Source organism: Saccoglossus kowalevskii, chromosome 11 (genome assembly GCF_978046115.1).
Source record: "Saccoglossus kowalevskii chromosome 11, keSacKowa6.1, whole genome shotgun sequence".
NCBI lineage: Eukaryota > Metazoa > Hemichordata > Enteropneusta > Harrimaniidae > Saccoglossus > Saccoglossus kowalevskii.
The window spans coordinates 31,912,345-31,984,433 of NC_140651.1; the positions used below are offsets into that span (position 1 = coordinate 31,912,345).

Genomic DNA, 72,089 nt, shown 5'->3' on the forward strand with positions numbered 1-72,089 from the left:
TCAAAGAGCCACGTGTATTCGAAATGTTTTGGCATTGTAAGCGTCGCTTATAAATATGGGGAATGTGGCTTTAAAATGTTAGCGTAGAGACCAGTATAGAAAATGAACAAACATGCAGATTTGACCATCCGCTAATATGTCATACTAGTATATTAATTGTCCTTCTGTATATGGTAAATATATGATGCAGTGGCGGTGACACAACAAAAAAGTCCGGCGGGGCGTTGCTCCCCTAAAATCAAGCTGAAACCTATTGTGTCAGCAAAATTTGCCCCTCAAAATGTAGGAAATAGCGTTTCAGAGGATCTAGGTTTCAGACCTCGTCCCATCGTGCAAAATGTTGTGCCACCGCTTCTGTGGTGGATAACAAATCTATTCAATCAATCATTTTACTGATTAATTTAACCACTGCGCGGAAATCCAAGATTTAATAAACTATTATTTGTAAAAGAGTCTCGTTCAGAGGAGTGTTATATGCCAATTTACAGTTTGTTACGCACATTGGGACAGAGAATTTGTTGATAGTAGTCCTCATTCTTTGCTCGTTACGTGTCGTTGTGTCTTTACTCACGAGAATAGTGTTATGGTATGCGATAGATGCTCACTGATTTAGTGGGGTAGTTGTCACGGTTCAGAGGAAACACGCTGGACAATGTCATCCACCCACTCTACCTTGTTTTCTGCTTAAATGGGGCACAATGCTGGTATTTGGTTGTTGAAAGAAAGTAGACAATCAGAAAAAGTCGTAAAAAAATAATGCGGTATTTCTGGTCACAAAAAGGTCTCGTCTGTTGCCAACACGCCTTTCCGTGTGATCGTATTTAAGTGTGTGTCAACAGCGTACATCAGTGGACGGGCTCCTCGTGAATTGGTTGAAAATTCAAGTTGCAGTTAGCGATCTTGTCCGAGTCGGAGTGAACGAATTCCGATAACTGTTCCATTAATTGAAACGTGAGTACTATTGCCAAAACGTTTTGTCAGATATTATTCCAGCGATATTATTAATCAGTGAATTCCAATCCTTACAGCAACAAGAACACCTACACATAGAAATGACACCGAGCAATCTGACAACAGCATAGCATACCAGCATATACTTAGTTCACGTCGGGTCAATATACACATTGTTAATCAAAACAAAAACATATGTACACGTTTTCTGACCAAAAAATGAGTACCACACTGTGCGTAGGGTAACATGCCTGCTAATTCACTCAATCTACATCGAGTAGGGTTTCTCAATATTTATCTTATGTGAATTCTGAATTATTCGCACTGCACGTGACGTAGTCTACACACATCAGCGTTACCTGCTTTCCCAGTAGGTATTGATACATTAACAACACCGTGACAAAAATACCCCAAATGGTATTTAAACAACCAAAACGCCGAATTTACAGGCCTGTTTTAGTAGTATAGCGGCACCTCCAAAAAGTATTCCACGCCCGGATTCCAGTGTAGTACAGACTGGTCCCTCCCCTCAGTGACGTGTTTGTGTTGTCGTCATTGAGAGCTCCGGCTATATTCTTCACAGATAGCAAGACTGACCTGAATATATGTGTCGGATTAATCTGAATAAACACACGAGTAAACGCATTCTTTCACGGAATTATATACTTCTTTATGAGGGAAAATCAAAAGAAAAAAAGTACAATGTATAGATATACCAAATCAGTGGGTGTTTTTCAACACGTTCTTCTACCTCGCGAAATTGTTCTCGTTTAGTACAAGGCGTCTGACACGATGCCAATGTACGCAAACCGCGTTTGTTTATACGTTAAATTCGGGCGCGTACTGCGTGCCGATTACGGCGGATTGACGTCTTCCTAGAAAGTTCCGAATATTGTTGTGTCAGGCAATTGTTTCGCACATTGGACATGACTGTTGTTTGTCCTCGCTATTTTTGTTTGTGCAATTTGCAAGTTTGTACGAGTTCTGACGTAACACTTGATTTTTCTACAGAAACCATATTTTATTTGTTTGCCTACGAATGAATGAGTCTCGGCAAGTGGTTTTGACCTTCTTATAAAAATTGTGGCACACTCATCCAGGATCGAAGTCTATTATTATCATGGTTTCAATCAATGAGTTCGATTCAGCAACCACTACTACATGTGCACATTACCTGGCGAACTCAGGTGTATGCTATAACTAATAACCTCGAACGTGATATTATGTCAACTTATGGAAAGTGTAGGCTCGTTCGCAGGCAGTTTTTTTTTTTTTTTTTTTAGTTAATATAATATAATATACACAACTCTGCCAAACTCTACACATACTCTGGTTTTCACAAAATGGACGCCGTTTTTGACATGCCGCTATAATGGTGGAAAACTAAAAGCCGAGCTTCAAAGTACAAGTCGGGGTTACGTTGTCCGGTTCCCGGATTCAAACAGTATAATTAACCGCAATTGGGGATTATTCCTTGTGTGGCAGCGGGGTGGGTACGTTTAGCCCTAAGTTGTCGGTTGTCAACAAAGTATACCAAACATAGACAGTATATGTTTTAACGCGACACGTTTTACTCTTCGTGAATGTCAAGATGAGACACCTTTTCAAGGACACTCCGCTACGCTCACGGGCTCACATGAACGGTACGCGTCGTTGTACACGTGCGTGGTAATTTATATCGGTTAATATATTTCGTGGCTATTTAATCGCGTGTTTCGTGGCGACTGTACCGCGGGCTGTACCGCCAGACACTCGCGGATGTCCCGGATTGACCTTAATGCAAAGCGGCGACTGCGGATTCAGTAAATTGTCTACCTCAGTAGTTGACATGAAGTGAGGTATTAGTAACTTGAACGGCAGAAATAATAATATAGGGCTTAATTGACGCATAAAAGCGTATTTTCTTACGCATGATTGTATATGATGGGAAGCTTGCTTTATTAAGTGTGGTTTTCAAATAAACCGACTAAAAAAAACGATTATATTTCTGCAACTGCCCAAGTGGATGATTTAGGAGAAGAACGTGACCCCGGGAAACGTGCAAGTAGGGGGTTCTTGAACCGCATAATAAAACAGGCATGTTTTAATAGCGCTGTAACACCTGTACACAACAAAACGACTGGAGAGCGTAGTAATAGATGGACTATTGGCATACCGGTGAAGTGTGCACGACCCGCTACGGTAAATCGATCGATTTATAAGGCGGTGCCATTAAATTGCTAGGAGTTCTAAAACTGTAATCAAATCAGAGTGAATCTTGGAGGCGTAATCTCAGATAAACAGATAAGGGGGTGCAGTTTAAATCTCTTGACCATGAACTGTCGAACTAACATTTTGAACTGCCTCTCTTGAAATATGAAGTCACCTATCGGTCCAATCCCGGTTACCGATATGGGTAATTGATTTGAGGTTTACTGGCCATTAATTTTCTTGTGTGTTGATCGTGTTTAATACACCGGTTTTTGAAAGTTGTGATTGCGTGTGTGTGTGTGAATCAAAATGCTCCCAAAGTATACCGCGAGAGTCGGTAGTGGGTGATTATGTGTGGCGTGCCACTCAGTTTCTCAGTTTCTCACGAACGTCGTGATTGGCGAATATGATATAACGATGATGAGGGGCATGTACATCAGAACCGGTCAGAAGTAACGTAAGCGGAATCACAAGACCCGGTGCTGAAATAATGTCACCTTAATCGTGAGACGGGCGAGAGAAGAACGTGAGCAGCAATCTACATAGAGTAAGAACGTAATCATTTTATAGTTTATCCATTAGAAAATACATTTCTTATGCGATTGGTATTTGTGAAAGAATGTGATAGCACATAACTATACTTCCGGTCCGATTAGCAAATCGAAAACAGAGTTGGGGCAGAACAAATTCCGATTAGTACACGTAAGAGCCGACCATTAGCTTGCTTTGAAAGGAACTGAAAACTTACATTACCCACTTAATGCGCCTCAGACGTCACGCCGCGTTGTAACTTACATTACCCACTTAATGCGCCTCAGACGTCACGCCGCGTTGTAACTTACATTACCCACTTAATGCGCCTCAGACGTCACGCCGCGTTGTAACTTACATTACCCACTTAATGCGCCTCAGACGTCACGCCGCGTTGTAACTTACATTACCCACTTAATGCGCCTCAGACGTCACGCCGCGTTGTAACTTACATTACCCACTTAATGCGCCTCAGACGTCACGCCGCGTTGTAACTTACATTACCCACTTAATACGCCTCAGACGTCACGCCGCGTTGTAACTTACATTACCCACTTAATACGCCTCAGACGTCACGCCGCGTTGTAACTTACATTACCCACTTAATACGCCTCAGACGTCACGCCGCGTTGTAACTTACATTACCCACTTAATGCGCCTCAGACGTCACGCCGCGTTGTAACTTATATTACCCACTTAATGCGCCTCAGACGTCACGCCGCGCTGTAACTTACATTACCCACTTAATGCGCCTCAGACGTCACGCCGCGTTGTAACTTACATTACCCACTTAATGCGCCTCAGACGTAACGCCGCGTTGTAACTTACATTACCCACTTAATACGCCTCAGACGTCACGCCGCGTTGTAACTTACATTACCCACTTAATACGCCTCAGACGTCACGCCGCGTTGTAACTTACATTACCCACTTAATACGCCTCAGACGTCACGCCGCGTTGTAACTTACATTACCCACTTAATGCGCCTCAGACGTCACGCCGCGTTGTAACTTATATTACCCACTTAATGCGCCTCAGACGTCACGCCGCGCTGTAACTTACATTACCCACTTAATGCGCCTCAGACGTCACGCCGCGTTGTAACTTACATTACCCACTTAATGCGCCTCAGACGTCACGCCGCGTTGTAACTTACATTACCCACTTAATACGCCTCAGACGTCACGCCGCGTTGTAACTTACATTACCCACTTAATACGCCTCAGACGTCACGCCGCGTTGTAACTTACATTACCCACTTAATGCGCCTCAGACGTCACGCCGCGTTGTAACTTATATTACCCACTTAATGCGCCTCAGACGTCACGCCGCGCTGTAACTTATATTACCCACTTAATGCGCCTCAGACGTCACGCCGCGTTGTAACTTATATTACCCACTTAATACGCCTCAGACGTCACGCCGCGTTGTCTTTCTATATGGCTCCCATGCGACGTATAAGACGCGTATTGCGCGACCACTGGGCGCAAAACAGAATCAAAACATTCGCCAGCTTAGCCCCCCCCCCCGAATTCAAACCATAATGGTTCGTCCCTAAGCGTGCTCGCACGATCACGGTCAAATGAAGGCAATTAGAAAAAGCTATGCATAACAACTGATCGACAAATAGGACCGTTACAATGTTTGCATTGTGCATATCGGAGGTTTCTTGGGTCATTGGATTGTGACACTGCAGTTTGTTCAGCCCCATAGTTCCAGTAACAATTGCTTGTCAAATTCGTTGCAGGTAACACCGTGGTGTTTAGTTTCTCACAACAGAATACAATGCATACCGAAACTACAATTTATCCCGATATATTTCACAGTGTCAAACTCAAATTCGTGGCATACGAGAATGATGCGGGTGCCAGTGAATATCGAAGGGGCAATGGAGATTATGTAAACTTATCAAAAACCTCCCTCACGTTATGCAACGAGAAATTAATCGTAGTTTATGGTTTGTTATTACCAAACGCTTCAGCGTGGTATTAAGATTTTGTTTTCAGGCTTGGGTGGTACCAAGGTGGAAAATGGTTACGCATATGGGGGGTAATTCCTGGAATTGCAATAGAGAGGGTTCAGGCCGAAATACATATATATAGTGTTTTCATGTTTCGTCTGATATTTCTGTGGTATTCTGCTGCTGTAAATAATGCAAGATTTGTTCCGAAATTCAGTGTGTTGTGTGCACTCCAGGGTTATTCGTTTTTTGCTCAAAACACCCCTATTTTTTAATGGCAGAGTCGAATAGTTTCACTCCCACTGGGAAATCTGCATTGTTACTTGAATGAGAGCAAACTAAACACATTTTCCAGACCGGCGAAAGTGTATGCAACAGCCAATTTTAACAGCCTGTTACGTGATTTTAGTCTGAATGTCAACATCAAAAGAGGCTAATCCATTTACGCAGGTATAACTGGGAATATAATATGTGAGGGATTGTATCAACAGAGATGTGTATAATGAAAAGTAACATTTATCCTTCTTTTGCATCGCTGAGCATTTCTGTTTTAGTATACTGGTTTGAAAATGTTGAATTTGCATGATTTGCAATGTGTTTTTTTACTGAAACTCCCCTATTGATCGAATCCCGGGTTTGAAAGAGAACGGCACACCACGTGATTCGTTTGAATACAATGGTGAAGGCACGCAAGCATGACTTACGTTGTCAGCAGTAGTCGCTGAGCTTCACGCTACAACTTCTTGTGATGTTGCTTGTTAACCGTGGATTGAATTAATCTTGATTACCGGTTAAAATGCTGCTTATTTGGCGTTGGTGATCTTTATTTGGAACTGGGTAACGTCGTCAGCAGAAACCTCCTGGGATTTTGATGTTGATGGTTGCGCCTCCATGGCAATCGCTAATTTTACTGCGGGTGGATCTTCCAAGAGCCCTTCGGGGTTTATAAAACTCATTCAACATACATAAAGTTCTCTCAATCGTAGTAGTCCATGTGATGTACACCTAATATGCCAAACACGTTGCTGAACGATTTTGCCAATGAAAACAAGCCGGTTGGCGATCCACTCCACTAAAAAAAAACTAGCAATATGTTATTGGCTGTTGCCATGGTAGGACATGAACGTGAAGCTAACGTCGGTTTATAACTAAAACCGGGCACCGTATACAAAGTTCGCAAAAAAAACATTCAGTCCTTAGAAGTCATTTTATTTTATTGCTAGGACGTATGCTGTTGTTAGGGATTGGTCAGTTACTTCGGCCTGGGGGTGGATCACTAGGGGGGTTACCCTGTTCTTGATTTTGCGACTGGGGGGGGGGTCACCCTTTTTTCCACAATTCACACACGCGCTTATGCATATATTTTTTTTTTAATTTTATTTCAGAACAATAGATTAAAAAGTTAATCGTACAAATGTGTTCTTAATAATAACTATTACCCATATTGCCTATAAATTTGTTGATGCAAGACATGTTATAGGCTAAATATTTTGGGGTTGAAGTTGACAAATAACTAACAGATTATGCAATGCGGCAGACCCACATGCAATTATACAGTTAAGTTTTGAACACATCCCAAGTCCATGTGATATCAGATTATTTTATTTAAAGTCTGAAGTCACCATTGTATAAGATATTTACTGGATTTATCCAATTGTAGCTGGAGACGGAAAAACACAGCAATTAGTACAAAGAGCAGTGACAGTTTTTGTTCAGCAAATCAAAAAAGTTAAATGGATTCATGTATATAAATAAATAGTTTTTTTGTTTGTTTTAACTTTAAAATATGCATATTTTGCTCTGTAAAATACCAAAATCCAACACAAATTTATACAAAAATCAAAGTGTCCTTTGTTTCATAAGCACAGACTGTGCTTCAGGTGTAAAGCTTTCCTGGTCTATAAGATATGAAAGATATATTAAATCCAAATTAGTTTTCAAACCGCCTAGATTCAAATCCTCTTTTCCTATCTTATAAGGGCGTTTATCAAGTGAGTACTCCACAGCTTTGTTTTTATTTACTATCTTTAGCAGCATAGATTTCCCTACTTCCTGCAGCCTTTTCTGTAGTCGTTTTTTGGCTATATGCTTCCCCTCCCCTCCTAAGGTGACTGGTCTATTAAATGCAAACACTAAACATTACGGCAAACCACGATATTTTCAATGCACATCATACATTTTGTAATCATGTCAGAGCCAAAACTGTTAATGTTTCTTTGTTTTTCGGGGGGGGGGGTCAGCATGTTTTAAAATATAATGTTAGGGGGTCGCCCACTTTTTTTTGTTGATAGGGGTGGGTCAACTGAGATTTACAGCTGACAAAATGGAATCTGCCGGAATTAGTGACGGTACGACCTGCCTGTCAATTATAAACAAAATTAGCCAAGCCAAAAAAAATCTCAGTAAATTGTTGCCCACACTCAAGCGGATTAGAATGAGCTACGTCCATGCTTTTTAATCATAGAAATGTAGGGTGTGATACATTTGACGTGAAGGTATTAAAAAATTCAGTTGTTGGCTGTTTCCATGGAAACGGTGGTCAGAATTTGTTTTCAGATTTTACCAATAGTAACTTTGTGCCCACACTCAATCTGAGCAAAATGAGCTATGTATGAGGTGTTGTATCCAAAATTTGTAGGAGATACATTTCCTGATAACTAGGGTGAAGGCGTGACCTACGTGCTAAGTTTGAGCGAAATTGGCCAAGCCAAACAAATCACAGAAGAATTAATACGTGAAAACACTAGAAATCACACACAGATACACAAAATTAAAGTGATTTTAAGGGCAATCCAAGTGGAGCGAATCGCAAATACCATGTTCATTTGCATATTGACCGTGAAAATACCAAAAACATCATTACATGGGTGATATGCAAATTAGTTTTAGTCAAAATAAGTTACTGCTTAGAAGTACCATTACTGTTGTTCAAATTTCATTTCACTCGGCAAATATATTCATGTACCCAAACGTAAAGTATCGTACTTCTAAATATTGTTTATTTCTGCTATGTTTCGAAAAACGCTACTCTTGAACGGACTACTTTATTCGCTCTCAGACCTCATTTGCATATGGGGTGTGGAAGTACCGATTTTGATTTCAGGGACGAATCAAAATAAACTGCAGTATATATGTAATAATGTGGAATACTTCCTTTCACTGTGAACATTTTCCTGCTAAAATAAATTCCAGTGAAAATGCCATTTCCCTCATACTCTATTGAGACTTGACACAGCACATTGAAAATTTGATTCACACCGTATGCTTGAAAACTTTTCATCGAAAATAAATTAAGTGAAATTCTGTGTGATTTCATGAGAGTTGAAAATGAAAAAATTATATGACACCCAACCCTACCACTCCATACACAATGTAACCACACCTCAAAAACATCCTTTCATCAGTGTATTCTATTTGAATTCAGGAGAAATTTAAATAAAAAAATTATATGACAACGAACTTAATTATAATTTCAACCTCTAGTTCAGCACTGATTAAATAAACTACCTCGTCTTTATGCCAACTTGAAGTTATTCAATGCCTACACCAGTGACTTCAAAATCTATGTTTCAATTCCAGGAATTTCACTTGCTATTAATTGTATGGGAGTGCCAGTCTTTTATTTTCTATTGTAATGTCAATTTCTTGTGATTACTCGGAAAATGAAGCTGTAACCACATACCACAGTGCTGCAACTAAATCCTGGTATAAGCACCGGTTAGGCAGTCTTGAACTATGCATGTGAAGCCAGCTGAGAGGTATATCCAACCCTATAGATTTCTCATTGTTTGGTAACTATTTGCTGCAAATGCAACAAAAATCAATATAAAAATATTACCCACACAACATTCTACAGGTTACTTGTATTGTATTGAGAGACACTTCATTGTAGCTGCATTGAACTTCATCAAAACTAGTGGCGCATCTCATGTCACACCGCCCCACCCACACATTGAGGCACCCACACCACCACCAAGATAACTAACGCATCCAGAATTGGTGAGGTGCAGTGCAGCAACATTTAGACGCCTAGATAATGAGATGCGACTGAGTGACTGAACCCTATACCCTCATAATGGACTAGCCCACTTACTTTTACCCATTAGACGATTACACGGCCTTCCGACGATAACTTGTCAATAGGTTTAGCCCCGTTTTAGACTCTTAAGTTCGAGTTCCTGTCGAGTGTTATTGTTTACAGTGAATCCATCAGAATGGAGGGCTGTAGAGTATTAACTACTAACATTTTTGAATCCGCTTTATCAAATTAAGGGTACGTAACGGCGAGGGCAAAATAAACAAATTCTACCAATTCTACCGTTTCACACCATTTATTCACCCAAACGCATGTTACCATTAATTCAAAACTGTGTAGAGTATTGTATAATGGCACCTATATATACCAGATATTTTTTTCTCTTTTTGACTTAAATAACGAAATAAATAAAACCAATAACTGCGTTCTAGTAATAATTATATTCAAGGAATGGACTGCCATTTCTGTAAGTTCTGTGGCGGAGAAAAATAAAGTGCGAGAAAGAAACAAAAAACGACCCGTCTCCACACAAAAGGGAAGCACGTGCAATACAAGCATTCCCGAGTGTGTAAAAAGATGACCAACTACACAATAGTAAACTAGGCGACAAAATAATCTACAAAATGGAGAAACAAAACAGAATATGCGCTCATGCGTTTTAAAAAGGAAAAATGCGCATTTACCGAATAAGTCAACAGCATTAAAAGTTCTGATTGTCCTTCCCAACAGGAATTATATCCAACGGTAATGATTCATAATAAAGTTCACAATTAAAAATTAGAACAAATATTGCACGAAGTGACGAACTTTGACTCATTCTCACGCTTCCGTATGTATTTGTGTTTCCCCAGGCAACGGCACAAACCATGGCGATGCTCGCTTTTCGTGACACCGTGGTACCTTTTTGCCTACATAGTCTCCATGAAAACGGTGTCGCCGCCGATCTAATAGCGCGCCGTTTTGGCGGCCATAGTTGGTGCTGAGTAGAATTGACAAACAAACGTGGCTCGCTACAGTGTCTCTACAGTGGGTATGTTTGTCTGTCGTGGAAAATCAGACAATTTGTGATTCTGAACCGAGGAGACAGACTTCGGCATAACTATGTGAGGCGGCACAACTTGAATGAGTAGTTAAGTTCGTGTTAAGGGGCAAACATTTGATATGTTGGGGTGGCTGGAAGAGTGTGATAAGCTCATTTTCGCCGTGTTTAGTCTGTACATTTTTTGTCTTGAATTTTGCCACCAATAGTTCCTACAACATCTTGCATACATTTTTACTCTTTCGGTGTCTGGCTTGCAATTTTCTTTTTGAAAAAAAAATTCCATCCATCCCTATGAATTTAAATGGTCGACTTCTAATTTGACGGTTCTAAGCTAGACTCGCCTCTCATCTTGGCGTTCACATATAGAGAACGGTAACGGAATTGCAGGTGGAATCACATCACATGCAAAGCTGCTCTGTACTACACTTATCTGCCGAGAAACCACAGGTAGGACCGGTTTGTTACAACCAGTGTATACCATTAACTGATTCAGTTTTAAACTATTATATTGTATGGTCCGCGTCTATATATATTATGGTCCTTAATGGAGCTATTATTAAGCAGACTGTCAGTGAACTATAGTTAGATTTTGAAACAATATAAATGGTAGTCCTGTTCATCCTCTAGTTGGCAAAAAATCGATAAAATCTATCCAGCAAATTCACGTATCCTTTGTGATTTCCTCTTGGCGTTAAAACTTGTAATCGATGATGGTTTCCGTCAATGTATAAGGCGATTAGAAAAATATGGTCACGGCGTTGCAGAACACTAACATGTCCGATAGAGACACTATGTTAGCGTGAATCTTAAAAGTCATATTAGACTCAATAGTGAACTCTCGAACCGGAAGTACTGTTATTCACGTGGCCACAGTGTATTCTGGGTAAACACAAATCTCAGCATTTTCAAAACGCCGGGGTTGCATACAGAATAAGTACATATTATAGTTCGATATTAACTCAGACTGAATTTCACTGGGCTTTCACTTTGGAATTTATGAAGAACAGAAAATAGAGAAGCAATTCACGTATTATCTGTCTGTGCCCGATTAGTTGAGTAATTCACAATTATGCAATACTGACATTTGTATACAATCGCTCACATATTTGAATCGTGCTCTGTGGTCATTTGAGCCTGTACTACGTTGCAGTCAAAGTGATGGTCACGTGGTGTGTTGTTTGATAGTTCAGATAATGTTGACATTCGACAAATCAACATTCGTTATATTGGGCCGGCGATCTGTTGTTATGTTTCCATCACCAACACCAACACCAACTGTAACGGATAACACATTTTAAACGCTTCCAAGTTTATACCACAAAATCGGTTATCAGAGTGAGCATGCGTCAGTTACCTGTTTCTCGGCAAAATTGTGAAAGCTCGCCCGTACCACTTACATCAAACACACAACTCCTTGATTCAGGGCTGAGGCGTGCAATCTACGTCAGACACACACACAAGTGTTCTCGGCAGTAGGCCCACACATAGATAAGTCACATCAGACTTTTACTGTATTCACTCTCATTTAATACGCGTCAGACTTTTTCTGTCGCCTGCAATTTTAACAGTCTTAGTAAATGCTGCACTTGTGTGTAATTACTACTTACTAGAGTAAACATATTCCGAGGCCACGGCAGTTAAATGTTTAGTTTGCTCGATCGGTGTTTGGTTCCGTATTCCTTGAAGTGAAATTCACTTGAAAGTACTGATATAGTTATCGAAAAACCCATATCTTATTTAAAATCAACGTCAGTCGCGTAAACATTACACCACTGCAAGTTTTCGGAGCGTCAACAGGTGTGTTCCGTAAATTGTTTAGTTTAGACAGGGCTAACAGCTGAAAACATAACGGATTGTGGAAAGCTAAATAAATAAACATCTAATCAGGGTGTGCGGATTATCACACATCTATGGGTCAGTGCAAAGCTCCCAGGAAGGGTCGACTTCAATCGAGGTATGTCTCTAGACCGGGACTCAACGACGGCTTTGCACATTTACCAGCCCCATTAACATCATATTTAATTTAATACAATAATTAGTATGGATATGACCCATGTCGAAATAATTCGGCTTGTAGCTGGAAGACGTGACTCATTTGCGATGGTGTATTGGGCCTTGAAGTGTCTGTGTTGTTATTAGAAGTCGTATAGTGGGACGTGTGCATTCATCCGATAACACTCATGCATCTGCATGTAGCTGTAGGGGCATCGACACTCATGCTTCCTTCATATTGTGATGACCAATCCATGCTCAGTCCCCCTTTGACAGTCAAGACGTTCTCCCATCAGAGTTATCGATTTTTGAAACTTCCACGATACTATATATATATATATATATATATATATATATATATATATATATATATAGTATGTTGTATGCAGGGAAGTCTGTGCAGGTCCGCACTCACGGTATGACACGGGTTCAAAAATTATTGTAAAATGTCATGTATATGCAGTCGTAGTTGCTATTACCGTATTTGCTAAATGTATTGTCTCAATACATACACGTAGGTATTACGTCACAAAATTACCCAATCATAGCAACGAATGGCAGTAACATCTCTGCCTTCTAGAAACGGTCACCATCTTTAAATACCCTGCCCACCCCTACACACACAGACAATAGTCTCTTCCACGGCGTAAGTAAAACAGCTTAAGTCTGGCTGGGTTTCAGTATACCCCAGGACTACTGTATACTGTACAACAAGAGGACTTGAGACAACCAATGACTGTGAAAACATGAGTCACTATCTGTGATCAAGGCGAGTAAATAACACGGTGATTTGTTAACAGACAGGAAGAAATAGCGTCGTGTGATAAAGTGCTGTATCAATGAATTATAAATTGTACAGGGCTTCCTCTGTTCGGAAGAGTCCTCCGTGTGACCTGGGCATGTGTAATTCATCAGACAGTCAACAACATTTACGACTAGGTGGGAGATTCTCCACCGAACTGTGATGAACGGACACTCAAATCGAAAGAAATTACCATTGTTCTTACAACCACTTATAAACTCAAGTCTTCTAGTATTTTGCGTCGTTTCAGGGAGCCATTCAAGAAGGGTATGGTTACATCCGGGCGGCACTGGCTACGCAACGATGGATATAAATACCTCCTACTGGTAAGTGCAAACGAACTGTATTTGGTCTTTGCCTTCTTCGACTTACGTAGTCTTCTGGCGTTTCAAACTGAATTTATGCTGTGTTATGATTTTGGCATGTATGAAGCAGACTTACACGTGTGACATTAATATTGGCGTATGGATACTCCAATCACCTACATTACGTAATACAGATATACCACGCAGCTTGTCAAATATCACTATTTAATAAAAAGTGTAGCACTTTATATCGTCCCGATGTCAAGGACGAGATGCAATGTTTATAAGACACCAGTGTGTGGGAGAAATTCATGCTGACCTTTCAACCTAGTGTACATATCTCATGAAATAAATCCACAGTACATCTCTATTACACTTGTATTAAATAACTGTATTTGCCTGTCATACGCATCGATTCAAGTTGATCCCGTTGCTTCAGGGAGCAAGTCAAAGTATTAAGTTTATGCCGAGTTGGCATTTTAAAAGTCAGCCCAGTTTTTTTTCTTTATTACAAACACCATAATACCAACAATGTGTATGAATACACCCATACTTGCTTGCACTTTGCACTGCATTCAATACGTGTTAATGTCACATTTTCAAAGCTTATTGTCAACGGATCCTGACTATCGCCTCCCTGGTAAACATTTGCCTTCACCCATTAACGGGTCACTGATGGTGACAGTCTCTTGTCTAGGAATTATCTACAAGAACATACTATGATAATCTGATCTATAATAACAGTACTGATACCTCACTGGTCTTAAAGTTCCTTAGTCTTGACAGCACTATTATTTACAAACATGGCGTGTAAGAGGGAGTCGATAAACTACCGGACACTTTCGTGTCGTGATAATACATACCGATTGCAATATTTCAAGTGTGTATGTCAAGTTCAGCTGTCATGATTTTGATTTGACCGGCTATAAATTGCACACAGGGACAATCGATAAATCTCTAGAACGACAACTTGTGTCATTATTCACAAAATAATTTTGTTTCAACTAATATGTGCGCAAAGACGTGATGAAAAACATAGTCAAATGAACAATACGAGAGTTTCGTCAAACAAATACAGACATTAAATTTTGAAATGCAAAATTTTATCTCAACATTTTGGCGGGAAATCACTGCGACGTTTAACGGGTTAAGCATAGACTGTGTTCAGTTGGGATTGAGATTATTTGATTAAATCAGGAAAACTCTCTTTTAATAGATTTGGAGACTTGATTGTAGAATGGTGGTGTATCTTAGGGATGATCTTGGGTACATTCCATCATTCCGAAAAAAATACACACTCCCATTTCCATTTATTTACTCCCGTAAACAAACCATCCCAATTGTAGCTACTCTAAGTCAAAGCCGACACTACAGCCGATACAAACAGTGCTGACTTCCGCCGTATAGCAAGGAAACGACACGTAAACTAAATAATTGTACAATTGCAACGTGTCGGTCGACTGAGAATTCATAAGCGTTACAATTATAGTCAACATTATCAAGTAGCTTTAACTATTCGGTCTAGACACCGACAAAAAAAGTTGCAGTAAGAACAATTCTTTGGTTACGTTAAAATTATGTAGCAGAAGATCAGTTGGGTCACAGTTTACCGCCCTTTGATAGCAGTAATACAGGTTCACGCATGGAGCTAATGGTCCACGTGAAATAACAACGTAGTTTTCTCTCAACACGGGCTTGAAGTTAATTAGATTACAACAAAAACGTGTTAGTATTAATGGAGTCCGTGACGAGGTTGTCATAACCTCACAAAGCGGCGGAGGTCGTAACGTTAAAAGTTCTATCGTACGCAGTGTGAATACCACGCGGAATTCGCGAGTGGATTTCAGCAGCGTGGTGCGGTGAAAAAACCACTGATCTGACTGACAACTTGAACTGCTTAAAGTGTTATGCGCAGATGCGATTCCCGATTATCGGACGTGACGACTTTCCAACGTGCCGGCTCAGCTCGTTTTGAGGTCTGGCGTAATCAAATTAACAGTGGGTGTAATTTGATGGGATTAACTGTGATATAACAATATAGCACAACGGTCTACACTTACTGGTGGACCACATTAACATTCACTGTGCGTTCGGTATTGTACAAGTGATTGTGCTATGAACGTTGCGATACCCATTAAAAGAACAGTTACCAGTACGCACACGAATTCCGTTAATATTGTAGGATAAACTTTCGCCTTTAAGTTATTAACTTTCAAGAAAGTGATATATTATCTCTGTTCTTTATCAGCAAATCGGAGCACACAATCGTTATTTGTACGTTAAATCCATGCTGGCTCAAAGAACTCTCTCTCTCTCTCTCAAAAAAAAAATAGTTATTTGGGCCGGTGTAGTGGAACGAGCACATATCATTTCTTATATGATATTCAAGGTTTTCTTTTATTGTAACAAAGACAGGGGCAGGACGACATCATTTGCACTATAACGCAGAATGATGACATCATCATTTTCTCTGAAGCACAGAGAGTGGCGACGTCAGTTGCTCCGATAGGTCACGGTTACTAAAAAAGATTTTTTTAGTAACCGTGGATAGGTATTTCGCCTAATAATCAGTTTTGCTTGCTTTTGCACATATATTCCAATAAAATATTGATATCTTCATTGACATATTCCCACGGAGGACACGAGACTTGATTAATAAGTCGAAACTAGTATTTCAAGTATGTCGTTCGTGAATACAAATAATCCCAAATGAGGCTATAAGGGCACGAATTGTATTGCAACGGTATCGCATTACCCCTGTGGTATTAGATAATTTCGTGTTGACAGTATTGCCGGGTCTTGATAAATACGAAGATAAAGTCGCATCCTATCGTATACGGTAAAGCAAGGTTTAATAAATGAATATATCAGAGACACGTGCATAGAAAACATCAGCATGTTCAGACAGACTGGCAATATGTTATTAAGTGTTTTATCGTCAACATACAATTCCCATTTTTCTTTGCCGTTTTGTCTACTCTAATAAGAAGTTGACCATTAAAAACCTCTCTCCTCACATTTGAGTTTTAGTTAAGGAATAATGTTGCTGGAATATTTTTTCCAGCACTTTTCCCTTCAATGGAATTCTTTTTGTAAAAATATTCTCTGTATATTTTTTGTTATGATTACCAAACCCATAACAGCACACATAACCAGAAATTGAACAACTGTATGCACGACTGTATACACGACTGTAGGCACGACTGTATGCACGACTGTATACACGACTGTATGCACGACTGTATGCACGACTGTAGGCACGACTGTATGCACGACTGTATACACGACTGTATGCACGACTGTAGGCACGACTGTATGCACGACTGTAGGCACGACTGTAGGCACGACTGTATACACGACTGTATACACGACTGTATGCACGACTGTATACACGACTGTAGGCACGACTGTAGGCTATGAACAAAAAATGTAAATAGTGCTTAAAATATAATCTACAAAGTAAATAATATACAAACTGGTGTTAATGAAAATTCAAAATTCGTATACCGCACTATGGATCAAGAATAATATTAGCATGCCCGTAATCTTAAACTGGTCTGGAAAACGAAAACGCTCATGTGCGTGCGTCGTGTCAGATCAGAAATTTTCTGTGAGTAACGGGATAGAGATTGGATAAGTTTTGCAATAAAATAATGAATACATGTTGAAAGAAACGAAGAGCAGCATTTTCGCTTGAAAAAGTAGATTAAGGGTGGGCCATTCGATATTGAGGGGGGATTTTATCTGATCGTATGTGCATAGTTGTGCTGCCCCTAATTGTGTTCACTAAATTGTCGTCACCATTTACGACAACGATTTATTATCTGACCCGTTGCGTCGTTTACCTACCACCAGCAGACTGAACGACAGGGGCTACATGAACTATACGACTGATACAACTAAAAGTGCCACCTTGGCATACTTCGTTGACGACCTTCTGTGTCATATATAGAGCCTGGAGTGAACGCACAACGAACTTATTTTTCCCACTGATTCTTCGCTTTGCAGTGAATGACATGCTGCTTCGCACCGATAAGATGCGAAAATGAATGTTATCACAGCTGGGTGGTGGGACAATTATGTCATATAACAAATAATTATTGCATTGAAATAAATATTTCGGCAAGGTTATTCGCATTGAGTACACTAATTTGTAAGTCAATTTTGCAGATTGAAATGTTCCTTGATTTGTCTTACACTCTCTGCCCTGTACGAGCTCATATATCGGAATTTATAGCGAATGTTATTATTTCGTCGGGTCCACACATTTCCAATTAATCCACAGATACAGCATCACAAAGAAAATAGTTTCCTCAATTATGGTTGAAGACAAGCGATCATTGTTTTACATTTGGTGATAAAACAGTGTTTATTATTTCTGGGGAAGCTTTTAACGATCATGCTGACTGTCCCGGGTGTACCGTTACAGACCGTTGCAGTCACGGTTGATCCAGTATGTGTTTACTTTCCGCTGTTGGTGGTGAGATATGACCGACGCATGGCAAAGTTGAACAGATGAAGACCTACACCAGGATGCTGATCTGCAGATTACTGGTGGTGGTCCTGTGATTCAAATTCGTACGTTTTTCAATTCAAATGTACCAGTAATAGGGTCTCTGTGGATGAGACGCTGTTATGCTATCTAATCTATTTATTGACCCGGAAACAAATTCCGTAACATTTGTTTGAGCACAATGCCATTCATTGTTTACCAGGCGAGTCAACCTGTTTCACACATAAGTATGCTGAAATAACGAAACCACCAGGATGTTTAATTGACGGTAAACGGGACAACGCGGACAATTGCTGCTCGATGCATTGTGTTGACAAAATGAAACCATGACCGTAAATGCGCACGCGCTGTCATTAACAGTACGTACCAATAATTCAATGCGCCCGTGCGACCGTATCAGTGAATCAAATTCCGTCGCTTATGTCTTCAATCAATATGGAACGCAAATACTGGACAATAATACTGTATTCAAAATCACCCATATGAAAATGTACGAACGATGGAATGTTAAAATAAATTACAATAAAATAAATCAAACGACGAGTCATTTTGTAATGAGTACATTTCGAGTTACAATTTGGGTGTACAATTTGCAAAAGTGGGCGTGATTTTTAAAATGTGGGCATGGTTTCTAAAATATTGGCGGAGTCATTTTGTAACTCGATGTTTTCGTACTCCCTGTCCGTAACTAAAACAATTCAGCATCTCGTGAAAACGTGGGTATATATATGACTTACATCCACTTGGATTTCAATCACAAATATTGACGGTTTAAAGTATATGTAACGTGAAATTAAAAACAGAAGATATTGGCGGCTTACTAATATTAATTGGATGAGTTGATAATTACCACCCAGAGTGAATATTGACACAGTGCTTCCCTTGGTGTGACCTTTGGTGTGACCTCAGATTTACGTACATTTCTACCATGAAAATGTTTAACCGATTCCACGCACATGTCATGTTACCCATAGTTTTTCTTGATTTCGATAATTGCTATTACCAAAGAATTACCATTATTTGAAATAAACATGTTCCGAGTCCATCGTTCTGGTGGTATTTGTAGACGACCATTTCTATGGGGACAATCCATAAGCAGCAACATGTATAGAGAATGCGATTTAGTTTAGGTAGAAATATAATCTACGACACCTGGTAAACATAATATATAAAAAAGAACTAGAACTGAAGAGAACGTAAACCGTGCCTCGACGAGAACAAGCTGGGAATATCGTTAATTACATTCAAGTTCAACTTGTGTGGCGAACGCACTGACGTTTGGGTTCGTACTTGTTGTTCTACAACAATCAATCTCTTTCCTCAAGTTCTCTCGAGTTCTTTTATCGGGATAGAAATTTGCAAACAAAAATCTATATCGCTATATTGCTCTGGCAAAATACAACTTTTCTTGACCTTTGACAGTAAATATTCCGAACGCAATTGTTTAATGTATGTCGGTATGTCGTCGTAGATTATTGCCTGCTTGCAATCTGAATTGTCTCGCAATTAGTACAGATTTGTGCAGCATTGTGACACAGCTCGAGGCCAAATGTTCAATACCTCGGATATTGGCCTCGTTTACACACATTTTCTAAGCACGAGCAGGGGAAGGTTTTGGGGTCAGTTTGTTCATATTTACACACTACGTACTGTAATAGATAGCTAGACTTGCTAAGAAGATTGGTCGGTCGCATACCCCAAAGATAAACACAGCAAAGCGATGTAATGGTGTGTGCACGTCGTATGAAAGATTATCACAGACTAAGCGCAAACCGGGTAACCTTCGAAAAGAATATTATATAATAATATACTCACATCCGATATAACATTCAATGCGTTAATAACGCACAACAAAAAATACATTAAAAGCGGCACCGAATACATTTTTGGGTGAAGTGTGTATGGATTGATTACATACACACACAATATTATTTTAAAGTTTCAAGAATCTCCAGAACACACACAAATGAGAATAATGTTTATTATTTTTGTTTCTTCTCAAGGTTGTATGGCTGGGAATCAACGGCCTTGTGTTCTGCAGAACGTATAACGAATACAAAACGGGACCACAGTATTTCTATCTTCGACAGATGTTAGGGGTAAGTTTTTCAAAATGGTGGACGTTTCTCTTTCACGTACAGTCAAGCAACAGCATCATGATGAGTATATTTCTGAAGATTGTCCTGTTTATATTTGTAAAAAAATCGTATATGAAAATAGTTTTAACTTAAAAAAAGAAAGGAAGAGTAAATTGTTGAATCGGGGGTGTTTCATTATGTAAAGTACGACGTTGAGGGCGTGCCCGGTGGTGAGTGCATCTTTTCGATATGGAACTCATAGACGTATACAACGCGTACAAAATACTATGTTTGTTTACATGACATTCGAACACGCGCTGCGCGACGACCACCGCCCTTTAATATTTACCGTACCCGAAGCTGTAAACATATTCCCCCAGGCCAGCAATGACAGTGTTGAGGGACAGTGGTACAACAAGTTCTTGTTATTTTATAACTTCAACATAGTTTCTGGTTTTCCAGTTAGCCTGTGGGGTCACTGGGGCCACCATCAGCATGTGGCGAATGGAAGACAAATGTCGATACGTTTATGCACGTGTTTTTCTCGAATGCAGTGTGCTACACAGAATGTTACACCCCTATATCTAGCCATATGGTGTCCTTGAACTATTGCTAACCCCGCTCCCCTAACTACGCTTTGACGGAAATTGACAGCGAATGTATCTTAGGCATGTACCCAAGGGTCACACATCCTGGCAATCCCTCCAATAACGGCAGTAATTCCCAATCACCTACCTTTTGCCATGTGTTAAATTGGTTTTCAACTTTTTTAAACAACTGCTGGCTTTGGGGAAGAGGCGGTGGGAAATTCTTACTAACTCATACCCCCAGAATGTGAAGAAGAATGATGTTTGACCTTTAAACAGGAACTATTACGCGACAGTTTCACACAGTTGTGAGGAATAATAAGGATACAGAGGAAGTACTAGAATAGGCAATAAAGAAGATAAGAATGTGTCACAAAAGAACCATTTCCAGACAGGCTAATTAAAGATGCCGGACTATTAACCTTGACCTCCGTTTAGTTGATACGTGTGTATACGCATGTGCATATAAGGGTATAGGAAGTACAAGTCAGAGGGTTAGATTTTATTTCAAAAGAATACCACGAACGTTTATAGATTTCACTGTTATTTTCTCTTTCAACCAATTAAATTGTCCGTTTACAGTCTAACTTTATTCATAAAAAATATTGATCTAATTTGAGAAACAAATAAACGTTGTTGTTATCTAGTAAGAAGCAGACGTTAAATCATATCCTTCCATTTTCTGCGAGTGGTATCCTGGAAGGCTTTATATCGTATTCAATATGAAAATTCTAGTTCCAAAACATGTGTCAGGGACGTATACGAGGTTCATGACCTCAGTCAGCCCTTTGATTCAATCCATAAATTATACACTTTGTGCAATTGTGTGTATAAGCCAAACGTGTGTTATAATAAACACACATTTGTATCAGTTACAGCATGTTTGGAAACATCATAAATTTAACACTATGTCTATTTCCGTAAAACTGGCTCTGATTTCACGTTGAGAAATTGCCAATTTGCCCCAAGGCCACGCAATACTTTTTACACGCGGCCAGTTTCAGTAACACTAATCCGCGGCGAATCCCAGTAATTCTAATCTGGGTCAACTTCTCATTGTAATCACGTACATGTGTGTCGTTCAGATCTAAAGTTATCCAAACATATTTGATGTTTATCTTTCATTGATAAATGGTTCCGGATTAGAAGTATTTAATTGGCATCTCTGGTAAACGTCATGTGATATGGGGAGTGGGGAGGTTGCAGTCGTGCAGTGGTTCGGGCCTGGAATCAGGGTAAAAGTAGCCACTGTTTCTCACAATTTCCAATTCAAAGTGTCTCGAACTGATATCAGAGTAGCAATTCGATGTAAGTTATTTCAGCCATCGCGGAATGCGCTTCACATCGAGTCAATGTTCAGGCTAAAATGTCAGCTGCGGATTTTAAAACCTACAAAGAAGTTCAAATTTACTATATGGACAAAGAAAAAGTGAACAGTGCATAGCATTTAACTTGCCATTAATGTTTTAGGACATACTGCACGCGTGTCATGCTACATCAGGGTATGTTGTTTTATTACCGATGGGCGATCACACCAGTACTTGCTGAAAAAAAGCACGTGACTTCAATTGCTTCTGATCGATAATATCTTTTAAACGGATTCATTATAAAGTTAACGAGAAAATCACGCTTGACTGACAGAGTACAGTAGAGATGGGAACTTGTTGTTCGTAACGCCTATATCGTGTACACTTTCACACATTGCAGTGGCAATCAATGTATGTGCAAACATTTTACAAATGCATAAACACATCATCGATGGTCAAGTTGGAAATGAAGTATTTTCACTAAGAACCAATCAGAGTGTTATTAATTCAAATCTAAATCGGTCTATTTTTTTTTATAAAAATGTTATTTTTGTACGTGTGATTATAATTCTGGTTTGGATAAATATTTAGTTTTAAGCCCTCATGTTAGTGATCCATTATCCGTTACTTATTTCTTTTATGATGTGCTAAGCTATTGAATGGTCCCGGTCGACATACGATGGATTGACCCTTCGCGATAGTCATTTTACGGTCTGATTTGTAACACCAAACCTATCATTGGTTCGCAATCCTGCCTGGGAAATCGGAGATAAAATGTGTTGATATAAACATTAAAATGACAAACATGATCAAGAAAACATTAACAAACTATAGAGCGTTGAGAGCGAGAAAGAAACTCGCGAGACTCCTTCGAAAATGCACGGTTACAGTATTTTGATGACCTCTGCCTCGTTTTTTCCCTGCAGGCTGCTACAATTTAGAATACATATTACAACAGTAGTTTGTTAATTATTAGAATATTATTGATTATAATATATGACTATTTCTTGATGTAAACCACTACATTTCTTGAAATGTCGTAATTTTAGGTGGGGTTGATGCAAACTCGTCGTAAACATCGTTTTCTTGGGCATCCAATTTGAAAACGCGCCATTGTGGATCGACCAAAATTCATGCCAGCGGTCGTAGTAGACCTGTGCGCCTTGTTTCGCCGCTGAGGGTTGTTAGACAATGGGCCTGAAGAACTGAAGAGTAGACACTGTTAAACTCATGTGACTACAAATAAATACTTTCATTATCTCTCATCATAAATTAGCACTAAAGCCAGTGACCGTGAACTCGGTGTGCTTGTCAAAGTCAGCTCAATAAATTGTCTACAACTACACCACCATAGCACATCTGAGGGAAGAATTGAAGGAATATAACATGTATAATTATGATTTCTCGTAACCTAAAACATTCTGTTTTTAGCATACAATATATTACTTAGAAACTTACTAATAAATGAAAATACACAGCATTTGTCAATAGTCATCAGCCTATTTTATTGAGAAAATCATTATTATATTAGTGATTTTTGTCAATATTACAGCGTCTTTACCATTGGTTTATATCGTCGAAATGCTATGTCTTATAAAAGCCATAGCATAAAAAAATATAAATCATGTCTGATAGTTTTAGGAATTTAAAAATCTGTGTTAAAAATCGTGCTGTTTTGCTTTCACTTTCAATAGAACTGTTCAAAAGATAGTATTTGTAAAATAATGTTTGGTCAGCTCTTACAAAATATGGTACTTTAAACTAGCTACATGATTGCACACACACCAATGAGTATTATGATAAACTTTCTAAAAAATATGCTTCTACCTCCAATGCGCATGCGCATTCAATTAATTGTGTGGGTCGCTATTCCAAAACGCACGCACAGTTTCATTGTTGATTATTTTAACAAACGAATACTATTTGTACCATGGTTTAACCTTTTTTCCACCAGTTCCCGCTTTTCACCACAAATTAACGAAACAGTCTCTCAAGATTGGGACAAATATAGCCAATTTTTTTAGTAAACACTGAAAATCTATTCACATTTTGTCTGCTGGCTTAAACATTATGGTTCATTTCCAGAAATATTGAAAAATATAAGAAAATATTATAGAAACATTTTGGCGAGAAAGTCTGGTAGTGAAAATGTTAAGATAATTCTTAACCAAATGTCTATAAAGATAAAATATAAATTATTTATATCGCCTCTTTGTTAGCAGGTTATGACGCCCCCAAGATTGCATCAATAGTTACCAATAATATGTTATAGCTACGCAGTGAAAATTATGTGTCGACCAAACAGTTCTCGCGAAGTTTTATGTTGGCATTTATCAATACAGGACATTTCCAATTAGTACTGTTTTGTGTTCTCTTACAGAAAGGATTGTGCATATCACGTGGTACTGCCGATGTGTTAAACCTAAACTGTGCGATGGTGTTACTTCCGATGTGTAGAACGCTGCTGACGTGTCTGAGACGCTCTCACAAGGTGCGTGTTACAACAAATCACAATATACTCGTATTAGACTACTACTATACCTCTTCTGGTTAAGTCGTGCCCCAAGTGAACCTGAAAACCCCGCCCAGGGCAATTTTCACTAAACTATGACATGTTTTACAGACCATGAAGGCACAACAAACTCAATGTGCTACGTTTTAAATTTAAATGAACCAACTGCAGGCTATTTTATAATTACCTTTAAGATAACAAAGACGCCATTTTTGAATATTCTTAGTGAGTTAGTAGACCACGCCGAGTCAAATCGTCGAATTTACGGGGAATTGTCATGTTTCCCTCACTGGTTCGTGACGGTTGGGACTCACTTATTTATTGTGAAAACTTTGCTCACTCACCAGCCAACATAAACCAGTTAAATAAAGTTTATTCTGTTACAAATCATACAATTCACCCAAATACTCTTCCCAATACAAATGATGATCCCGATTAAACAAATATGCTGCATTCATTCAATCTTTGACAACAAGTGATAGTGTAGTGATAGTTAGTCTGCAAGCAGTTGAGTCACATGCCAATATGGTTTTGTATCTTACATATCCAATCGTTGATCAACAACAGCTGTTGGAGATAACTTGGTTCCTGTGTTGGCAGGAAATCAGAGAGCTTTAAAACTCGAAGGACCTCAATAAAATTACTGAACCTGTTGCAAGGCAGGCATTGCGCGGAATTTCCGAGCCATGGTACCATTTATGTTCAAGACATAAACAAAACATATTTAGTGATATATGAGAAGACAACACATAAACAGCAATAAACTCCACAATTTTCCAAAATTCGTTGCTGATAGTAACTGCATAGGGGTACTTGCAAGTAACATAATGAGTAGATTACAGCTCAATGGTGGCTGATGTTTTTGTAAAATGCCGATCTAATTTACCGCTGTAGTTTCAGGTCAAAGGTCACCGATAAATGATATTGCAGTGCACTCCATTCCCACATGTTTTGGTTTTACAACATAAATGAATTTTCACCGACATATTATCACTACCATCCAATATACTTATAACACTAGCTAAAAATATACTGCAACCATTTACGACGACATAAGGTCATTAAACTTTAATCTCGATATTTGCAATTGAATATCGAGAAGTCGACAAACGACACACGTGTACATCATAGAGAATCAGTACAATATCCACCACCATTCAGTCTTCAATTACAGAAATACTGCTTCAATTGTTTATTTAAAAAAATCGTTATTCCAATCTTACATTCCAATGTGACAAGTGTCTTCAGTGGGCAGCCATCGACGAAATTGTGATATTGTAACACAGGCAAATGGGAGAAGGAGTTTTCTATGCTGTAACCTCGTTATAACGAATTTCCATATAATTATATTGAACACATAGCATATCTCTCACTCGTAATAAAACTATGGTTCCAGTAAACTCTCTTGTGAGCGAGAATATATGTAACGAGTGTCGTTCGGTTATTGAATCAACCACGGTCACCGTTCTGCGAAGTTGAAAAGCAGCAATTCTGATTCAATCAGTTCCTAATACTAGTGATGCATTTTTATTTTTGTTTATTTAACAGCGCAACGCAAGCTCATATATATTATATTTCGTGTTTACTCTTATCATAACAATACCACTCCCGACTATTCGTAAATCCCGCATGCACATAATAAACTGACAACCTCAGAACATCTGTTGTCATAAATTTATCGAGCTGAATGCATGTTTATTCAATTAAACGAGCCACGTATCTGTTACTTCGCCATGTCATTCCGCCACTGGCAATTTGATAAAGAGTTCTGGGCAGAAATTAGCGATTATTACATGTTATTTAAATTCCGTCCATAACAACGGTATTACTAACGTACTTCAAAGATACGACTTAACTGCTACTAGAACACGGAATATTAATGGCATTGTTTACAACTTGTTAGACACGTGCCTATGCCGAATATAAATCTTGGTATGACTCACAAAATGAATAAACCGTTAATGGGTATATATAAATACCAATGACTGGATAAATGGAAATAAAATCATAATGGCCCGTGATCCCAAGACCTGTTCCACTTTTAGATGGAGTCTACGAAATCTTTTGCGGTCAACAAACATTCTTAGCCTACCGATTAAAATAAATAAATAAAAAACTAGCACGTTTTCATTTTACTGCACCAAGCATGGTATTTTTTAGTGTGCGCCTGCGCAAAAAATTGTCGTCGTTCTTTAAATGTGTCTAACCCTTAGTTAGAAAAAGATTAAAACATACTACGTATTATTTCGGTCGATGTTGAAAAGGTAATCGCACATAATTTATTTACCAATGCTTTGAGAACCTATTAAATTACAATTACATAGACGCTTTGTGCAAATTTAAATACACGCAAGCCACTGTCCGTGCGAAATTACGAACGAGGCTACAAGGTGATGATATAATGGACAGATTATCCAACGTAACCGACAACCCATCCATTGTTAATATTTCGACATGGAACGGGATGTAGTATTGACGTATCTAACATGTTTATTTTGTAGAATTTATGATACTAGTAATTACATTTCAAGAACAAAACGATGTCCTATACGTTTCGTTTTCTCCTCTCTAGGATTGATATTTAAGAAAACATCGTACTCATAGGAACTACTCGTTTCAGCGTGATATATGGTATACTACTATCCAAGTCCAGTTGAAACTTCAATTAAGTTTTTGTTAATAATGTCTATTCCCTTTCAATTTGTGTAGGTTGCTAAGCGACGCGTACGAAGGTTCATCGACCAGGCGAAGCAAATTCACATGGTTTGTGCGATCCTTGTCTGTCTGGCAGGTGGTAAGTGCGTTTGTTCTGGGAATGTAGCTTCCCAATCGTCTGATTTATGCCAAACATCTGTGTATATTGTCACGAACCCTTTGAGAATATCAGTATATTAGCATGACGTTCAAAAATTTTTGTCTGATATTGCATCTTGATAGAAACAGTATAATATGCTTTATCTTAGCTTAACAATGTTGTTTTGAAAAAAAACAAGTTTATAATTTTTCCTTCGATGAGACAATTAACTCTAATGCGCATACGCTCTGGATTTATCCGTACATTGAGGTGATTAACAACTTGTGTCTCAGTATTTCATCTAATGAATACTGCTATGTTTGTAGCCAACATATTATTTTTATTTTACGATAAATCATAACCTAATGTTTTTAAAAAAACGTAATATTTAACAGAATTATTTTAAAATGCTTAGAAATGCATTGTAACCACAATGACTTTTTGAATTCATCATGGAAGTTGAATACTTTGACAGATTTTCATTTTCATTTCAGCGGTGCATACTATTGGTCATATTACGAACGTCATAAATTCCTCTCAGCGGTACAATAACAATTACCCAGAAATCAATTTGGCAAGCTGTCAAGATGAGGTGCGTTCACGTCTTATCTTCATGATTGTGGGCGACTGATATTAACTGAATTCACACTTAAGTAACGCCCTCTACCAAGAACCTTCGCTAGAGGGCGACTGTTGAATCATATACTCTTAAATTCATAACCGTAAAAAAACACCTCGCTAACTTCTGACAAAAGGAAAGTGTGAGCATCAAAAAAATAGTGTGTATTGTCTATATGGTTTTGTATCGGTCTTTAACATGTCATGATGGCGGCGCTATAATAGTCTTCCGTATTTGTCTTTTCTAGGATCCGCGAAAAGTACTTTTTTGTTCTGGTGAGTAAAACGAGTTTATTACGTCAATTGTGTTAGTCTTGCCTTGTATCTTGAACCTTTGATTTTAAAGTTCGATTTCTTCTCAGTATCATCGCTGACTACTACTCTACACTCTCACGAACTCTCTTTACAGTTGCTGGTGCTACAGGTTTTTCAATGATGATAATTTTATTTGTAATTGTGACGTCATCAACAAAGGCAGTCAGGTGAGTAACTAACATGGCTGTCAATTTCACGAATGTATCACCCATAATCTCACTGTCTATATGGAAAGACATTAAAGAAATATATGTGTGGGGTTAAATTTTACATTCAGAAAAAAAATTGTGTCGAAACTTGTGAGTGAACCAAGTTTGTATTTTATTTATTTTAATTCATAAAATAATTCATCTTTTCCAGGACTGCTAGCTATGAAATATTTTGGTATACTCACCATTTATTTATTGTTTTTTATATACTTCTTTTATTCCATGCATCAAGGTAAGCACACGTTTTTGTCTATTTCAAATAATTTCTGTCTAGTAACACTGAATTTTAAACCAAAAGCTGGTCAGAATGATATATTGAGCGCTGGAGGGTCTTTGGTACTCGCTTTTTAGGTTAGGGCAACTTTCTGCAAAACATTTGAAATAGCTACATTACTACTTTAAGTGTCAGTATCACGATTAGCTTATTTTTATGTAGCTAAAATTGTAGCTAAAATCACATGCTAGCTAAAATTCAACAAAGTGTCCGTTGCATTGAATATGGTTATGCGTGCAATTTGCAAGTCATTAATGGTACATACACTACACAACAAAGAAATCCACACCCTTGACGTGTGCTTCGTGCTAAGCACCCTATATCAGGGCATCCAGGAAAATGTCACGCCATTCTGTCCCAGTTGTATTTAAGTTAATCTGGTTTTACGTGCATGTAAATGAGGAATCATATTCATATTTGTTCTAGGGGCCTTTTAAAAATGCAAGAAAATATAGTTATGCATATTCCAGGTTGCCTGATTCAGAATAAGACTGATATAATGGCATATGCCGAAGGCTCCATGGATTGGGATTCGTCTTCAGTTACGTGTAAAGAAATGCCAATATTTATAAGGATACCTCAACAGGTAATAATACTAAACTAATGACTCCCATCACTGCTTGCACTTAGGTAAGGGGTGATGCAATGTTTCTAATAGAGGTTAGGTTATGATCACAAAGACTTTGGAGGCAGGTTATAAATCACGCATGTTTGGCTCCTGACTAGTATGATCTACCACCCAGTTGAAATATTCGCTCGCCTCTATTTTGTTTAGTTATGGACCGTGTTTGTTTGAACCTGTCACGATTCATAGAGCCTGAAACTACAGAGTGATAATTGTGCTGGCTCTGTTTGGTCTGACGTATTATTGACTGTTTTGTATAGCATACCCATACGCTATGTACCGACGTGGTTACAATAAAATCTGTCCAGGAGAAATAACAGTTTTGACATCTCGCTGTACATCTTTTTTGACAGACTTGGATGTGGGTGGTCGTACCGCTCACGTGCTATGCCATAGAAAAGATATGTCGATTTCTGGGAAGTCGATACCGCGAGGCAAATATTCAAGAAGTCGTTCATCATTCATGTGACGTCATCGAAATACGTTTCACGAAAGAAAAATTTCGAGGTAAAGCGGGGCAGGTAAAGTATTCATCTCTTTGTTCATTTATTTACCTTGCCGTTGGGCATGTCACGTTACTTGGACTGCTTCTAGTTTGGGAAAGTTGCCATGATATTTAAAGAAAAAGTTGTGCGGATATCATGGACCCAAAAGTATTCTTGTGCCATTCCCCGTGAAAATTTAGCTGCGTATCCTGGCATGCTAGGTTCTGTTTGGTTCGCTAACGCTTTTTTGGCTGCTCAGTATGGCTTCATACCTTTTACTTATATTAATTTCATTACAATATTTAAAATGTTAGTGTATATTTTACCATGATACTTTCCCAAATTTTAAAAATGTATATTTACACTTCTTACCCTTAAATTGGCTACAGTCGTGATTCGGTCTTTCTTGTATGAGGGCGTGTGGCGCAACGGATAACGCGTCTGACTACGGATCAGAAGATTCCAGGTTCGAATCCTGGCACGCTCGCTTTTTACTTCTATGTTTTATTTATTTTATCAACTGTCTATTATTATATTACTCACGGTCATATTATGTGTGCCATCACGCAAACGATTTATAATAGTAAATTTAGACGTGGTACTGCCGTGTTAGTACAATAGCAATATTGAACTATCTTTTACTTTGTACTTTGGTCACTCCTAACAAACATAATTGTAATCTTCTTTATCACTGGTTGGCGACCTTTGATTTACCAAACTTATTTTTTATGTTTGTTTTATTTCCTCCAGTACATTATGGTGAATATACCGAGCATTTCTTCTATGGAATGGCATCCGTTTACTCTAACAGCGGTAAGTTGTCACGTGCTTGTCACGTGTCCTGCAATGTTCATACTCATATCTGGATTCCGTGATCCACTATATTCCTTAATGCCGAAGAATTAAATTGACGAGCGTTCACTAACGTGTACTGTTTTGTATGTTTACAGTGCCCGAATCCTGAAATTGCATCATTTAGCATTCACATCCGGGTTCTCGGTGACTGGACGGGTAAGCACTTTAATTATTAGTTAATTGATGATGATCTTTAAAGTTGCAATTTAATTGGAGCAAAGAGGTATAATGATTAGAGTAACCCTTTGAGCGCCATATTTTCCGCACCATAATGTAGGTAAAGCATATTTTTTTATTATTTTAGGCCTCAATTTAGAGTAAATGAAAAGTTCTCACCAGATACGTTCTAACTTTTGGAGCCTACCAAACCACTGTTTTTAAACAAGTCTAAAACTCCATAACATACTGTCCTTCACGTTATCAACAAACTATAACTTAACATGCTCATATTGTTTAACTGATATTAAAAAGAAACCAGAATAAGAAACAAATCAACTTAGATGGCAATGGCCGCCGGGATGTCGTTGAAAGCCAGATAGCCCATTTTCCATCTTCATAAATGGTTCCTCCTAAATAGTAATTCAATCCCTCCCACCATCACATTTTATTTTCCCCGTTTTTATGCTACCATAGTATTTGGAACACTCTACACGATGACGAAAGAGAATGGAACACTGTTAGAGATGAGACAAACATAAGTCGCGTGGCTCTCCCGTACTCAACGAGATTTCGGCGGTCATTTTGTCATTTGCGTCTAATACTATCCCCCTGTAATCGCGTGATGAATTTAAGAAACAATGTTTTGAAAACAATTGTTGACAAGACCAAATTAAAGATTATGCAGGTTTATCTTGTGCCAAAATAGCTGACATTATTGTGTGCTTGTACACTTATAGTTCGTTTACAAGAGCTGACCAGTCTGGAGGAAGATCATACGCAAGAATATTCATTATCTCAATGCAGAAAATATCCAAAGTAAGCCTCTGTCACTAAGTACACAATACGATATTATGTCACAGGACTGCTTCAGGACTGTATCTGCTTCTGGGATTGATGTATTGCGGGCTAGTGTAGAATATCGATGAGAGCTCGATTTAATTCCATGGGCTTTAGGCATTAGTTGAACTGTTGAGCGTATTGCTATTTGTGCGTTAGTTGAATTGTTCAGTTCGTCTGTTGTGCATATATTGTTTGATTTGCATGAAGTGAATTATTATTGAGACTATTGTTTGTTGTGCATTGGTTGAATTATTAAAGGCTCAATTCACTTGCCCCGGGTAAGTGTTTATTGGAGGCGAGGATATGATAATGAGTGTTGTTAATCACTTGCCTAGCCTATGTTCACAGAAATTTGTAGTTTATTTACAAGCTGATATCACTTATATCCATAAGCACCAAATAACGAGCCAGTCAGACTTTCTTCCATAGAACAGAGACCTGAGCTGCACTGGCATTCTGTAATGACAAGCTAATATGGAACGTGTTATGAATGACATTTACCATTTCTTTTAATTAAGTTTACGTCAACAATGACGTTCGCCTGTATTGTTAAACGTATTGTTTGTTGCGCATTAGTTGAATTGTTAAACATATTGTTTGTTGCGCATTAGTTGAATTGATAAGTGTATTGTTTGTTGTGCATTGGTTGAATTGTTAAACGTATTGTTTGTTGTGCATTGGTTGAATTGTTAAACGTATTGTTTGTTGTGCATTAGTTGAATTGCTAAAACGTATTGTTTGTTGCGCATTAGTTGAATTGATAAGTGTATTGTTTGTTGTGCATTGGTTGAATTGTTAAGCGTATTGTTTGTTGCGCATTGGTTGAATTGTTAAACGTATTGTTTGTTGCGCATTAGTTGAATTGATAAGTGTATTTTTTGTTGTGCATTGGTTGAATTGTTAAACGTATTGTTTATTGTGCATTAGTTGAATTGCTAAAACGTATTGCTTGTTGCGCATTAGTTGAATTGATAAGCGTAATGTTTGTTGTGTATTGATTGAATTGATAAGCGTATTGTTTGTTGTGCATTAGTTGAATTGTTAAACGTATTGTTTGTTGTGCATTGGTTGTATTGTTAAACGTATTGTTTGTTGTGCCTTGGTTGAATTGATAAGCGTATTGTTTGTTGTGTATTGATTGAATTGATAAGCGTATTGTTTGTTGTGCATTAGTTGAATTGTTAAACGTATTGTTTGTTGTGCATTGATTGAATTGTTAAACGTATTGTTTGTTGTGCATTGGTTGAATTGATAAGCGTATTGTTTGTTGTGCATTGATTGAATTGATAAGCGTATTGTTTGTTGTGCATTAGTTGAATTGTTAAACGTATTGTTTGTTGTGCATTGGTTGAATTGTTAAACGTATTGTTTGTTGTGCATTGGTTGAATTGATAAGCGTATTGTTTGTTGTGCATTGATTGAATTGATAAGCGTATTGTTTGTTGTTCATTGGTTGAATTGTTAAACGTATTGTTTGTTGTGCATTGGTTGATTTGATAAGCGTATTGTTTGTTGTGCATTGGTTGAATTGATAAGCGTATTGTTTGTTGTGCATTGGTTGAATTGATAAGCGTATTGTTTGTTGTGGATTGGTTGAATTGATAAGCGTATTGTTTGTTGTGCATTGGTTGAATTGATAAGCGTATTGTTTGTTGTGCATTGGTTGAATTGATAAGCGTATTGTTTGTTGTGCATTGGTTGAGTTGATAAGCGTATTGTTTGTTGTGCATTGGTTGAATTGATAAGCGTATTGTTTGTTGTGCATTGGTTGAATTGATAAGCGTATTGTTTGTTGTGCATTGGTTGAATTGATAAGCGTATTGTTTGTTGTGCATTAGTTGAATTGTTAAACGTATTGTTTGCTGTGCATTGGTTGAATTGATAAGCATATTGTTTGTTGTGCATTGATTGAATTGTTAAACGTATTGTTTGTTGTGCATTGGTTGAATTGATAAGCGTATTGTTTGTTGTGCATTAGTTGAATTGTTAAACGTATTGTTTGTTGTGCATTGGTTGAATTGTTAAACGTATTGTTTGTTGTGCATTGGTTGAATTGATAAGCGTATTGTTTGTTGTGCATTGATTGAATTGATAAGCGTATTGTTTGTTGTTCATTTGTTGAATTGTTAAACGTATTGTTTGTTGTGCATTGGTTGAATTGTTAAACGTATTGTTTGTTGTGCATTGGTTGAATTGTTAAACGTATTGTTTGTTGTGCATTAGTTGAATTGCTAAAACGTATTGTTTGTTGCGCATTAGTTGAATTGATAAGTGTATTGTTTGTTGTGCATTGGTCGAATTGATAAGCGTAATGTTTGTTGTGCATTGATTGAATTGATAAGCGGATTGTTTGTTGTGCATTGATTGCATTGATAAGCGTAATGTTTGTTGTGCATTGGTTGAATTGATATGCGTAATGTTTGTTGTGTATTGATTGAATTGTTAAACGTATTGTTTGATGTGCATTGGTTGAATTATTAAGCGTATTGTTTGTTGTGCATTGGTTGAATTTATAAGCGTATTGTTTGTTGTGCATTGGTTGAATTGTTAAACGTATTGTTTGTTGTGCATTGGTTGAATTATTAAGCGTATTGTTTGTTGTGCATTGGTTGAATTTATAAGCGTATTGTTTGTTGTGCATTGGTTGAATTGATAAGCGTAATGTTTGTTGTGCATTAGTTGAATTGATAAGCGTAATGTTTGTTGTGCATTTGTTGAATTGATAAGCGTCTTGTTTGTTGTGCATTGGTTGAATTGTTAAGCATATTGTTTGTTGTGCATTGGTTGAATTGATAAACGTATTGTTTGTTGTGCATTGGTTGAATTGTTAAACGTATTGTTTGTTGTGCATTGGTTGAATTGTTGATCCCATTGTGTGTTGTGCGTTGTTGAACATATTCTTTTATTCTATAGTATGTATATAGATGGTCCATTTGGAAGTCCAAGCCAAGATATACTGAAATACAATGTTAGCGTATGCATTGCTGGTGGGGTAGGAGTGACGCCGTTTGCTGCCATTTTAAACAAACTCAGGTACAGTTTTTCCCCCGGACTACTTCTCATTATTTTAAAAGATCGTGACAATTCTGAGTGAACTTTACGTGACTTTAAAACATTCCTTATATATACCATCCAACAGACGTGCATTTCACAACATGCGTCGAAATAGGAGTGCATTTGGCCATTCGTTTGGAACCCCAACTATTATTTAATTAGTACGTCGCATGAGATCTTTATTCACGGATCTAACTACATATGATCTTTATGCGAGGTGTCCATCATATGCGACCTTTTTCGGGTTCGCACCATATGTGATATTTATCCACAGAGCCCATTATATGCGACCCTTTTTTGGGTGCCCATCATATGTGATCTTTTTCTGCCAGTAGCCACCATATGTAATATTTACACATGGTGTTATACAATTGCAGGTATAACTCTGATGACCCTAAAAAACTACGTCGTGTTTACCTTATATGGATGTGTAGAGATGTAGCTTGCTTCCAGTGGTTTTCAAACCTGATATTTGAACTACATACAAAGGTAAGTACATAATCCTACGTCATAGCCTAACTCGGACACATTGTAATTTCAGAATATGCTGCACTCCCGGAAAAAAAGTTGTATTCCCATTGATGTGGTGTACGAGTACACTGTTTGATGTGGTGTACGAGTACACTGTTTCAGCATTTATTATGAGGCCGAGTGGCTGATTCAATATTCATCGACAGATAACAAATTATAGATACTTTTAGAACGCAGAAAAAGTCTCATGACACAAGGCTTTGATCCCCTTCAATTGAAAGAAATGTGCTTACTGGTTCGTGACCAGTTATTGCTTAAATAAAATGATTTTACCACGGTATTATAAGATTTATTGTATGATTTTTCATTTCTTGTACTGAGAATTATTGTGTTTGATTTACTTCGAAGTTATGGGAGTGCAATAAGCCAGATTACTTCAACGTTCAGCTGTATCTTACTGGTGACCAGCATTACTATGGAGATATGCCGCAACAGAATAGTGACATAATGCGCAAGAATGACTTCCTAAATCACAGGATTACCTTTGGTAGACCGAGATGGAAATCTGTCTTTAAAGAAATTTCAAAAATGCACCAACAGTAAGTTGAAATGTTTTTTTTTCTTTGAGGGTGCTGTAACAGAACAGCCATTTCCTGTATTGTGAAGGGGTTCTTGTATGTACTATAAAAACTTCCTAGATTGGACATCTGGTGTACTGTCAAACTCCCTTCAACCATTCACTGTATGCATTTATATAGAGGGCTAGTATTACCGAGAAATAGACTGGAAGCAGCAATAAGGGAATACCTATATGAATTGACATTTTTGAATAATTTGAATAGTTTTAGAATACTATTTAGTATGTTTGGCTGATTCAATGTGATCTTTATCACAAGTCATATCATTCCACATATATATCATTGGATTTTTTTATACAAATCATATATGTGATCATCTCGGTTTCATAGATGATCTACAAACTATGTTTTTGTTTTGTTGATGATAATAGGTCAGAAGTCGGAGTGTTTGTGTGTGGCCCTCGCAGCTTGTCCCGTTCAGTGCACAAACGATGTAACCAGAGCAACAAGTACAACACGCGGTTCATCTATCACAAAGAAAGCTTCAGTTAATGATATTAACGATGGTACACAACTACATTGTTAATAAAAAACAAACACAATAAATAAAATAAAAACACAATTTCCAATTCGAAATTATGCAGGAATTGTGAAGAGTTGTGTGCTACTAATTCGAAGTCAATTTTTTTGGAGGTTCGTCCTGAAACCGCAACGATTGCACGGCGTATACGTCATCTTGTGTCGCGTATTGTGGGTTAAAGAGAGTGTTCTATTTTACATTTTAAAAACTGAAATATATTTAGTATATAACTTAAAATACCTCTATATATGTAATTGCTATTTTTAGTACGTTTTACCATATTTAAAATTAAACTATTTCATATACTTCTTTGGCATAGTCGTGTTGAATTTATGTGACTGATTCGCATTCTAATGCGAGTCTATTAAAGTATGGCGGACTATGTTTTGCAAGGTAATGTTATTGTAGTGAAATGACGCACGTGATACACTAAACCGCGAAGAAATAACGTTATGTTAACGTATATACCCTCGGTAGTTGGGAAAGAAACATTTAACACTAATTTATCTGAAAGGGGTTCCTAACATTTCCGTTCATCCTGTATTCTGTTGAATATTTCAATATGCACTCCTATGAATTGAGTGCTAGACTTTTGATCAAGATCTGCCGCTAATAGAAAATATGTTGAGTCCAAAGTTATCAAATCAAAAACAACACATAAAATACACTTCAAAAACAAAGATTGCAGTGTATGAAGATGTATTGAACAGTATTGTTGACTTCTCTTTCCACTGAACTCCAACTAACTATTTAAGTTGAATTGTATACAAAGTAGAGCTTGCAACATGATAGCTATTCATAGAAGGCGTTTTTTTACTTTTCAAATAAAACAGTAGTCACACAACGCATATAATAAGGTAGTTCACATTTGTCTCAGTGAAACATTAATTTTTGACAGACACCTGTACAAAATACTTGGACAAAAGCCAGCCAGATTTTCTGTTATCTTGCATGTTTTATGAATCTATTCACGTCTAAATGCAGTACTTTTTTCTGAGATTAGGCATTTGTTTTTATACTAAAATATCTAAATGAAAATGAAAGCTGAAAATTGGTGTCCCTTAAAATAATTAAACAAATTAGGCACCAATGTATTTGTAAGATATTTACATCAATTTGACATTTGGTAGACTGCTTTCCCACTGTTATTCAACCTTAAAATTTGTTTGTATTCAAAATGAATTATGACAATGCATATTTATATTGAAACAAACTATGATAAAGGGAATAATATTATATAACAAAGGGCAAGGTCACCAGAGTTCAACTATGTTTTTCAAGCTATTAAAACCTGGAATTACGCGGGACATTTCGAACTTCAAACACACATTTAGTTGGCTTTATACGTATTATTGTTTGCTGTTATAAAGATTGAATTATGTATGACATTAATAAACAATATTTCACTGAAATGTGATTAAAAAGCCACTTGAGTTGCAAAAACAGTTATCAAATTCCGCGTATAAACACTAGTGTAAAAAGGGGGCGGAGCACTATTTTAGGCAAATTCCCTGGGGAAAATTTAGCCAGTAAGGCGTCATGTGACATTTCTTGCTTCCCGGCGTTCCCTGCGAAGAGATGGTGAATTGTTCGAGTTACGGACATCGAATTACGAACACATCGAGTTACAGAAATGACCGCGCCATATTTTAGAAACCACGCCCAAATTGTAACTCGATGTTCAAATAACAGTTAACAGAACTTCGAGTTAGGGTCAACATACATTTGTTTTGTGTTGAACGTCGACATTTAGTAACTCAAACTTTAAATAACAGTTAACCAAATTTCGAGTTACGGGCAACATATATTTTTTGTTTTGTTTACGTTGTTCGTAACTCGATGTCTGTAACTCGAACATCTCCCTTGCGAATGACAAGTAGGCAGGTAACGAGTAATCGCCATATTGTTCCCCTGGGCCGGGAAAACATTCTAATATTCGATTTTCGTAAATAGGTCTGTACTACTGCAATAATGCCATGCCCATGCATGGACTTAATATTTGAGATGTTTCTGGCATTTCTCGTTGTTTAATATTTAAGATGTTTCTGGCATTTCTCGGTGTTTAATATTTGAGATGTTTCTGGCATTTCTCGGTGTTTAATATTTAAGATGTTTCTGGCATTTCTCGGTGTTTAATATTTGAGATGTTTCTGGCATTTCTCGGTGTTTAATATTTGAGATGTTTCTGGCATTCCTCGGTGTTTAATATTTGAGATGTTTCTGGCATTCCTCGGTGTTTAATATTTGAGATGTTTGTGGCATTTCTCGGTGTTTAATATTTGAGATGTTTCTGGCATTTCTCGGTGTTTAATATTTGATATGTTTCTGGCATTTCTCGGTCTTTAATATTTGAGATGTTTCTGGCATTTCTCGGTGTTTAATATTTGAGATGTTTCTGGCATTTCTCGGTGTTTAATATTTGAGATGTTTCTGGCATTTCTCGGTGTTTAATATTTGAGATGTTTCTGGCATTTCTCGGTGTTTAATATTTGAGATGTTTCTGGCATTTCTCGGTGTTTAATGTTTGAGATGTTTCTGGCATTTCTCGGTGTTTAATATTTGAGATGTTTCTGTCATTTCTCGGTGTTTAATATTTGAGATGTTTCTGGCATTTCTCGGTGTTTAATATTTGAGATGTTTCTGTCATTTCTCGGTGTTTAATATTTGAGATGTTTCTGGCAATTCTCGGTGTATAATATTTGAGATGTTTCTGGCATTTCTCGGTGTTTAATATTTGAGATGTTTCTGGCATTTCTCGGTGTTTAATATTTGAGATGTTTCTGGCATTTCTCGGTGATTAATATTTGAGATGTTTCTAGCATTTCTCGGTGTTTAATATTTGAGATGTTTCTGGCATTTCTCGGTGTTTAATATTTGAGATGTTTCTGGCATTTCTCGGTGTTTAATATTTGAGATGTTTCTGGCATTTCTCGGTGTTTAATATTTGATATGTTTCTGGCATTTCTCGGTGTTTAATATTTGAGATGTTTCTGGCATTTTTCGGTGTTTAATATTTGAGATGTTTCTGGCATTTCTCGGTGTTTAATATTTGAGATGTTTCTGGCATTTCTCGGTGTTTAATATATGAGATGTTTCTGGCATTTCTCGGTGTTTAATATTTGAGATGTTTCTGGCATTTCTCGGTGTTTAATGTTTGAGATGTTTCTGGCATTTCTCGGTGTTTAATATTTGAGATGTTTCTGTCATTTCTCGGTGTTTAATATTTGAGATGTTTCTGGCATTTCTCGGTGTTTAATATTTGAGATGTTTCTGTCATTTCTCGGTGTTTAATATTTGAGATGTTTCTGGCAATTCTCGGTGTATATTATTTGAGATGTTTCTGGCATTTCTCGGTGTTTAATATTTGAGATGTTTCTGGCATTTCTCGGTGTTTAATATTTGAGATGTTTCTGGCATTTCTCGGTGATTAATATTTGAGATGTTTCTAGCATTTCTCGGTGTTTAATATTTGAGATGTTTCTGGCATTTCTCGGTGTTTAATATTTGAGATGTTTCTGGCATTTCTCGGTATTTAATATTTGAGATGTTTCTGGCATTTCTCGGTGTTTAATATTTGAGATGTTTCTGGCATTTCTCGGTGTTTAATATTTGAGATGTTTCTGGCATTTCTCGGTGTTTAATATTTGAGATGTTTCTGGCATTTCTCGGTGTTTAATATTTGAGATGTTTCTGGCATTTCTCGGTGTTTAATATATGAGATGTTTCTGGCATTTCTCGGTGTTTAATATTTGAGATGTTTCTGGCATTTCTCGGTGTTTAATATTTGAGATGTTTCTGGCATTTCTCGGTGTTTAATATTTAAGATGTTTCTGGCATTTCTCGGTGTTTAATATTTGAGATGTTTCTGGCATTTCTCGGTGTTTAATATTTGAGATGTTTCTGGCATTCCTCGGTGTTTATTATTTGAGATGTTTCTGGCATTTCTCGGTGTTTAATATTTGAGATGTTTCTGGCATTTCTCGGTGTTTAATATTTGAGATGTTTCTGGCATTTCTCGGTGTTTAATATTTGATATGTTTCTGGCATTTCTCGGTGTTTAATATTTGAGATGTTTCTGGCATTTTTCGGTGTTTAATATTTGAGATGTTTCTGGCATTTCTCGGTGTTTAATATTTGAGATGTTTCTGGCATTTCTCGGTGTTTAATATTTGAGATGTTTCTGGCATTTCTCGGTGTTTAATATTTGAGATGTTTCTGGCATTTCTCGGTGTTTAATGTTTGAGATGTTTCTGGCATTTCTCGGTGTTTAATATTTGAGATGTTTCTGGCATTTCTCGGTGTTTAATATTTGAGATGTTTCTGGCATTTCTCGGTGTTTAATATTTGAGATGTTTCTGGCAATTCTCGGTGTATAATATTTGAGATGTTTCTGGCATTTCTCGGTGTTTAATATTTGAGATGTTTCTGGCATTTCTCGGTGTTTAATATTTGAGATGTTTCTGGCATTTCTCGGTGATTAATATTTGAGATGTTTCTAGCATTTCTCGGTGTTTAATATTTGAGATGTTTCTGGCATTTCTCGGTGTTTAATATTTGAGATGTTTCTGGCATTTCTCGGTGTTTAATATTTGAGATGTTTCTGGCATTTCTCGGTGTTTAATATTTGAGATGTTTCTGGCATTTCTCGGTGTTTAATATTTGAGATGTTTCTGGCATTTCTCGGTGTTTAATATTTGAGATGTTTCTGGCATTTCTCGGTGTTTAATATTTGAGATGTTTCTGGCATTTCTCGGTGTTTAATATTTGAGATGTTTCTGGCATTTCTCGGTGTTTAATATTTGAGATGTTTCTGGCATTTCTCGGTGTTTAATATTTGAGATGTTTCTGGCATTTCTCGGTGTTTAATATTTGAGATGTTTCTGGCATTTCTCGGTGTTTAATATTTGAGATGTTTCTGGCATTTCTCTTTGTTTCTGTACAAATTGTCAACAAAAGAAACAGTTTTTTATTCGTCCTACTTTCGAAAGTAAAATGAAACCCCTGAACTGTCACGAGCGTAAGCGCTGACGTCAGATAACCATGAGCAATAGAACAAGCAATGAGAAAGTGATTGACCAATCATAATGCTAAACCATTACTAGTTGCCGGCCGTTGTCGCTGCAGGAGTGCGTTCGCGTCGTAGCCTCGGGGGTGATAACGTGGGGCACCTCGCCCCTCCCAGTTTTCCTTCAACAGTTATGTAACGTAACAGCTGGGGCGACTCGAGGCAGTTTTCACCGCCCCTGCTTGCAGAGCTGGGGAAGTTTGGGAAAAGGATAGCGAACGACGAAGTCGATAGGTAAAAACGTGTTTAGGTAATTATCTCAAACATAAAATGCAACTGGGCGTGATTTTAAAATAAATTTTATACATTTTACACGAGTTTCGCTCGCATAGCAACGAACCAATGCGATCACGTGACACAACTTGCCCGGATTTGTGTAATCTACTTTCTCGGAAAACCATTTCGTTGCCACGGGTCACTACTGCCACGTCACTTGGGGCGATTATCGCACAAGGTTTGCCGGGAGTTTGTTCGAAACTTCGATTGGCACGTACTTTACGGGTTTATTAAATCCTTCCAGGGATCTTTTTACTATATAATGATAAATGAAACTTAGAAATATTGTAAGAGTGCAACAAGCTTGGCCTGAATGGAAATAATAATATTGCTACTTACAAACAAACAGAATGAACATATTTAGACTTTTCCAGCTTATATCGGACAATACACAAAACTAAATTTGTTATTAGACTATGCAGATACCAAAGATCAATGGTGGACAATGAACAAATGCGTGAAAGAACGTGAGCGTGAAATCAAAATAACCTTGCTATGGCCTGTGATACTTATGTAGAGTAAATAAACTAAAACAACTAGACTTAATATTATAAAGCTCAGTTCACGGATACACGTGAGTAAATGTGATAACACTTTTACATAGATTATTTTAAGGACGGCATCAATCTCATTTTTCTGATGTTGATATAAGTTATAAAAGAAACAGAACCCATTTGATTACAACTCAATAATACAGAAACGAAGGTGTAATACACATATGACATGTAACACATCTACATTACACCATTCCCTACATGTCGGGCTCATGTTATGTACCATGCATTGCAAAAGTTGAAAGAAAAACCCTTACTCGAGAAACGGAACCACCTGACCAATGATGCAGTCCGTTTATACCCGCCAGAAGTATTGTTACTCATTTAAAATTGGTACTCACTGCGGCAATGGCAATGGACTGTGCTTCAACGCAGGATTAATGCGACGCGTCATCACGACAATCTGTAATAAATCCTTGCTTAAAATCATCATCTGAGGGCAGTTGCTAAACAATTATACCATTCATGATATCAATTCGTTGGCAGGTGTAAATGTCTGAGTGACGCACAGGTATTCGAAATTCATCGGTCATCTCAGTTGAAAGGATTTTTAGCTTTCTGAGTAATGTTTTTTTTCCACCATTTAAATGTATATTGGAAGGAAGTATTACAGGCCCTATGGAGTAATGGTTAGCACTCTGGATTCTGAATCCAGCGATCCTAGATCAAATCTCCGTAGGACCTTCGTTTACTTTACGTATCGTATATCTCCAAGATAAACATCGATTATATACAATCTTGTGACGCAGAAAGAATGCGACGCACCCTCTCGCAAATCCTTGATTAAAACCATCATCAGAGTGTAATGTTTTGAATGTTCTATTTTAGTATCATTTCCTCATTGCTCTAATTACCCAGAGTTCAGTGCTAATAAACAGTAGAAGTTTTCCACTATTTTGAATTGTACGGACTGGATCTTTTTACGTTAAGCCACAAACTTGTCAATATATTACATTTTAGCGACAAGGATGTTCGATTCCTACGTGGATGAATGCCAAACAAATGTTTACGTTTGACGTTGACGTGTGAAGTTTCCCTATCTTTTGAAGGATTGCGTTCGTAAATCCAAAACTTCCAGCGTGCACGAGATGGCGGACGTCGGAGTTTTCATCGGTCGAGTGGGCGAGTTTAATGCCGAACGAGAAAAAATCAGTTCTTATGTGGAACGAATGGAGATGTTCTTCACGACAAATAATATTGTAGAAATACTAGGTGAGAATACAGAAGCAGCGATTCTTGTTATTAGAGAAAGAAAACGCACAATTTTCCAAATGGTGATCGGACCTGAAGTATATTCTACATTGAGTATTTTGTTAGTGCCAGCAAAGCCAAAAGACATTCAATTACATGTCATCGTACAAACACTAGAACGACATTATAATCCAGCACCATTAGAAATTGCCGAGAGTTTTCGATTTGGAACTCGAAATCAGAAACCAGACGAATCGATCAGTGACTATATTGTGTAATTATTCACTGTATTTACGGACAATTCCTGAATCGAGCATTGAGAGACCGGTTTGAATAATTCCAAGATAAGCTGTTGAATACTGTTGACCTTACATTTGACAGAGCTTGTCACATAGCCCAGTCCATGGAGATGGCGGAGAAGAATACACAAGAATTTCGTCCAGCCAGCAATCATAACAATAATGCAGGTGTTGTGAACAAACTGAAAACTTTTAAGAGGGACAGAACTGTATCACACTAGTATGAACAATGATAAACAATCATGTTATAGGTGTGGGGGTAATACTAATGCACAGAAGTGTAAATTTAAGTCAGCTAAATGCTATAAGTGTGCCAAAATAGGTTATATTGCATCTGTTTGTCAAAATAAATATGACAAAGCTAGTGTGAAGCCCAAGCAGAATTTAAAGGTAGTGTGCACAATGTATCAGAGTCACACAGCGCTATGAGGGTATGCAAGGGTTTGAAGCACACATAACTATGCAAGATGGTGTGAAACCTGTATACATTAAACCACGTCCCGTATGCTTTGAAAGAAGAAGTTGAAAAGAAGTTGGACAAACTGGAGCGCTACGGTGTGATTGTGAAAACCGAGAGATCCGATTGGGCAAGTCTAATAGTGATTGTACCAAAAGCTGACAAGTCTGTGAGAATTTGTGGTAACTGTAAGGTGACCATCAACCAAGCTGTAGAGGATGAACAGTATCCACTTCCTACTACTCAGGACTTGTATGCAGTGCTAGCAGGATCTAAATTTTTTTCTAAACTTGACTTGTCACATGCATATGCACAACTTAGTGTTGATAAAGAGAATCAAAGGTATTTGAGAAATACCACACATAAAGGACTGTATTCTTATACCAAGTTGCCTTATGGGGGTCAAATCTGTTTCTAAAATATTCCTAGCTAAAATGAATCAGATGTTACAAGGGGTAGAGAAATGTGTTTGTAATTTAGATGATGTTCTCATTGGTGGTGACAACTCGCAGGAGAATTTTAGAATCCAAGTTGATGTTTTCGAGAGATTTCGCATACATAAGGTTCATTTCAAACTACAAAAGTACAATATTATCACTCATTTCTACCAGGTTTAGCAACCAAATAAGCACCGTTACATAAAATTTTACAAACAATAGAAATGTATTTCACTTTGTTATGTCAGGGTGGCCAGAGAGTTGTAGTGATGAGACTCTTAAACCATATCATAATAGCAGATTTGAGTTGCCTTGTAAGCAAAATTGTGTTCTATGGGGTTTCAGGGTGATTATTCCTCGAATTTTAAGGGCGAAAATGTTAAAAGCATTGCACGGGGAACATACGGGCATATGTAGTATGAAAGCTTTTTGCTCGTACTTGTGTATGGTGGCCAAAAATGGATGAGAAAATTGAAGAGGTGGTGAGAGTTTACACAGTATGTTCTTGGAAATGGCCAACTAGACCATTTTAGCGTATTCATATTGACATTAGTCAAAAAGGTAGTGATTATTTTCTTGTAGTAGTTGATAGCCATTCAAAGTGGATTGAGGTGAAACATATGACCTCTACTACATTATCAATTCGTTTGCAGGTGTCAATGTCTGAGTGACGCACAGCTATTCGAAATTCATCGGTCATCTCAGTTGAAAGGATTTTTATCTTTCTGAGTAATGTTTGTTTTCACCATAGAAATGTATATTGGAAGGAAGTATTACAGGCCCTATGGTGTAATGGTTAGCACTGTGGACTTTACTATTACTTCAAATTGACGAGGGCAAGCCAATTATTGGAATATTTATCGATTTTACAAAAGCTTTTGATACTATTAATCATACAATTTTGCTGGAAAAAATGGGTCATTATGGTATACGCGGGCTTCCAGATAAGTGGTTTAAAAGTTATCTAGAAGATAGATCACAATTCATTTTTTCAAATTGTGTTTCATCTGGGCAACTACCTATATCATGTGGTGTACCACGAGGTTCAGTACTTGGCCCTACCTTATTTCTTTTATACATTAATGATTTCCCAAACTCTACAATTTTTTTAACTTTAGACTCTTTGCTGATGACTCCAATTTGTTTCATTCTTTTTCACCAGGGGCAGATATTAATTTGCGTATTATTAACAAACATTTAAACAGTGTTGTACACTGGTGTGATGCAAATAAGTTGACTATCAATTGTTGAAAAACAAAATATATGATCATCAGTGGTATGCGTATGTGTGTGACAGTAAGAGGTGCCCTGTCCATAAAAAACAACGAAGTATATGAGACTAAATCAGCAACTTTCGTAGGGGTGGAAATTGATAAATATCTGACCTGGGATAATCACATTTCAAAGATCAATAAAACTATTAGGAAAAAGACAGGTATTCTTTTAAAATTAAGACATTATGTCCCACGGCATATTCTCCTTTTGTTATACAAAACGTTGATTCAGCCTCATATCACCTATGGTTTAGAAGTTTGGGGTAGTACATACCCGTCAAATCTTAAAGTTATACTTACTGCACAAAAAAATGATAGCCAGAATTATAACGTTTTCCGACTTTACTGCGCATGCTCCACCAATTTTTAATACTCTCCAAATTCTTGATATTATTAAACTTCATAAGTCATTACTTTTAAGTTTTAGGTATGATATGACTCATGAGAATCTCCCACAATCAATGTCAACATATAATTTGCAGGATTTATTACAGATTGGCGTGAGGGCACGTCGCATTCCTCCTCGCCGCAAGTTTGTATATATCGATGTTTATCTCGGCGATATATCATACCAAAATAAACGGAGGTCCTACTGAGATTTGAACTCGGATCGCTGGATTCAGAGTCCAGAGTGCTAACCATTACACCATAGAGCCTGTAATACTTCATTCTAATATACATTTCTATGGTGAAAACAAATATTACACAGAAAGATAAAAATCCTTTCAACTGAGATGACCGATGCATTTCGAATACCTGTGCGTCACTCAGACATTGACACCTTCTCACGCATTGATATCATGAATGGTATTATTGTTTTAGCAACTGCCCTCAGATGATGATTTTTAGGAAGGATTTATTACAGATTGGAGTGAGGGCACGTCGCATTCCTCCTGCGCCGCAAGTTTGTATATATCGATCTTTATCTCGGCGATATATCATACCAAAATAACCGAAGGTCCTACTGAGATTTGAACTCGGATCGCTGGATTCAAAGTCCAGAGTGCTAACCACTACACCATAGGGCCTGTAATAATTCCTTCCAATATACATTTCTATGGTGAAAACAAACATTACTCAGAAAGATAAAAATCCTTTCAACTGAGATGACCGATGCAATTCGAATACCTGTGCGTCACTCAGACATTGACACCTTCTCACGCATTGATATCATGACTGGTATTATTGTTTTAGGAACTGCCATCAGATGATGATTTTAAGGAATGCTTTATTACAGATTGGCGTGAGGGCACGTCGCATTCCTCCTGCGCCGCAAGTTTGTATATATCTTTGTTTATCTCGGCGATATATCATACCAAAATAAACGAAGGTCCTACCGAGATTTGAACTCGGATAGCAGGATTCAAAGTCCAGAGTGCTAACCATTACACCATAGGACCTGTAATACTTCCTTTCTTTATACATTTCTATGGTGAAAACAAACATTACTTAGAAAGATAAAAATCCTTTCAACTGAGATGACCAATGCAATTCGAATACCTGTGCGTCACTCAGACATTGACACCTTCTCACGCATTGATATCATGACTGGTATTATTGTTTTAGGAACTGCCATCAGATGATGATTTTAAGGAATGCTTTATTACAGATTGGCGTGAGGGCACGTCGCATTCCTCCTGCGCCGCAAGTTTGTATATATCTTTGTTTATCTCGGCGATATATCATACCAAAATAAACGAAGGTCCTACCGAGATTTGAACTCGGATAGCAGGATTCAAAGTCCAGAGTGCTAACCATTACACCATAGGACCTGTAATACTTCCTTTCTTTATACATTTCTATGGTGAAAACAAACATTACTTAGAAAGATAAAAATCCTTTCAACTGAGATGACCAATGCAATTCGAATACCTGTGCGTCACTCAGACATTGACACCTTCTCACGCATTGATATCATGAATGGTATTATTGTTTTAGCAACTGCCCTCAGATGATGATTTTTAGGAAGGATTTATTACAGATTGGAGTGAGGGCACGTCGCATTCCTTCTGCGCCGCAAGTTTGTATATATCGATGTTTATCTCGGCGATATATCATACCAAATTAACCGAAGGTCCTACTGAGATTTGAACTCGGATCGCTGGATTCAAAGTCCAGAGTGCTAACCATTACACCATAGAACCTGTAATACTTCCTTCTAATATACATTTCTATGGTGAAAACAAATATTACACAGAAAGATAAAAATCCTTTCAACTGAGATGACCGATGCATTTCGAATACCTGTGCGTCACTCAGACATTGACACATTCTCACGCATTGATATCATGAATGGTATTATTGTTTTAGCAACTGCCCTCAGATGATGATTTTTAGGAAGGATTTATTACAGAATGGAGTGAGGGCACGTCGCATTACTCCTGCGCCGCAAGTTTGTATATATCGATGTTTATCTCGGCGATATATCATACCAAAATAAACGAAGGTCCTACCGATATTTGAACTCGGATCGCTGGATTTAAAGTCCAGAGTGCCTACCATTACACCATAGGGCCTGTAATACTTTCTGCCAATATACATTTCTATGAAGAAAACAAACATTACTCAGAAAGATAAAAATACTTTCATCTGAGATGACCGATGAATTTCGAATACCTGTGCGTCATTCAGACATTGACACCTTCTCACGCATTGATATCATGAATGATATTATTGTTTTAGCAACTGCCATCAGATGATGATTTTAAGGAATGCTTTATTACAGATTGGCGTGAGGGCACGTCGCATTCCTCCTGCGCCGCAAGTTTGTATATATCGATGTTTATCTCGGCGATATATCATACCAAAATAAACGAAGGTCCTACCGAGATTTGAACTCGGATAGCAGGATTCAAAGTCCAGAGTGCTAACCATTACACCATAGGACCTGTAATACTTCCTTTCTTTATACATTTCTATGGTGAAAACAAACATTACTTAGAAAGATAAAAATCCTTTCAACTGAGATGACCGATGCAATTCGAATACCTGTGCGTCACTCAGACATTGACACCTTCTCACGCATTGATATCATGAATGGTATTATTGTTTTAGCAACTGCCCTCAGATGATGATTTTTAGGAAGGATTTATTACAGATTGGAGTGAGGGCACGTCGCATTCCTCCTGCGCCGCAAGTTTGTATATATCGATGTTTATCTCGGCGATATATCATACCAAATTAACCGAAGGTCCTACTGTGATTTGAACTCGGATCGCTGGATTCAAAGTCCAGAGTGCTAACCATTACACCATAGAACCTGTAATACTTCCTTCTAATATACATTTCTATGGTGAAAACAAATATTACACAGAAAGATAAAAATCCTTTCAACTGAGATGACCGATGCATTTCGAATACCTGTGCGTCACTCAGACATTGACACATTCTCACGCATTGATATCATGAATGGTATTATTGTTTTAGCAACTGCCCTCAGATGATGATTTTTAGGAAGGATTTATTACAGAATGGAGTGAGGGCACGTCGCATTACTCCTGCGCCGCAAGTTTGTATATATCGATGTTTATCTCAGCGATATATCATACCAAAATAAACGAAGGTCCTACCGATATTTGAACTCGGATCGCTGGATTTAAAGTCCAGAGTGCCTACCATTACACCATAGGGCCTGTAATACTTTCTGCCAATATACATTTCTATGAAGAAAACAAACATTACTCAGAAAGATAAAAATACTTTCATCTGAGATGACCGATGAATTTCGAATACCTGTGCGTCATTCAGACATTGACACCTTCTCACGCATTGATATCATGAATGATATTATTGTTTTAGCAACTGCCCTCAGATGATGATTTTAAGGAAGGATTCATTACAGATTGGCGAGAGGGCACGTCGCATTCCTCCTGCGCCGCAAGTTTGTATATATCGATGTTTATCTCGGCGATATATCATACCAAAATAAACGAAGGTCTTACCGAGATTTAAACTCGGATCGTTGGATTCAAAGTCCAGAGTGCTAACCATTACACCATAGGACCTGTAATACTTCCTGCCAATATACATTTCTATGGTGAAAACAAACATTACTCAGAAAGATAAAAATCCTTTCAACTGAGATGACCGATGCAATTCGAATACCTGTGCGTCACTCTGACATTGACACCTTCTCACGCATTGATATCATGAACGGTATTATTGTTTTAGGAACTGCCATCAGATGATGATTTTAAGGAATGATTTATTACAGATTGGCGTGAGGGCACGTCGCATTCCTCCTGCGCCGCAAGTTTGTATATATCGATGTTTATCTCGGCGATATATCATACCAAAATAAACGAAGGTACTACCGATATTTGAACTGGGAACGCTGGATTGAAAGTCCAGAATGCTAACCATTACACCATAGGGCCTGTAATACTTCCTGCCAATATACATTTCTATGATGAAAACAAACATTACTCAGAAAGATAAAAATCCTTTCAACTGAGATGACCGATCAATTTCGAATACCTGTGCGTCATTCAGACCTTCTCACGCATTGATATCATGAATGGTATTATTGTTTTAGCAACTGCCCTCAGATGATGATTTTAAGGAAGGATTTATTACAGATTGGCGTGAGGGCACGTCGCATTCCTCCTGAGCCGCGAGTTTGTATATATCGATGTTTATCTCGGCTATATATCATACCAAAATAAACGAAGGTCCTACCGAGATTTGAACTCAGATCGCTGGATTCAGAGTCAAGAGTGCTAACCATTACACCATAGGGCCTGTAATACTTCCTTCTAATATACATTTCTATGGTGAAAAAAAACATTAATTAGAAAGATAAAAATCCATTCAACTGAGTTGACTGATGAATTTCGAATACCTGCGCGTCACTCAGACATTGACACATGCTAACGAATTGATGTCATGAATGGTATTATTTTTTTAGCACCTACCCTCAAATGATGATTTTAAGGAAGGATGTATTACAGATTGACGTGAGGGCACGTCGCATTCCTCCTGCGCTGCAAGTTTGTATATATCGATGTTTATCTCGGCGATATATCATACCAAATTAAACGGTGGTCCTACCGAGATTTTAAATTGGATCGCTGGATTCAGAGTCCAGAGTGCTAACCATTACTCCATAGGGCCTGTAATACTGCATTCTCATGTACATTTCTATGGTGAAAAAAAAACATTACTCAGGAAGATAAAAATCCTTTCAACTGAGATGACCGATGAATTTCGAATACCTGTGCGTCACTCAGACATTGACATCATGAATGGTTTGATATCATGAATGGTATTATTGTTTTAGGAACTGCCATCAGATGATGACGATTTTAAGGAAGGATTTATTACAGATTGGCGTGAGGGCACGTCGCATTCCTCCTGCGCCGCAAGTTTGTATATATCGATATTTATCTCGGCGATATATCATACCAAAATAAACGAAGGTCCTACCGAGATTTGAACTCGGATCGCTGGATTCAAAGTCCAGAGTGCTGACCATTACACCATAGGACCTGTAATACTTCCTTCCAATATACATTTCTATGGTGAAAACAAACATTACTCAGAAAGATAAAAATCCTTTCAACTGAGATTACCGATGAATTTCGAATACCTGTGCGTCACTCAGACATTGACACCTGCTAACGAATTGATGTCATGAATGATATTATTTTTATAGCACCTACCCTCAAATGATGATTTTAAGGAAGGATGTATTACAGATTGGCGTGAGGGCACGTCGCATTCCTCCTGCGCCGCAAGTTTGTATATATCGATGTTTATCTCGGCGATATATCATACCAAAATAAACGAAGGTCCTACCGATATTTGAACTGGGGTCGCTGGATTGAAAGTCCAGAGTGCTAACCATTACACCATAGGGCCTGTAATACTTCCTGCCAATATACATTTCTATGATGAAAACAAACATTACTCAGAAAGATAAAAATCCTTTCAACTGAGATGACCGATGAATTTCGAATACCTGTGCATCATTCAGACATTCTCACACATTGATATCATGAATGGTATTATTGTTTTAGTAACTGCCATCAGATGATGATTTTAAGGAAGGATTTATTACAGATTGGCGTGAGGGCACGTCACATTCCTCCTGCGCCGCAAGTTTGTATATATCGATGTTTAACTTGGCGATATATCATGCCAAAATAAACGAAGGTCCTACGAGATTTGAACTCGGATCGCTGGATTGAAAGTCCAGAGTGCTAAACATTACACCATAGGACCTGTAATACTTCCTTCCAATATACGTTTCTATGGTGAAAACAAACATTACTCAGAAAGATAAAATCCTTTCAACTGAGATGACCGATGCAATTCGAATACCTGTGCGTCACTCAGACATTGACACCTTCTGACGCATTGATATCATGAATGGTATTATTGTTTTAGGAACTGCCATCAGATGATGATTTTAAGGAAGGATTTATTACAGATTGGCGTGAGGGCACGTCGCATTCCTCCTGCGCCGCATGTTTGTATGTATGGATATTTATCTCGGCGATATATCATACCAAAATAAACGAAGGCCCTACCGAGATTTGAACTCGGATCGCTGGATTCAAAGTCCAGAGTGCTAACCATTACACCATAGGGCCTGTAATACTTTCTGCCAATATACATTTCTATGAAGAAAACAAACATTACTCAGAAAGATAAAAATACTTTCATCTGAGATGACCGATGAATTTCGAATACCTGTGCGTCATTCAGACATTGACACCTTCTCACGCATTGATATCATGAATGATATTATTGTTTTAGCAACTGCCCTCAGATGATTATTTTAAGGAAGGATTTATTACAGAATGGTGTGAGGGCACGTCGCATTCCTCCTGCCCCGCAAGTTTGTATATATCGATGTTTATCTCGGCGATATATCATACCAAAATAAACAAAGGTCCTACCGAGATTTGAACTCGGATCGCTGGATTCAGAGTCCAGAGTGCTAACCGTTACACCATAGAGCCTGTAACACTTCCTTCCAATATACATTTCTATGGTGAAAACAAATATTACTCAGAAAGATAAAAATCCTTTCAACTGAGATGACCGATGCAATTCGAATACCTGTGCTTCACTCAGCCATTGGCACCTTCTCACGCATTGATATCATGAATGGTATTATTGTTTTAGGAACTGCCATCAGATGATGATTTTAAGGAAGGATTCATTACAGATTGGCGAGAGGGCACGTCGCATTCCTCCTGCGCCGCAAGTTTGTATATATCGATGTTTATCTCGGCGATATATCATACCAAAATAAACGAAGGTCTTACCGAGATTTAAACTCGGATCGTTGGATTCAAAGTCCAGAGTGCTAACCATTACACCATAGGACCTGATATACTTCCTTCCAATATACATTTCTATGGTGAAAACAAACATTACTCAGAAAGATAAAAATCCTTTCAACTGAGATGACCGATGCAATTCGAATACCTGTGCGTCTCTCAGACATTGACACTTTCTCACTCATTGATATCATGAACGGTATTATTGTTTTAGGAACTGCCATCAGATGATGATTTTAAGGAATGATTTATTACAGATTGGCGTGAGGGCACGTCGTATTCCTCCTGCGCCGCAAGTTTGTATATATCGATGTTTATCTCGGCGATATATCATACCAAAATAAACGAAGGTACTACCGATATTTGAACTGGGAACGCTGGATTGAAAGTCCAGAATGCTAACCATTACACCATAGGGCCTGTAATACTTCCTGCCAATATACATTTCTATGATGAAAACAAACATTACTCAGCAAGATAAAAATCCTTTCAACTGAGATGACCGATGAATTTCGAATACCTGTGCGTCATTCAGACCTTCTCACGCATTGATATCATGAATGGTATTATTGTTTTAGCAACTGCCCTCAGATGATGATTTTAAGGAAGGATTTATTACAGATTGGCGTGAGGGCACGTCGCATTCCTCCTGAGCCGCAAGTTTGTATATATCGATGTTTATCTCGGCGATATATCATACCAAAATAAACGAAGGTCCTACCGAGATTTGAACTCAGATCGCTGGATTCAGAGTCAAGAGTGCTAACCATTACACCATAGGGCCTGTAATACTTCATTCTAATATACATTTCTATGGTGAAAAAAAACATTAATTAGAAAGATAAAAATCCATTGAACTGAGATGACTGATGAATTTCGAATACCTGCGCGTCACTCAGACATTGACACATGCTAACGAATTGATGTCATGAATGGTATTATTTTTTTAGCACCTACCCTCAAATGATGATTTTAAGGAAGGATGTATTACAGATTGACGTGAGGGCACGTCACATTCCTCCTGCGCTGCAAGTTTGTATATATCGATGTTTATCTCGGCGATATATCATACCAAATTAAACGGTGGTCCTACCGAGATTTTAAATTGGATCGCTGGATTCAGAGTCCAGAGTGCTAACCATTACTCCATAGGGCCTGTAATACTGCATTCTCATGTACATTTCTATGGTGAAAAAAAAACATTACTCAGGAAGATAAAAATCCTTTCAACTGAGATGACCGATGAATTTCGAATACCTGTGCATCATTCAGACCTTCTCACGCATTGATATCATGAATGGTATTATTGTTTTAGCAACTGCCCTCAGATGATGATTTTAAGGAAGGATTTATTACAGATTGGCGTGAGGGCACGTCGCATTCCTCCTGCGCCGCAAGTCTGTATATATCGATGTTTATCTCGGCGATATATCATACCAAAATAAACGAAGGTCCTACTGAGATTTGAACTCGGATCGCTGGATTCAAAGTCCAGAGTGCTGACCATTACACCATAGGACCTGTAATACTTCCTTCCAATATACATTTCTATGGCGAAAACAAACATTACTCACAAAGATAAGAATCCTTTCAACTGAGATGACCAATGCAATTCGAATACCTGTGCGTCACTCAGACATTGACACCTTCTCACGCATTGATATCATGAATGGTATTATTGTTTTAGGAACTGCCATCAGATGATGATTTTATGGAAGGATTTATTACAGATTGGCGAGAGGGCACGTCGCATTCCTCCTCGCCGCAAGTTTGTATATATCGATGTTTATCTCGGCGATATATCATACCAAAATAAACGGAGGTCCTACTGAGATTTGATCTCGGATCGCTGGATTCAAAGTCCAGAGTGCTAACCATTACACCATATGGCCTGTAATACTGCATTCTAATATACATTTCTATGGTGAAAAAAAACATTAATTAGAAAGATAAAAATCCATTCAACTGAGATGACTGATGAATTTCGAATACCTGCGTTTCACTCAGACATTGACACCTGCTAACGAATTGATGTCATGAATGATATTATTTTTTTAGCACCTACCCTCAAATGATGATTTTAAGGAAGGATGTATTACAGATTGGCGTGAGGGCACGTCGCATTCCTCCTGCGCCGCAAGTTTGTATGTATCGATGTTTATCTCGGCGATATATCATACCAAAATAAACGAAGGTCCTACCGAGATTTGAACTCCGATCGCTGGATTCAAAGTCAAGAGTGCTAACCATTACACCATAGGGCCTGTAATACTTCCTTTCAATATACATTTCTATGGTGAAAACAAACACTAATCAGAAAGATAAAAATCCTTTCAACTGAGATGACCGATGCAATTCGAATACCTGTGCGTCACTCAGACATTGACATCATGAATGGTTTGATATCATGAATGGTATTATTGTTTTAGGAACTGCCATCAGATGGTGATTTTAAGGAAGGATTTATTTCAGAATGGTGTGAGGGCACGTCGCATTCCTCCTGCGCCGCAAATTTGTATGTATCGATGTTTATCTCGGCGATATATCATACCAAAATAAACGAAAGTCCTACCGAGATTTGAACTCCGATCGCTGGATTCAAAGTCAAGAGTGCTGACCATTACACCATAGGACCTGTAATACTTCCTTCCAATATACATTTCTATGGTGAAAACAAACATTACTCACAAAGATAAGAATCCTTTCAACTGAGATGACCAATGCAATTCGAATACCTGTGCGTCACTCAGACATTGACACCTTCTCACGCATTGATATCATGAATGGTATTATTGTTTTAGGAACTGCCATCAGATGATGATTTTATGGAAGGATTTATTACAGATTGGCGAGAGGGCACGTCGCATTCCTCCTGCGCCGCATGTTTGTATATATCGATATTTATCTCGGCGATATATCATACCAAAATAAACGAAGGTCCTACCGAGATTTGAACTCGGATCGCTGGATTCAAAGTCCAGAGTGCTAACCATTACACCATAGGACCTGTAATACTTCCTTCCAATATACGTTTCTATGGTGAAAACAAACATTACTCAGAAAGATAAAATCCTTTCAACTGAGATGACCGATGCAATTCGAATACCTGTGCGTCACTCAGACATTGGCACCTTCTGACGCATTGATATCATGAATGGTATTATTGTTTTAGGAACTGCCATCAGATGATGATTTTAAGGAAGGATTTATTACAGATTGGCGTGAGGGCACGTCGCATTCCTCCTGCGCCGCATGTTTGTATGTATGGATATTTATCTCGGCGATATATCATACCAAAATAAACGAAGGTCCTACCGAGATTTGAACTCGGATCGCTGGATTCAAAGTCCAGAGTGCTAACCATTACACCATAGGACCAGTAATACTACCTTCCAACGTACATTTCTATGGTGAAAACAAACATTACTCAGAAAGATAAAAATCCTTTCAACTGAGATGACCGATGCATTTCGAATACCTGTGCGTCACTCAGACATTGACACCTTCTCACGCATTGGTATCATGAATGGTATTATTGTTTTAGGAACTGTCATCAGATGATGATTTTAAGGAAGGATTTATTACAGATTGGCGAGAGTGCACGTCGCATTCCTCCTGCGCCGCAAGTTTGTATATATCGATGTTTATCTCGGCGATATATCATACCAAAATAAACGAAGGTCCTACCGAGGTTTGAACTCGGATCGCTGTTTTTAAAGTCCAGAGTGCTAACCATTACACCATAGGGCCTGTAATACTTCCTTCCAATATACATTTCTATGGTGAAAACAAACATTACTCAGAAAGATAAAAATACTTTCAACTGAGATGACCGATGCATTTCGAATACCTGTGCGTCACTCAGACATTGACACATTCTCACGCATTGATATCATGAATGGTATTATTGTTTTAGCAACTGCCCTCAGATGATGATTTTTAGGAAGGATTTATTACAGAATGGAGTGAGGGCACGTCGCATTCCTCCTGCGCCGCAAGTTTGTATATATCGATGTTTATCTCGGCGATATATCATACCAAAATAAACGAAGGTCCTACCGATATTTGAACTCGGATCGCTGGATTTAAAGTCCAGAGTGCCTACCATTACACCATAGGGCCTGTAATACTTTCTGCCAATATACATTTCTATGAAGAAAACAAACATTACTCAGAAAGATAACAATACTTTCATCTGAGATGACCGATGAATTTCGAATACCTGTGCGTCATTCAGACATTGACACCTTCTCACGCATTGATATCATGAATGGTATTATTGTTTTAGGAACTGCCATCAGATGATGATTTTAAGGAAGGATTCATTACAGATTGGCGTGAGGGCACGTCGCATTCCTCCTGCGCCGCAAGTTTGTATATATCGATGTTTATCTCGGCGATATATCATACCAAAATAAACGAAGGTCTTACCGAGATTTAAACTCGGATCGTTGGATTCAAAGTCCAGAGTGCTAACCATTACACCATAGGACCTGAAATACTTCCTTCCAATATACATTTCTATGGTGAAAACAAACATTACTCAGAAAGATAAAAATCCTTTCAACTGAGATGACCGATGCAATTCGAATACCTGTGCGTCTCTCAGACATTGACACCTTCTCACTCATTGATATCATGAACGGTATTATTGTTTTAGGAACTGCCATCAGATGATGATTTTAAGGAATGATTTATTACAGATTGGCGTGAGGGCACGTCGCATTCCTCCTGCGCCGCAAGTTTGTATATATCGATGTTTATCTCGGCGATATATCATACCAAAATAAACGAAGGTACTACCGATATTTGAACTGGGAACGCTGGATTGAAAGTCCAGAATGCTAACCATTACACCATAGGGCCTGTAATACTTCCTGCCAATATACATTTCTATGATGAAAACAAACATTACTCAGCAAGATAAAAATCCTTTCAACTGAGATGACCGATGAATTTCGAATACCTGTGCGTCATTCAGACCTTCTCACGCATTGATATCATGAATGGTATTATTGTTTTAGCAACTGCCCTCAGATGATGATTTTAAGGAAGGATTTATTACAGATTGGCGTGAGGGCACGTCGCATTCCTCCTGAGCCGCAAGTTTGTATATATCGATGTTTATCTCGGCGATATATCATACCAAAATAAACGAAGGTCCTACCGAGATTTGAACTCAGATCGCTGGATTCAGAGTCAAGAGTGCTAACCATTACACCATAAGGCCTGTAATACTTCATTCTAATATACATTTCTATGGTGAAAAAAAACATTAATTAGAAAGATAAAAATCCATTCAACTGAGATGACTGATGAATTTCGAATACCTGCGCGTCACTCAGACATTGACACATGCTAACGAATTGATGTCATGAATGGTATTATTTTTTTAGCACCTACCCTCAAATGATGATTTTAAGGAAGGATGTATTACAGATTGACGTGAGGGCACGTCGCATTCCTCCTGCGCTGCAAGTTTGTATATATCGATGTTTATCTCGGCGATATATCATACCAAATTAAACGGTGGTCCTACCGAGATTTTAAATTGGATCGCTGGATTCAGAGTCCAGAGTGCTAACCATTACTCCATAGGGCCTGTAATACTGCATTCTCATGTACATTTCTATGGTGAAAAAAAAACATTACTCAGGAAGATAACAATCCTTTCAACTGAGATGACCGATGAATTTCGAATACCTGTGCATCATTCAGACCTTCTCACGCATTGATATCATGAATGGTATTATTGTTTTAGCAACTGCCCTCAGATGATGATTTTAAGGAAGGATTTATTACAGATTGGCGTGAGGGCACGTCGCATTCCTCCTGCGCCGCAAGTCTGTATATATCGATGTTTATCTCGGCGATATATCATACCAAAATAAACGAAGGTCCTACTGAGATTTGAACTCGGATCGCTGGATTCAAAGTCCAGAGTGCTGACCATTACACCATAGGACCAGTAATACTTCCTTCCAATATACATTTCTATGGTGAAAACAAACATTACTCACAAAGATAAGAATCCTTTCAACTGAGATGACCAATGCAATTCGAATACCTGTGCGTCACTCAGACATTGACACCTTCTCACGCATTGATATCATGAATGGTATTATTGTTTTAGGAACTGCCATCAGATGATGATTTTATGGAAGGATTTATTACAGATTGGCGAGAGGGCACGTCGCATTCCTCCTCGCCGCAAGTTTGTATATATCGATGTTTATCTCGGCGATATATCATACCAAAATAAACGGAGGTCCTACTGAGATTTGATCTCGGATCGCTGGATTCAAAGTCCAGAGTGCTAACCATTACACCATATGGCCTGTAATACTGCATTCTAATATACATTTCTATGGTGAAAAAAAACATTAATTAGAAAGATAAAAATCCATTCAACTGAGATGACTGATGAATTTCGAATACCTGCGTTTCACTCAGACATTGACACCTGCTAACGAATTGATGTCATGAATGATATTATTTTTTTAGCACCTACCCTCAAATGATGATTTTAAGGAAGGATGTATTACAGATTGGCGTGAGGGCACGTCGCATTCCTCCTGCGCCGCAAGTTTGTATGTATCGATGTTTATCTCGGCGATATATCATACCAAAATAAACGAAGGTCCTACCGAGATTTGAACTCCGATCCCTGGATTCAAAGTCAAGAGTGCTAACCATTACACCATAGGGCCTGTAATACTTCCTTTCAATATACATTTCTATGGTGAAAACAAACATTAATCAGAAAGATAAAAATCCTTTCAACTGAGATGACCGATGCAATTCGAATACCTGTGCGTCACTCAGACATTGACATCATGAATGGTTTGATATCATGAATGGTATTATTGTTTTAGGAACTGCCATCAGATGGTGATTTTAAGGAAGGATTTATTTCAGAATGGTGTGAGGGCACGTCGCATTCCTCCTGCGCCGCAAGTTTGTATGTATCGATGTTTATCTCGGCGATATATCATACCAAAATAAACGAAAGTCCTACCGAGATTTGAACTCCGATCGCTGGATTCAAAGTCAAGAGTGCTGACCATTACACCATAGGACCTGTAATACTTCCTTCCAATATACATTTCTATGGTGAAAACAAACATTACTCACAAAGATAAGAATCCTTTCAACTGAGATGACCAATGCAATTCGAATACCTGTGCGTCACTCAGACATTGACACCTTCTCACGCATTGATATCATGAATGGTATTATTGTTTTAGGAACTGCCATCAGATGATGATTTTATGGAAGGATTTATTACAGATTGGCGAGAGGGCACGTCGCATTCCTCCTCGCCGCAAGTTTGTATATATCGATGTTTATCTCGGCGATATATCATACCAAAATAAACGGAGGTCCTACTGAGATTTGATCTCGGATCGCTGGATTCAAAGTCCAGAGTGCTAACCATTACACCATAGGGCCTGTAATACTGCATTCTAATATACATTTCTATGGTGAAAAAAAACATTAATTAGAAAGATAAAAATCCATTCAACTGAGATGACTGATGAATTTCGAATACCTGCGTTTCACTCAGACATTGACACCTGCTAACGAATTGATGTCATGAATGATATTATTTTTTTAGCACCTACCCTCAAATGATGATTTTAAGGAAGGATGTATTACAGATTGGCGTGAGGGCACGTCGCATTCCTCCTGCGCCGCAAGTTTGTATGTATCGATGTTTATCTCGGCGATATATCATACCAAAATAAACGAAGGTCCTACCGAGATTTGAACTCCGATCGCTGGATTCAAAGTCAAGAGTGCTAACCATTACACCATAGGGCCTGTAATACTTCCTTTCAATATACATTTCTATGGTGAAAACAAACATTAATCAGAAAGATAAAAATCCTTTCAACTGAGATGACCGATGCAATTCGAATACCTGTGCGTCACTCAGACATTGACATCATGAATGGTTTGATATCATGAATGGTATTATTGTTTTAGGAACAGCCATCAGATGGTGATTTTAAGGAAGGATTTATTTCAGAATGGTGTGAGGGCACGTCGCATTCCTCCTGCGCCGCAAGTTTTTATATATCGATGTTTATCTCGGCGATATATCATACCAAAATAAACGAAGGTCCTACGAGATTTGAATTCGGATCGCTGGATTCAAAGTCCAGAGTGCTAACCATTACACCATAGGACCTGTAATACTTCCTTCCAATATACGTTTCTATGGTGAAAACAAACATTACTCAGAAAGATAAAATCCTTTCAACTGAGATGACCGATGCAATTCGAATACCTGTGCGTCACTCAGACATTGACACCTGCTAACGAATTGATGTCATGAATGATATTATTTTTATAGCACCTACCCTCAAATGATGATTTTAAGGAAGGATGTATTACAGATTGGCGTGAGGGCACGTCGCATTCCTCCTGCGCCGCAAGTTTGTATATATCGATGTTTATCTCGGCGATATATCATACCAAAATAAACGAAGGTCCTACCGATATTTGAACTGGGGTCGCTGGATTGAAAGTCCAGAGTGCTAACCATTACACCATAGGGCCTGTAATACTTCCTGCCAATATACATTTCTATGATGAAAACAAACATTACTCAGAAAGATAAAAATCCTTTCAACTGAGATGACCGATGAATTTCGAATACCTGTGCATCATTCAGACCTTCTCACACATTGATATCATGAATGGTATTATTGTTTTAGTAACTGCCATCAGATGATGATTTTAAGGAAGGATTTATTACAGATTGGCGTGAGGGCACGTCGCATTCCTCCTGCGCCGCAAGTTTGTATATATCGATGTTTAACTCGGCGATATATCATACCAAAATAAACGAAGGTCCTACCGAGATTTGAACTCGGATCGCTGGATTCAAAGTCCATAGTGCTAACCATTACAGCATACGGCCTGTAATACTGCATTGTAATATACATTTCTATGGTGAAAAAAAAACATTACTGAGAAAGATAAAAATCCTTTCAACTGAGATGACCGATGAATTTCGAATACCTGCGTGTCACTCAGACATTGGCACCCGCTAAAGAATTGATATTATGAATGGTATTATTTATTTAGCACCTTACCTCAAATGATGATTTTAAGGACGGATTTATTACAGATTGGCGTGAGGGCACGTCACATTCCTCCTGCGCCGCAAGTTTGTATATATCGATGTTTAACTTGGCGATATATCATGCCAAAATAAACGAAGGTCCTACGAGATTTGAACTCGGATCGCTGGATTCAGACCCCAGAGTGCTAACCATTACACAATAGAGCCTGTAATACTTCCTTTCAATATACGTTTCTATGGTGAAAACAAATATTACTCAGAAAGATAAAAATCCTTTCAACTGAGATGACCGATGCAATTCGAATACATGTGCGTCACTCAGACATTGACACCTTCTCACGCATTGATATCATGAATGGTATTCTTGTTTTAGCAACTGCCCTCAGATGATGATTTTTAAGAAGGATTTATTACAGATTGGAGTGAGGGCACTTCGCATTCCTCCTGCGCCGCAAGTTTGTATATATCGATTATTATCTCGGCGATATATCATACCAAAATAAACAAAGGTCCTACCGAGATTTGAACTCGGATCGCTGGATTCAGAGTCCAGAGTGCTAACCATTACACCATAGAGCCTGTAATACTTCCTTCCAATATACATTTCTATGGTGAAAACAAATATTACTCAGAAAGATAAAAATCCTTTCAACTGAGATGACCGATGCATTTCGAATACCTGTGCGTCACTCAGACATTGACACCTTCTCACGCATTGATATCATGAATGGTATTATTGTTTTAGCAACTGCCCTCAGATGATGATTTTTAGGAAGAATTTATTACAGATTGGCGTGAGGGCACGTCGCATTCCTCCTGCGCCGCAAGTTTGTATATATCGATGTTTATCTCGGCGATATATCATACCAAAATAAACGAAGGTCCTACCGAGATTTGAACTCGTATCGCTGGATTAAGAGTCCAGAGTGCTAACCATTACACCATAGGACCTGTAATACTTCCTTCCTTTATACATTTCTATGGTGAAAACAAACATTACTCAGAAACATAAAAATCCTTTCAACTGAGATGACCGATGCATTTCGAATACCTTTGCGTCACTCAGACATTGACACCTTCTCACGCATTGATATCATGAATGGTATTATTGTTTTAGCAACTGCCCTCAGATGATGATTTTTAGGAAGAATTTATTACAGATTGGAGTGAGGGCACGTCGCATTCCTCCTGCGCCGCAAGTTTGTATAAATCGATGTTTATCTCGGCGATATATCATACCAAAATAAACGAATGTCCTACCGAGATTTGAACTCGTATCGCTGGATTCAGAGTCCAGAGTGCTAACCATTACACCATAGAGCCTGTAATACCTCCTTCTAATATACCTTTCTATGGTGAAAACAAATATTACTCAGAAAGATAAAAATCCTTTCAACTGAGATGACCGATGCATTTCGAATACCTGTGCGTCACTCAGACATTGACACATTCTCACGCATTGATATCATGAATGGTATTATTGTTTTAGGAACTGCCATCAGATGATGATTTTAAGGAAGGATTTATTACAGATTGGCGTGAGGGCACGTCGCATTCCTCCTGCGCCGCAAGTTTGTATATATCGATGTTTATTTCAGCATATATCATACCAAAATAAACGAAGGTCCTACCGAGATTTGAACTCGGATCGCTGGATTCAAAGTCCAGAGTGCTAACCATTACACCATAGGACCTGTAATACTTCCTTCCAATATACGTTTCTATGGTGAAAACTAACATTACTCAGAAAGATAAAAATCCTTTCAACTGAGATGACTGATGCAATTCGAATACCTGTGCGTCACTCAGACATTGACACCTTCTCACGCATTGATATCATGAATGGTATTATTGTTTTAGGAACTGCCATCAGATGATGATTTTAAGGAAGGATTTATTACAGATTGGCGTGAGGGCACGTCGCCTTCCTCCTGCGCCGCATGTTTGTATATATCGATATTTATCTCGGCGATATATCATACCAAAATAAACGAAGGTCCTACCGAGATTTGAACTCGGATCGCTGGATTCAAAGTCCAGAGTGCTAACCATTACACCATAGGACCAGTAATACTTCCTTCTTTTATACATTTCTATGGTGAAAACAAACATTACTCAGAAAGATAAAAATCCTTTCAACTGAGATGACCGATGCATTTCGAATACCTGTTCGTCACTCAGACATTGACACCTTCTCACGCATTGATATCATGAATGGTATTATTGTTTTAGGAACTGCCATCAGATGATGATTTTAAGGAAGGATTTATTACAGATTGGCGAGAGGGCACGTCGCATTCCTCCTCGCCGCAAGTTTGTATATATCGATGTTTATCTCGGCGATATATCATACCAAAATAAACGAAGGTCTTACTGAGATTTGATCTCGGTTCGCTGGATTCAAAATCCAGAGTGCTAACCATTACACCATAGGGCCTGTAATACTTCCTGCCAATATACATTTCTATGATGAAAACAAACATTGCTCAGAAAGATAAAAATCCTTTCAAATGAGATGACCGATGCATTTCGAATACCTGTGCGTCACTCAGACATTGACACCTTCTCACGCATTGATATCATGAATGGTATTATTGTTTTAGCAACTGCCATCAGATGATGATTTTTAGGAAGGATTTATTACAGATTGGCGTGAGGGCACGTCGCATTCCTCCTGCGCCGCAAGTTTGTATATATCGATGTTTATCTCGGCGATATATCATACCAAAATAAACGAAGGTCCTACCGAGATTTGAACTCGGATAGCAGGATTCAAAGTCCAGAGTGATAACCATTACACCATAGGACCTGTAATACTTCCTTCCTTTATACATTTCTATGGTGAAAACAAACATTACTCAGAAACATAAAAATCCTTTCAACTGAGATGACCTATGCATTTCGAATACCTGTGCGTCACTCAGACATAGACACCTTCTCACGCATTGATATCATGAATGGTATTATTGTTTTAGCAACTGCCCTCAGATGATGATTTTTAGGAAGAATTTATTACAGATTGGAGTGAGGGCACGTCGCATTCCTCCTGCGCCGCAAGTTTGTATAAATCGATGTTTATCTCGGCGATATATCATACCAAAATAAACGAATGTCCTACCGAGATTTGAACTCGTATCGCTGGATTCAGAGTCCAGAGTGCTAACCATTACACCATAGAGCCTGTAATACCTCCTTCCAATATACCTTTCTATGGTGAAAACAAATATTACTCAGAAAGATAAAAATCCTTTCAACTGAGATGACCGATGCATTTCGAATACCTGTGCGTCACTCAGACATTGACACATTCTCACGCATTGATATCATGAATGGTATTATTGTTTTAGGAACTGCCATCAGATGATGATTTTAAATCATTTATTACAGATTGGCGTGAGGGCACGTCGCATTCCTCCTGCGCCGCAAGTTTGTATATATCGATGTTTATTTCAGCATATATCATACCAAAATAAACGAAGGTCCTACCGAGATTTGAACTCGGATCGCTGGATTCAAAGTCCAGAGTGCTAACCATTACACCATAGGACCTGTAATACTTCCTTCCAATATACGTTTCTATGGTGAAAACTAACATTACTCAGAAAGATAAAAATCCTTTCAACTGAGATGACCGATGCAATTCGAATACGTGTGCGTCACTCAGACATTGACACCTTCTCACGCATTGATATCATGAATGGTATTATTGTTTTAGGAACTGCCATCAGATGATGATTTTAAGGAAGGATTTATTACAGATTGGCGTGAGGGCACGTCGCATTCCTCCTGCGCCGCATGTTTGTATATATCGATATTTATCTCGGCGATATATCATACCAAAATAAACGAAGGTCCTACCGAGATTTGAACTCGGATCGCTGGATTCAAAGTCCAGAGTGCTAACCATTACACCATAGGACCAGTAATACTTCCTTCCTTTATACATTTCTATGGTGAAAACAAACATTACTCAGAAAGATAAAATTCCTTTCAACTGAGATGACCGATGCATTCGAATACCTGTGCGTCACTCAGACATTGACACCTTCTCACGCATTGATATCATGAATGGTATTATTGTTTTAGGAACTGCCATCAGATGATGATTTTAAGGAAGGATTTATTACAGATTGGCGAGAGGGCACGTCGCATTCCTCCTCGCCGCAAGTTTGTATATATCGATGTTTATCTCGGCGATATATCATACCAAAATAAACGAAGGTCTTACTGAGATTTGATCTCGGTTCGCTGGATTCAAAATCCAGAGTGCTAACCATTACACCATAGGGCCTGTAATACTTCCTGCCAATATACATTTCTATGATGAAAATAAACATTACTCAGAAAGAAAAAATCCTTTCAATGCAATTCGAATACATGTGCGTCACTCAGACATTGACACCTTCTCACGCATTGATATCATGAATGGTATTATTGTTTTAGGAACTGCCATCAGATGATGATTTTAAGGAAGGATTTATTACAGATTGGCGTGAGGGCACGTCGCATTCCTCCTGCGCCGCAAGTTTGTATATATCGATGTTTATTTCAGCGATATATCATACCAAAATAAACGAAGGTCCTACCGAGATTTGAACTCGGATCGCTGGATTCAAAGTCCAGAGTGCTAACCATTACACCATAGGGCCTGTAATACTTCCTTCCAATATACGTTTCTATGGTGAAAACAAACATTACTCAGAAAGAGAACAATCCTTTCAACTGAGATGACCGATGCAATTCGAATACCTGTGCGTCACTCAGACATTGACAACGTCTCACGCATTGATATCATGAATGGTATTAGTGTTTTAGGAACTGCCATCAGATGATGATTTTAAGGAAGGATTTATTACAGATTGGCGTGAGGGCACGTCGCATTCCTCCTGCGCCGCAAGTTTGTATATATCGATGTTTATCTCGGCGATATATCATACCAAAATAAACGAAGGTCCTACCGAGATTTGAACTGGGATCGCTGGATTCAAAGTCCTGAGTGCTAACCATTACACCATACGGCCTGTAATACTTCCTTCCAATATACGTTCCTATGGTGAAAACAAACATTACTCAGAAAGATAAAAACCCTTTCAACTGAGATGACCGATGCAATTCGAATACTTGTGCGTCACTCAGACATTGACACCTTCTCACGCATTGATATCATGAATGGTATTATTGTTTTAGGAACTGCCATCAGATGATGATTTTAAGGAAGGATTTATTACAGATTGGCGAGAGGGCACGTCGCATTCCTCCTCGCCGCAAGTTTGTATATATCGATGTTTATCTCGGCGATATATCATACCAAAATAAACGAAGGTCTTACAGAGATTTGATCTCTGTTCGCTGGATTAAAAATCCAGAATGCTAACTATTACACCATACGGCCTGTAATACTTCCTTCCAATATACGTTCCTATGGTGAAAACAAACATTAATCAGAAAGATAAAAACCCTTTCAACTGAGATGACCGATGCATTTCGAATACCTGTGCGTCACTCAGACATTGACACCTTCTCACGCATTGATATCATGAATGGTACTGTAAAGGGGGTAATTATTCACTGGGTTTTAATTTAGCTTATTTCGCTGACTGGAAAAATGCGCTAAATTAAAACACAGTGAATATGTAAAATTTAGCATAGAACACATTATCTAAATGACGAAACCGTGAATTTAAAACCCACTGAATATGCCTGAAATGGTAAATCAGTGAAATTTAAACCCAGTGAAAATTAGTCATTTTACAGTATTATTGTTTTAGCAACTGCCATCAGATGATGATTTTAAGGAAGGATTTATTACAGATTGGCGTGAGGGCACGTCGCATTCCTCCTGCGCCGCATGTTTGTATATATCGATATTTATCTCGGCGATATATCATACCAAAATAAACGAAGGTCCTACCGAGATTTGAACTCGTATCGCTGGATTCAAAGTCCAGAGTGCTAACCATTACACCATAGGACCAGTAATACTTCCTTCCTTTATACATTTCTATGGTGAAAACAAACATTACTCAGAAAGATAAAATTCCTTTCAACTGAGATGACCGATGCATTCGAATACCTGTGCGTCACTCAGACATTGACACCTTCTCACGCATTGATATCATGAATGGTATTATTGTTTTAGGAACTGCCATCAGATGATGATTTTAAGGAAGGATTTATTACAGATTGGCGAGAGGGCACGTCGCATTCCTCCTCGCCGCAAGTTTGTATATATCGATGTTTATCTCGGCGATATATCATACCAAAATAAACGAAGGTCTTACAGAGATTTGATCTCTGTTCGCTGGATTAAAAATCCAGAATGCTAACTATTACACCATACGGCCTGTAATACTTCCTTCCAATATACGTTCCTATGGTGAAAACAAACATTAATCAGAAAGATAAAAACCCTTTCAACTGAGATGACCGATGCATTTCGAATACCTGTGCGTCACTCAGACATTGACACCTTCTCACGCATTGATATCATGAATGGTACTGTAAAGGGGGTAATTATTCACTGGGTTTTAATTTAGCTTATTTCGCTGACTGGAAAAATGCGCTAAATTAAAACACAGTGAATATGTAAAATTTAGCATAGAACACATTATCTAAATGACGAAACCGTGAATTTAAAACCCACTGAATATGCCTGAAATGGTAAATCAGTGAAATTTAAACCCAGTGAAAATTAGTCATTTTACAGTATTATTGTTTTAGCAACTGCCATCAGATGATGATTTTAAGGAAGGATTTATTACAGATTGGCGTGAGGGCACGTCGCATTCCTCCTGCGCCGCATGTTTGTATATATCGATATTTATCTCGGCGATATATCATACCAAAATAAACGAAGGTCCTACCGAGATTTGAACTCGTATCGCTGGATTCAAAGTCCAGAGTGCTAACCATTACACCATAGGACCAGTAATACTTCCTTCCTTTATACATTTCTATGGTGAAAACAAACATTACTCAGAAAGATAAAATTCCTTTCAACTGAGATGACCGATGCATTCGAATACCTGTGCGTCACTCAGACATTGACACCTTCTCACGCATTGATATCATGAATGGTATTATTGTTTTAGGAACTGCCATCAGATGATGATTTTAAGGAAGGATTTATTACAGATTGGCGAGAGGGCACGTCGCATTCCTCCTCGCCGCAAGTTTGTATATATCGATGTTTATCTCGGCGATATATCATACCAAAATAAACGAAGGTCTTACTGAGATTTGATCTCGGTTCGCTGGATTCAAAATCCAGAGTGCTAACCATTACACCATAGGGCCTGTAATACTTCCTGCCAATATACATTTCTATGATGAAAATAAACATTACTCAGAAAGAAAAAATCCTTTCAATGCAATTCGAATACATGTGCGTCACTCAGACATTGACACCTTCTCACGCATTGATATCATGAATGGTATTATTGTTTTAGGAACTGCCATCAGATGATGATTTTAAGGAAGGATTTATTACAGATTGGCGTGAGGGCACGTCGCATTCCTCCTGCTCCGCAAGTTTGTATATATCGATGTTTATCTCGGCGATATATCATACCAAATTAAACGAAGGTCCTACCGAGATTTGAACTCGGATCGCTGGATTCAGAGTCCAGATTGCTAACCATTACACCATAGGGCCTGTAATACTGCATGCTAATATACATTTCTATGTTGAAAAAAAAAACATTACTCAGGAAGATATATCATACCAAAATAAACGAACGTCCTACCGAGATTTGAACTCGGATCGCTGGATTCAGAGTCCAGATTGCTAACCATTACACCATAGGGCCTGTAATATTGCATTCTAATATACATTTCTATGGTGAAAAAAAAAACATTGCTCAGGAAGATAAAAATCTTTTCAACTGAGATGACCGATGCAATTCGAATACCTGTGCGTCACTCAGACATTGACATCATGAATGGTATTATTGTTTTAGGAACTGCCATCAGATGATGATTTTAAGGAAGGATTTATTACAGATTGGCGTGAGGGCACGTCGCATTCCTCCTACGACGCTAGTTTGTATATGTCGATGTTTATCTCGGCGATATATCATACCAAAATAAACGAAGATCCTACCGAGATTTGAACTTGAATCGCTGGATTCAAAGTCGGGAGTGCTAACCATTACACCATAGGACCTGTAATACTTCCTTCCAATATACGTTTCTATGGTGAAAACAAACATTACTCAGAAAGAGAAAAATCCTTTCAACTGAGATGACCGATGCAATTCGAATACCTGTGCGTCACTCAGACATTGACAACGTCTCACGCATTGATATCATGAATGGTATTAGTGTTTTAGGAACTGCCATCAGATGATGATTTTAAGGAAGGATTTATTACAGATTGGCGTGAGGGCACGTCGCATTCCTCCTGCGCCGCAAGTTTGTATATATCGATGTTTATCTCGGCGATATATCATACCAAAATAAACGAAGGTCCTACCGAGATTTGAACTGGGATCGCTGGATTCAAAGTCCTGAGTGCTAACCATTACACCATACGGCCTGTAATACTTCCTTCCAATATACGTTCCTATGGTGAAAACAAACATTACTCAGAAAGATAAAAACCCTTTCAACTGAGATGACCGATGCAATTCGAATACTTGTGCGTCACTCAGACATTGACACCTTCTCACGCATTGATATCATGAATGGTATTATTGTTTTAGGAACTGCCATCAGATGATGATTTTAAGGAAGGATTTATTACAGATTGGCGAGATGGCACGTCGCATTCCTCCTCGCCGCAAGTTTGTATATATCGATGTTTATCTCGGCGATATATCATACCAAAATAAACGAAGGTCCTACCGAGATTTGAACTCGGATAGCAGGATTCAAAGTCCAGAGTGATAACCATTACACCATAGGACCTGTAATACTTCCTTCCTTTATACATTTCTATGGTGAAAACAAACATTACTCAGAAACATAAAAATCCTTTCAACTGAGATGACCGATGCATTTCGAATACCTGTGCGTCACTCAGACATTGACACCTTCTCACGCATTGATATCATGAATGGTATTATTGTTTTAGCAACTGCCCTCAGATGATGATTTTTAGGAAGAATTTATTACAGATTGGAGTGAGGGCACGTCGCATTCCTCCTGCGCCGCAAGTTTGTATAAATCGATGTTTATCTCGGCGATATATCATACCAAAATAAACGAATGTCCTACCGAGATTTGAACTCGTATCGCTGGATTCAGAGTCCAGAGTGCTAACCATTACACCATAGAGCCTGTAATACCATCTTCCAATATACCTTTCTATGGTGAAAACAAATATTACTCAGAAAGATAAAAATCCTTTCAACTGAGATGACCGATGCATTTCGAATACCTGTGCGTCACTCAGACATTGACACATTCTCACGCATTGATATCATGAATGGTATTATTGTTTTAGGAACTGCCATCAGATGATGATTTTAAGGAAGGATTTATTACAGA

General features: G+C 38.1%; 1 protein-coding gene and 21 non-coding genes across 22 annotated transcripts; 2 read left to right on the forward strand and 20 right to left on the reverse strand.

Annotated features, from left to right (window-relative positions):
• The first annotated feature begins 13,398 nt into the window (after positions 1-13,398).
• Positions 13,399-36,969, forward strand: LOC100374949 (NADPH oxidase 4-like). The gene is made up of 17 exons (XM_078013701.2): positions 13,399-13,831; positions 20,327-20,422; positions 24,676-24,786; positions 27,517-27,601; positions 28,096-28,193; positions 28,468-28,495; positions 28,629-28,701; positions 28,895-28,975; positions 29,444-29,603; positions 29,996-30,163; positions 30,878-30,940; positions 31,078-31,138; positions 31,879-31,957; positions 34,895-35,014; positions 35,413-35,524; positions 35,915-36,105; positions 36,516-36,969. The coding sequence occupies exons 1-17, from the start codon at positions 13,775-13,777 to the stop codon at positions 36,634-36,636; spliced, it is 1,704 nt and encodes a 567-aa protein (XP_077869827.2). The 5' UTR covers positions 13,399-13,774; the 3' UTR covers positions 36,637-36,969.
• On the forward strand, positions 30,542-30,614 carry TRNAR-ACG (transfer RNA arginine (anticodon ACG)). The gene has a single exon. It is a non-coding gene; the product is annotated as a tRNA-Arg (tRNA).
• Positions 36,970-46,801: 9,832 nt separating the features above from the next.
• Positions 46,802-46,873, reverse strand: TRNAQ-CUG (transfer RNA glutamine (anticodon CUG)). The gene has a single exon. It is a non-coding gene; the product is annotated as a tRNA-Gln (tRNA).
• Positions 46,874-47,173: 300 nt separating this feature from the next.
• TRNAQ-UUG (transfer RNA glutamine (anticodon UUG)) lies at positions 47,174-47,245 on the reverse strand. The gene has a single exon. It is a non-coding gene; the product is annotated as a tRNA-Gln (tRNA).
• Positions 47,246-48,289: 1,044 nt separating this feature from the next.
• On the reverse strand, positions 48,290-48,361 carry TRNAQ-UUG (transfer RNA glutamine (anticodon UUG)). Its single transcript has one exon. It is a non-coding gene; the product is annotated as a tRNA-Gln (tRNA).
• A 3,271-nt stretch (positions 48,362-51,632) lies between these two features.
• TRNAQ-UUG (transfer RNA glutamine (anticodon UUG)) lies at positions 51,633-51,704 on the reverse strand. Its single transcript has one exon. It is a non-coding gene; the product is annotated as a tRNA-Gln (tRNA).
• A 1,034-nt stretch (positions 51,705-52,738) lies between these two features.
• Positions 52,739-52,810, reverse strand: TRNAQ-UUG (transfer RNA glutamine (anticodon UUG)). Its single transcript has one exon. It is a non-coding gene; the product is annotated as a tRNA-Gln (tRNA).
• A 300-nt stretch (positions 52,811-53,110) lies between these two features.
• Positions 53,111-53,182, reverse strand: TRNAQ-CUG (transfer RNA glutamine (anticodon CUG)). The gene has a single exon. It is a non-coding gene; the product is annotated as a tRNA-Gln (tRNA).
• Positions 53,183-54,955: 1,773 nt separating this feature from the next.
• TRNAQ-UUG (transfer RNA glutamine (anticodon UUG)) lies at positions 54,956-55,027 on the reverse strand. The gene has a single exon. It is a non-coding gene; the product is annotated as a tRNA-Gln (tRNA).
• A 1,414-nt stretch (positions 55,028-56,441) lies between these two features.
• On the reverse strand, positions 56,442-56,513 carry TRNAQ-UUG (transfer RNA glutamine (anticodon UUG)). The gene has a single exon. It is a non-coding gene; the product is annotated as a tRNA-Gln (tRNA).
• A 299-nt stretch (positions 56,514-56,812) lies between these two features.
• Positions 56,813-56,884, reverse strand: TRNAQ-UUG (transfer RNA glutamine (anticodon UUG)). Its single transcript has one exon. It is a non-coding gene; the product is annotated as a tRNA-Gln (tRNA).
• A 2,517-nt stretch (positions 56,885-59,401) lies between these two features.
• On the reverse strand, positions 59,402-59,473 carry TRNAQ-UUG (transfer RNA glutamine (anticodon UUG)). Its single transcript has one exon. It is a non-coding gene; the product is annotated as a tRNA-Gln (tRNA).
• Positions 59,474-63,107: 3,634 nt separating this feature from the next.
• On the reverse strand, positions 63,108-63,179 carry TRNAQ-CUG (transfer RNA glutamine (anticodon CUG)). Its single transcript has one exon. It is a non-coding gene; the product is annotated as a tRNA-Gln (tRNA).
• Positions 63,180-64,222: 1,043 nt separating this feature from the next.
• Positions 64,223-64,294, reverse strand: TRNAQ-UUG (transfer RNA glutamine (anticodon UUG)). The gene has a single exon. It is a non-coding gene; the product is annotated as a tRNA-Gln (tRNA).
• A 300-nt stretch (positions 64,295-64,594) lies between these two features.
• TRNAQ-UUG (transfer RNA glutamine (anticodon UUG)) lies at positions 64,595-64,666 on the reverse strand. The gene has a single exon. It is a non-coding gene; the product is annotated as a tRNA-Gln (tRNA).
• A 671-nt stretch (positions 64,667-65,337) lies between these two features.
• Positions 65,338-65,409, reverse strand: TRNAQ-UUG (transfer RNA glutamine (anticodon UUG)). Its single transcript has one exon. It is a non-coding gene; the product is annotated as a tRNA-Gln (tRNA).
• A 668-nt stretch (positions 65,410-66,077) lies between these two features.
• On the reverse strand, positions 66,078-66,149 carry TRNAQ-UUG (transfer RNA glutamine (anticodon UUG)). Its single transcript has one exon. It is a non-coding gene; the product is annotated as a tRNA-Gln (tRNA).
• Positions 66,150-66,449: 300 nt separating this feature from the next.
• On the reverse strand, positions 66,450-66,521 carry TRNAQ-UUG (transfer RNA glutamine (anticodon UUG)). The gene has a single exon. It is a non-coding gene; the product is annotated as a tRNA-Gln (tRNA).
• A 656-nt stretch (positions 66,522-67,177) lies between these two features.
• Positions 67,178-67,249, reverse strand: TRNAQ-UUG (transfer RNA glutamine (anticodon UUG)). Its single transcript has one exon. It is a non-coding gene; the product is annotated as a tRNA-Gln (tRNA).
• A 1,253-nt stretch (positions 67,250-68,502) lies between these two features.
• On the reverse strand, positions 68,503-68,574 carry TRNAQ-UUG (transfer RNA glutamine (anticodon UUG)). The gene has a single exon. It is a non-coding gene; the product is annotated as a tRNA-Gln (tRNA).
• An 880-nt stretch (positions 68,575-69,454) lies between these two features.
• On the reverse strand, positions 69,455-69,526 carry TRNAQ-UUG (transfer RNA glutamine (anticodon UUG)). The gene has a single exon. It is a non-coding gene; the product is annotated as a tRNA-Gln (tRNA).
• A 656-nt stretch (positions 69,527-70,182) lies between these two features.
• TRNAQ-CUG (transfer RNA glutamine (anticodon CUG)) lies at positions 70,183-70,254 on the reverse strand. Its single transcript has one exon. It is a non-coding gene; the product is annotated as a tRNA-Gln (tRNA).
• Positions 70,255-72,089: the final 1,835 nt, after the last annotated feature.

Bases quoted from the DNA above. Each gene is read 5' to 3' on its own strand.
- LOC100374949 (XM_078013701.2), top strand. From the start codon at position 13,775: ATGGTTACATCCGGGCGGCACTGGCTACGCAACGATGGATATAAATAC. The intron at 27,602-28,095 runs GTAAGTGCGTTT...TTTTCATTTCAG, and splicing joins CCTTGTCTGTCTGGCAGGTG to CGGTGCATACTATTGGTCAT. The intron at 30,941-31,077 runs GTAAGTTGTCAC...GTATGTTTACAG, and splicing joins ATCCGTTTACTCTAACAGCG to TGCCCGAATCCTGAAATTGC.